We start from the raw sequence: 72,089 nt of genomic DNA on the forward strand, positions 1-72,089 counted from the left end.
GCCAGGCACTGAGAGCACTATATCAGTGTTTTGAATCATATTAAAATGTCTAAAGTAGACTTATCTGCTAGCTGGAGGCCACAGTAGCTCAGGCAAAGCTTCTGTGTACTGGCCTTTCACCAGTCCCTCCCAACTGGCTGATTAGCATTTCCCTAGGGCCACAGAGTTCAGGGCCTGGACCGGTGCCATATGCAGCACTATGGAACTGTTGAGAATTAGTCTTTTGGTTATTCAAGCATTTTGTTGATACCCTGCAGTATTTTGTCCAGGCTACTTTCCTCTAGTCTTGCAGTTTTGTGGAGGATATACAATTCTTGATAACTTAGTTACGCATCCCTTCCCCTTGTCAGTCTCTCCTCTCTTTTCCCTATGGTAAGGTGATTTTGTTTTCTAACTGCAAATAAGATCTCTCCCTCTTCTTCTCCTATTTACCTCCCAGCCATCCCCTCCTTCCAACGGCGCTCTAAATTTCCCCCCTCTTCCTTTCACCTTTCTCCCTGTGTCTCCCCTCTTCTCCAAAACAAAGTCAGCGTGGGTGTGATTGGGCCTAAATTTGCATTAACAAAATGCGCAGGCTGTCGCAGCTCGGCGCCATATTTTTTTTTCCGGATGATTCAGCTTCAGGTGTGTGTGTGTGTGTGTGTGTGTGTGTCTGTCTCTGTCACGTCGCCGCCGCGAGTGCTTGTGTGTCGACTTCCCTTGGCGGACGTCCTATTTCCCAGCCACCAGTCAGACCCACACATACCCAAATGCGCTTGACGTATTAATGCTTTTGGAAATATTAGCGCGCTTGCTGCTGCCAAGGATTACTCCGTCCGCAACAGCTCCTTCCAACCCTAATGAGAATTCATGTTGCGTTTTAAACAGCCAAAGAGACGTCGGCTGCCTTCACTATCGTATTTGCACTCCTTTCAGCCCCAAAGCCTATTTGACTCTGAGGCGCCAAAATCATTTCAGCGGGAATAAAGTCAGTTCCAAAATACCTATGAAGCAGGGGAATGCACTTAATCCAGCAGATATGTTAGTTTTTCCATTTAATGGAGCGACCGTATTATTCAGACAGGCCGGTCGCACAAATGACAATACGGCAAGTGAGCGTGAAGAACGGGCAAAGTTTCAACTCACGTGACGGCTTAAAAGTACACTCGGCTTTCCAAAAAGAGATCCAAGCGAGGCTCTGGTTCATAAATATTAGCGTGGGAGTAGTGTGAGCTGCATGTGTGTGTGTGTGTGTGCATTGTAATGAGCAACGAATACTCCCCGAGACGTTCTGGAAAGGAAAGAGACATCTTCACCTTGTGCGTGAACAATCAACAGACGTGGCATGATGAAAGGCGAGGAGAGGAAATGAAAATGAGAGCTGATGTGAAAGATAATATATGATTACATCAAAATGAAGGCTTGCAAATGAACTTCCTACATTATTAACAGCTTGTAATCCATACCTTTATTTCCTCTTTTCTTCTTCACTAGGCCTTGACCATTCGACTTCAACTCCTATTTGTGAGTCCTACATTTGTAAATAAACTCATACAAAAGCAAAAAACATCCAGACTCATTTACATTTTTTCACATTCCATTTAAATCTATTAAATCCATCTCTTTGAAGTTAGTCCAGCCCCAATTCCCCCGAAATAACTTCTTCACATACCTTCAGTATGACAGCCCAACTGATCTTGGAGGCTTCCTGTTTCCTTTTGATCGTGAACATGTCACTCAAATTCTCACTGCACTTGTGACGAATGCAATTGATTGGACATGATTTAGAAAGGTCTAAATTCAGCCCATGCAAACACAAAGCTTTGAAACCTCCAGCATAGAATCATGTCAAGGTATTGTTCCAGGGGGTGAAGATTTGATAAATGAATCACAGCCGGCTCTGTTGTTAAAAGGTAGAGGCTGGAAAGCAGCCTGATTCAAACTGGGGAGGTGATCAAGAACAAAATGGCAACCGTAACCAGGAATCAGAATCCCTCCGTCTGCAGAGATTGCGGAATCAGCTCGAGAGAAACTCATCCCTGTAGCTCTTCATCAAGCAGTGCTTTACTGCACAGGGGCCAAATGGAAGAAACTCCTGAGTGTAAGGCAACGAGCACTCACCTAAAGCTTGTAAAGCAGCCTCTGAGAGAACTTGGCAAAACATTTTACCGTGTGCTTTTAGGCCCAATTGACTTCACTGATTATCGACGTCAAACTCTGTTTGCAAGCCTTTGGGAGTGCTATTACATATTTGAAACAAGTTGCGTAAAGCCTCTTTTGGCTCCAGAGGGAGCTGAGTGAAATCGAATAAAGTGACTAGAGTGATGTCACTTGAGTCAGCGTCCGTTGGGATGAATAGTAGGGGGGGAGTTGGAGTTAGAAATAAGTGACCTTACCAGACCTATATAGCCTGCTCCTCATCTCTTGCTCGAGGCTAGTGGCTTGAGGCTACGTTAGCTGCTACTAGAGTAGCAAACCCTAATCTGTACAGTCTATTGACTTGAGTTGCATTGTGGGTACTGTAAACACCAGGTTTTGACAAGAAAGAAGCATTTGTATTCATTGATGATGTTTTTGCGCAGCATTTATGGCTTTCTTTGTATGACAGCATTTTTTGTACTGCGGGTCTGACAACCCACTGCTGAGCCAGTAAACTGAGCCAAATCTTGAAGGGGTCCTTGAAGCAAACCTGCTTGAGAGTGCCCAAACCTTCAGACTGGGATGAAGATTCACCTTTTAGCACAACAATTACCTCGAGCACACAGCCAAGTCGCAGCTGGAGTGGCTTCCGGACAAATACTCGCTGAATGTCGAGTGGCCCATCCACGGCCTGGGTGTTTGGAGAGAGTCGTAGATCACGGTGCAGGGATGTTGAGTCAAAGGAGACACAGTATTCAGTCCCAAAGGTTAACTACAGCATGCCTTTGGATTTTGTGTTCAAGAGCACAAAGAGCTGATTATACAGGAAAGATTACAGCCGATGATAATTTAGCCATTTTCTTTGACACATCAAACAGAAAACTATATCCGTCCTTGAAATCTCCCACAATAATCTCCTTGTGAAGCGTCTCCTGTGTGGCCTTGGCTCCAAGGTTTTTCCAGCTGTAGTCCAACTTTGCTCCTCAGAAATACATTGATGACAAAATCCCAGAGGGAGCTTCCTAAAATAAAAATAAAATCAGGAGGAAGAAGAGACGAGGTTTTCAGCAAAGCAGGGGCTTTTGACAGCTCCAGATGAGACTGGCCTCTTCTTTTCTCTCACCTCTGCTATTCATCCCCCTTATTGGGCTTTTCTTTCTGATCTGTCTCTTTTCGCCTTCCCTTTTCTTCCCTCCGCGGTGGAAATGACCCTGGAGGGTTGGCAGGCTGCGAGCAGGAGCTAGTCAATCAAGGTTTGAGAAGCGATTGGGGGGGGGATCCAAGACATCATACCGGATTTCAGAGCGTGTGCGGGCGATGCGCGTGCGTGCGTGCGTGCGTGTGTGTGTGCGTGTGTGTGCGTGTGTGTGTGTGTGTGTGTGTGTGTGTGTGTGTGTGTGTGTGTGTTCCAGCAGGGGGTTGTCAGCACAGGTTGGCCTGACACAGGAGTCAGTTTCAGAGGTTGCCTCGGAAATGAGGCGGAAACGATTCCGCTAACTCCGTTCTTAAGACAGACAGGGAAAGTGACTTTGGGGAGCTAACAACCGCTCTCACAAAGGACAGGCTGAGCTGAAGTTAAGAAAGAATGTTTTATTTATATGTATTTTGTTGCTTTTTCCTCTCTTCTATGACAGTTTGGAGGAATGACCTCGACTTGGATAGAGAATTTGCAATTACCTCTGGAGCATGACGTTTATCTCATGTCACCCTCACGACACATCCCAGAGAGGAAGTGCATTTAAAATGCATGCTGGTAAGGCACCTACCTAGAGTTCAGGAAGGTGGTGTTGGTCAGCAGGCGGTTAGCAGCAAGTGGCTAAATGCAGCTGGCGGTCTGGTTTTGTGTGTGTTCTGCCCGATGACTTGATATCTTCACCTGATGAATCTGCTTCCCGATCTGGCTTGTCAGTGGGGGTTGTTTTTTTTCCCGGAATCTTCACATTATTCACACGACTGCTCTGAATGAGAGGTTAGATTTACCTGAGGTCCGGAGAGTGTCACTGGAGACGACGGGGCGTCCGTCTTCAAGTTAATGAACTTGGGGAGAAATCCAGGTTTACTCCACGGAAGCGAAAGAGGCGGAATATGATTAAAAGCTAATTAAACACACCATTAAATCGGCAACGAATGTGGTTGCCTGTACTATACAGTGAGGTTCGTGTATCACGCCCAGCTGTCTGGCTGAGCGTGGGGCGCGTTTAATTTGTCACCGCTGTGTGGCTCCAGCGTGGTGTCAGCAATTGCAGAAACAGTTTTCTCAGAAGTCTGATTTCTTTCCCTTTTTTCTCGATGCATCACAAAGACACACGGAACCTACAAATCAGTTTAACTGATTCTGTAACATCTCTGCATGCGCTGAGGTATATGTCTTTGTCCATATCATGCTTCCTGGGCAATTTCCTTTGATCATCCGCTTTATGAAAGTATAAATCGATCCCTCCCGGAAAGAATCAAATAAAACCTGGCTTTTATCGGTTTACATGAGTTGCAATCATCTGTATTTTTCAGAGTACAATTTCCACCTGCTTCGATCCTCGCCACGTGTAGATCCACCCAGGGAGTTTATGTAACTATCTTTATAATGTACAGCGCGCGGCACCCTGTCCGTTTTTAAAAATGAATAAGATACTATGCAAGCTGTTGTACAACTAGCTTTGGCTGATCCAAACTGTAAAATATGACACATTCAAGCTCATTTTCAGTAATCTGTTTTTGTCCACACAATATGAGTTTTGTTGCAAACGTCACATGCCAATAATATCCTTTTCCCTCTTGAAGTGCCGTCCACAGTACTGTTATAATTAGAAGATGTGAAGCAGTAGAAAAAACATTCCGGACCTGTAAATGTTCCTCAAGCGAGGCGTCAGTCAAACCCGTGTGGGTGGTCGGCTCCCAGGTTGTGCTGACCACCGTCTAATCTTCTCATCACCATAAAGTTCCCATCTACACGCGCCGATGGAGCCATCTGTCACAATGCGACACTCCAACTGTTGAAAGGCGAGCCTCGTCTTTGACGCTGCGAGACAATCCAGAGAAGTGAAGCAAGTGGACAAAGCAGCATAAGACAGAGAAGAGTGTTGCTCATTCTCTATTACGATCAGGAGGGATGGATGAATCTATTTTCCCTCTGAATTACAAATGTGTGCACTAAATTGCTTACATTGGTTTTAAATAGTCCAATGTTGTTTCCTGATTTTGCTCAGTGCTTGCAAAGTAATATCCCTATGTCCCAGACGCATAATGAGGTGCTTCCAAGTTATAATTTAGTTTATACTTTATATCAGATATTTTTGCTTTATAACTTTTGATGTTTCCACTAGTCGATGTGTCCTTGGGCAAGGCACTTAACCCCAAATTGCTGCCGTAGCTGTGCCTACGGTGTGTGGATGTTGTGTGAATGTTAGTTAGAGTCGGTGGCAGGTGGCACCTTGCATGGTAGCCCTTGCCATCAGCGTATGAATGGGTGATAATGCTTTGAGTGGTCGGAAGACTAGAAAAGTGCTATGCATATACAGTCCATTTACCATTTAATACCGGCATGGAGACATGCTCACAATGACAATGTCAACGCGCTGAAGTTGAGCGGGGGTAATGTTTACAGGTGGCGTGTTGAAATTGATTTTCAACACATTACTTGCAATGATATGACGTTTGCATCAAATTCAGAGCTGGCCATCCGTGACGGCAAACACATTTCTACACATCAGCCGCCGCCAATTTTGTCTGACGTGATGGACGACCTGTGCACCCCGACTACACGGCATGAAGACGGACAAGGATACAGCTCCATTCATGGGCAGCACTAGAAGTACGGCTATGGTGTAACAACAGCATGAATCTAACCTGATCACTTTGGACCGTGTGTCCTAAAAACCTATTTTTACAGCAGTTGGGATAAAGTTTGAATACCTCCTAGTATTGTTTGTTAATAGCAGCTCCAGCCTGAGTATAATATGTTTACATAGGAACCCTTTGTATAATAACTAGACGCAATTAGAACGATCTTTTGATCTGGACTCTTTGTGAAAGGGTTCCAGCGATCCCTCCACTCATTAGTGGGCTGGAACATCCTTTTGTATACATGATGTGTACCGTCCACTTACCGAGCCCTGCCATGTTGGTAGTCCCTGTGGGGAAAGAAAGTTCACACACATCATAATTTCAAAAGTAGAGAGTTCACGCACGAGCGTGTATAATTACCCTTCGCACCACTGTTAAGCATTTGGAGGCCTTTTCCTGAAATACCATCCATTCTTTTGTTCTATATTGGAAAATATGCATAATGTATAAGGCAGAATAAAGCTAATTAACTGCGATGATGGCCTTTTACAGAATGTATGAATAAAATCAATAATAATGCTAACCCTAACCCTTTACTTACATATTCTGTGGGTACGCAATGTGAATGTTATGAGCTGCAGTTTTTTGGGGGTTTTTTTCCAGTGTGGCTCAGTGGGATCTTTTAGCACAGCACTGAATACCAAGCACTCTGATTGTATTGTGAGGTTGTTCTTTTTCCCGCAGTTTTACAGTAAAAGCTTGTGAAAGGAGGCGGAGGAGGAGGATGGGAGGAAATGTTGCAAAAACTACAAAGAGTTATTTACTTCCTCAAACAAGTAATGTTGGCGTCAGCGTAATGCTTGAAACACTTCTTAAAGCCACCCTGAAAGATAATGACCTGCACACACCCCTCTGTCAAGCAGAATAAAGGTACTGCTTCATCAGCCGGTTCTTTTTATTATCTGTTTTTGGCATCGAGGCGTGTTTACAAGACAGCTCCTTATTGTATTTCCTGATCTTATCCTTTGCCCGCTTTCATTTCCGTCTTAGCGCCTTTCATTTCGACGCCACGACGCAGCACCTCTCTTTGCCAAGCCTCATCAAAAGTCTGCCGCTAAATATGCAGTGACCTCAAAAGGTGCTCTTCCCCCCCCACCTCCCTCCCTCCCTCCCTCCCCATTTCTCCATCGCCACCTCTCTCGCCGCTCTCACTCACCTGTTTCTCCCCCATCTTTCCTTTCCCCATCGCCTCTCTCAAAGCTCAAGAGCAACCGCTGCTCTCAGAGGAAATACATGCCCTGCCAAAGAATTCATTGAATTTGTTGTACAATTGATCCCTTGGAGGGAAGCGCGGGGTTGAGAGCGGGATGGGGGGGAGGGGGGAGGTATGGAGGGATAAAAGGGTCAGGAGAACAGGGAGGGAGGGTTAATGTGAGGGGCTGGCAACTGCATCAGGGGAGTTTGATTGAAAACAACACGGCGAAGTCTCAATTGGAACGGATCCTGTTCAAATTTACTCCCCCTTTACCTATCTCCCAACGCGGTGAAGTGGGCAAAATGGGAGACTGCAAAAATAGAGGCAGCTCTGTATTTTTATTTTTTTGATCTATTTCATCTCAAACAGAAAATGTAACCTTCCACAATGATTGAAGTAAAAATCTAAAAATAATCAGCAAACACTGGCAGCAAAACATCTGTACGTGTATTGGTGGTAATGTGAAATCGGTTCTACTGATGGACTGAAATTCATGCCAATTTGGAACAATCGTGGTTGATTATACCACTGACCAAGCAGTAACCCCCTTGGGAGTGGTCATGACAACATGGCTGGAGCCATACAACTACAGGATTTGATTGGACTCTGCATATAAGTACGCTGGACATAATGAAGTAGTACATGCCTGACATTTAAGGTGTTAAATCTGTGACGTGTTAATTTCTACATGGGTAACCTGCTATGGAACTCGACGTAACTCTGTCACTGTGATGTACATGCTCCACGACCGCCCCTTTGACAATTAATAACATCCCTTGTCAAGGCTGTCAGCAATTCTAACATGATGATTCGGCCTTTATAACTGTTTTTTCTAATCTTCGACTACTTTCTTACCGAGGGTTTCGCAATCATCCGATGGAAGAAAAAGCATCTGAGGTTAGCTGGGGTCTATGTGTTACTTACAGGCAGCAATGTCTAGGTCTGAGAAGTGCCTAAAACCGTCTTTCTTCCAAATGGCCTTCAGGGGGCAACTCCTCCGGTTGCAAAAGAAGTCTGACTGTAAAGAAGTCCATGAGAAAATGACCCTACTTCTCACTTTTTTTAAACATTGTAAACATGAGTTTATGGTCTCAATCTCTAGTTTCAAGTCTTCTTCAATACAGCATGATATTCATTTGGTAAATGATGGTCCAATTTGGAGTTAAATAGACCAGGGTATGCTTTAGGGCATGGCTACCTTGTGATTGACAGGTCGCTATCACGTTGTCCGTGTGTGTTGTGGTCGAACTTTAACCCTTTCACAGTGTGTTTTCAATTCACAAAAGTTTATTGTAGCATTTTGATGTTCCACCCTCTCGTGTCATTCTAGTTCCAAAAAATCAAGATGGCAATCGCCAAAATGCCGAACTTGAGTCCACAAACCAATGGGTGACGTCATGGTGACTATTTCCAATACAGCCATTTATTTTTTCACTTTCCAAAGCAGACTCTAAATTCTCCTTTGAGATTTTAAATTGATTACTGCTATAAGCATCAATACCGTGCAGATGAGCACCAGCAATAGGAAATCAAATTTTGCATTATATTGGAAGGAATGTGCCAGCAGCTTTCATCTTATCCCCGTTAGAGTGTCCATCGGTTTAGTGCTGTACAGTTTTGTCATCGTCAGATGGTAAAAGTTGATAGTATATCCAAGCCATCACCCACCCACTCACGCACACAGATTCTGTGTTATTACAGTGTTCAACACATCTAACCACATTAATTGAAAGCATAATATTCGGGTGCCTCTGACAGGACTTTTGATGGAGTTTCGGCAGAATACCAGGCTAATGGCTTCCATGTCGATTTGATGCTTAGAGAGAATGAAAGGGATTATCCACCTGCTCCATTTTGAGTCGAAGAAAAATCGGGGCCCCAATTTGAATCTGCATGGCTTGTATTCGTTTTAAGGTCCACGGTGGCATCAAAAGGTGTGGATTGGTGCTTGTTTTCTTGTGAGGAGACACAAGAAAGCCAATCATATTACAACACAAAGCGTAATGATGGCAGCTGATGGGAAATTTATACAAACACAGCTTTTTCAATGCTGCACGTATCTTGGGTGTCAAATTAGTTGTATTTTTTATGCTTTATCTGTATTTTTTGAATGTTGCTGGCATTCAGTGTACAAAGCGATGATTCACCATCATTATTCATATGTTACAAAGCTTTTATCATTTTAATACAAAATAATTACTTTGAAAGGATGCTCAGCCTTAAAAAATATAGGCTTTAAAGAAATGTGAAGCCCATACTTTTACTTATTTTCAGCTTTTTTCTCATTTCCTGTTCTGATATTCTTTTGGGGGAAAAAACATTGTTTTAAAACCTGTTCAACTCCACCCCTATTTTGGAGCAAAACTGCCTAAAATGACATACCCAAATTAAAATGGCTGTAGCTTCTGAACCACTCTGACTATATGCATCAATGAGGTCTTGCTAGAAAGAAAACCCCCTAAGCTTCCTTGGAAAAGTGTCAGGTCATACAGAAATAGAGCAGTGGGCCTTTGAAGTCAGTAAAAATTGAAGATTTTTGTCGGCCTAAAATAAAAAAGTATCTTTCAGTATAAATAACTGCCTGTGGCTGTATCTGTACAGGTAAAGGACAGTATAGGGCTGTAACTACACTATCAGTGAACAACTGCCTCAAATTTGAAGAAGATTAGACAAAGTATGACCATTCTACAGTGTTTCTTCCATGAAGAGATCCAGGCGGAGCTCTAAAAGGATATTTGGAGACCCAAATGGACACATGGTAACCAAATGATATTCTGACACACTAAAGGTGTTTCTCCCTTTATATTATATTATTTTCCTTTAATTTTTAGCCTTTGCAAATTGCAAAAACTATGTATATATGGTCGAAGGCGTGGTATGTAAGTAGCAGACTTGCTGTGCGTAATAGCTACGACCAAGCGCACGATCGAGTATGAGGGTAGCTCAGTTACGCAAGGTTATACGTTGGTTGACGGCTTATGTAAGAGGAAGATAAGGTTTGTACTCTAAGTACTAGCGTTTTCTGAAGCCACTAGCTCCATGGTAACATCCGCTAGCACATAGTCGGGTCTGTAATGTGTCTTTTGCCGTCGAAATGCTGCAAGATCCGACTTGCAGCACAAAACATGGCCAAACACGGCCATGTTTTGTGACGTAGTTTGCGTAAGCAAGCCGTAGGAACGGAAGGGGAGGGGATCGAGGACAGGTCAAGTCAAATCATGTTTCAGAGAGAAAAAAAACATATCAGGGCAGATGATCCATCCCAATAAGAAGTAGATTCCACAACTTAAATCCTAAGGCTTCCAAACACACAGCAGTCTGTGTTTGGAGGATAACCAAGACCAGCGGCTAGTAGGCGGTAAATAAACCAACCCTAAGTTTAAAGTGAAAAGTTTTGTTGGTTTTTTTACTTTCTTTTATTTCCCTAAATTGTCATATTGTCTGTTTATCCTTGCTTCATGTGTATTCTAAAGGTTGCTAACTCTGGCAGGTTTTACAAGCTGCGAGGTATCCATGAGGGGCTGAGATCCCCTCTATTTTTTGGTTCTGTCGAGTGGAATACAGCATGGCTCACGAGCTGCGCCTTCCCATCTGCCCGGTCGATTTGAGTATACGAGCTGATTCCCCCTCTCTCTCTCTCTCTCTCTCTCTCTCTGACTCGTTGTCATAGCACTTTGAAGTGCCTCACCCAGAGCTCTGGCAATCTGCAGGAGACTGATCTCCAGACAGTGAAAGAGGGAGGAGCCGGGCCAACACAGACACAGCTGTGCGAGCATACCGTGCGCATGCATTGCTTTACGACATGTGAACACACTCCTACACTTTTTTACACGCAAGTCCCTCCTGCAAGCTGAATCCTTAATAAACGTCTTTGCTTGCACCTGCAGGCAACAGTACGTGCACTGAATTCAGTTTATTAGAAACCTGCGGTCCATTATGGTACCAATCATGATAATAATCCAATTGTGCGCTTTTGATTTCAACTTGGAAAAGTTCTCGAATTGCCTGAAATGACTTTTAATTGACTCCTTACTCTTGAAAATATACACTGATCCTCTGGTTTGAGTTTCACTCCCAGTCGGCCTCGCTACAATTTAGCCTCGCTCCCCCCAGAAATAATATTACCATCATTACACAGATGACTATTCCCTCCACTTCTCAGCCTCAAATGCTCGGAAAATCCCCAAATCTCTACCTCGAAAATGCACTTCCACGGTGCTGCAAGCTATACGCCCCGAGCTACAATCCATCGGGGCAATAATTCCATTACTATACAGAGCATAGCATATAAGGGCATCGATTCTGCCTCGAAACACACTGACTCGCCCGTTTGAAATGTGCCTTCAGCCTGCATTACTTCCGCAGCATTCATCTCCAAGGATGGGCAGACACACACAGGCTCAGATGTACACACCTGGAGGAAACTGCTATCCGAGTTCTGTCCTTTAATTATTGTTTCTGCTCTGAAGAACTGAAAAGTGTACAATAAGAGAAGCTGAACTTGAGCATGGGACTTGTGGTGGATACATGTGCTGTTCCTTGCGCTCTCTGGTTGGAACTGCAGTTATGCTTAGATGCGTTGTTTCTTTTCACGTTATTGGCCAAGACCCTGCTAAGTGGGAATTTGTACTGCCATGTTCAACCAAGAACTTACAGAGTCAGAAATTGCTGCTGTAGATGTGTTGACATTGATTGCGTGCTGTTGGACACAAAGGATTCCAATGAGAGGAATTAAAAAAGTTTGAGGCTGAAGAAAACATTGCAATGCTGTGAACGTGGCACGAAACCAGGAGTCATTAAAGCAAACAGTGTAGAGTGTGAGCAACGTAAAAGCAGGACCATAATAGCGGGAGTGCTGTTAAAACCGCAGCAATTTAAAGACGTGCGAGTGCAGTAGGTGCTATTTTGTTGAGAGGACGTTTTTCTCACCGGTTTGTTTAAACTGAGGGAGATTTCATTGTGCGCGTGTTGGGGGGCAGCACTGCCTTAAAGCCATTGGGTTCCTGTTAAAGTTTGATCGTACCGACGGCGATCAGGCCCCGGTTGAAAACTGACAGAATTCTGCTTCGTCGCGATTGGCAACACGGCAAATCCAATCGAAACTCCAGCGCGCAGCTTTAATCCTGCATGGCGGTATTTCAAAAGTTTTACCGGAACGATTGTTTGCGGCTACAAATGCGATTAATAAACACATGCGCGCCCCACATGCATGCAGGCACGAATGTGATCTGTTGGGTCGAGTCTCAGGGGAGCATCACTGTTCAAGGTGGCGCCAGGTTATTCACGGCCTTCCTCTGGTGTGCAGTTGACCCATACGATTACGAAGCCAAATGGGTGTTTGACTCAAACAACACCCTGAGGATGTTTATGCTGCGCTGCGAAACACCGTCAGCTAGAAATCGCCCCTGAGTAACTGTGGGGCTTTTCCCGAAAAAATAAATAAGAAACGACTGCTCTTCCAAGCTCCAAAGTTAATGTGTCTGATGTGGAACTGAGATACGAAGGTGTGCCTTAAATGGGGGATGATTTGGTTAAGGGACGGTTGGGAAAGGGATCTCGCGGTTACACAAATCTACACCTTGGGCGATGTCTTGTGTCGGAGTAAGAAAAGAGGTGGGTGGAGGAAGCAAAAGCTTTGCAAGCTGTTGCACGCGGGGACGGGGAAATGATCCCAGGCATCTTGTTTGCATTGTCTTGCGTGGCCATTGTTTGTGAATGTCAGGCGGCGGCTTCCAGCTCTCAGTGTGCTGGAGAGAGTTGAAGCTTCGTACTATGGCTGAGACACACATGCACGCGTGTGCATAGTGAACACACCCACACCCACACACACACACACACACACACACACACACACACACACACACACACACACACACACACACACACACACACACACACACACACACAGAGTTTCAGCTCCTCTCTGTTGCAGAGGGTTGGAGAGTAGCTTCCAGCTTTCACCCAAAGCCGCAGTCTGGAAAAGCTCCATTATAGTGTGTGCATCACTCTCTGCTGGCCGACTGTATGAACTGCACCCACATTGCTCCTCTTATTGACCCATATTGTCTCATCCTCACACCTATTTCTTCTCACAATTGTCAGTTGAATTCTTAATTTTTCATTCAGTCATTTCTTACATTAACCCTAATGTAGTGATGGATGTCCTGCAGACCGCAAGCCCTATTTAATAATACAAAATAATATATATATTTAACATTGTTTTATTATACTTTTATTATAAACATGATTTTGAACTGATGCCATATGCCAAATGTCATGAAATGTGCAAGCTCAGTTTGTGTCAGGAAAGGGTTTCTTCAATACTTCCACTTCTCTCGTATTTAAATCAATCAAAAGAAAAGAAAATTATTATTGAATTGAAAATAAATGATTGTTTTTGCAGTTATTAGCATGATATTTACGTCAGTAAGGTCTCTAGGACCCCAAATAATGAGAAATAAATCCAACATGAAAACACAATGGTTAATGATACTGCTTAGAAATGTTTCAACGATGCCAAACGCATTAGTTAGCGGGAGATAACGGCAAAGTTCCTGCAAGTAAGTAACACAGAACATGTATCTGTGTAGGGGTAATCCAGGATTAGCTGTGCTGCTGTGCACTGATTCCATATGGGTCAATCAGGGAGTTCCAGGGTTCCTTGGCAAAATCAGGAATTTAGGAAATCAATAAGAAACATAACGGATTAAGTCTAATTTATTCACATTACACGAAGGTCTTAGCATCAGGGAACCCAAATCTCCTTTTGAATTCTCGACACTCAAGCAGACGATCTAGAAGTTTTAGGACTCATGTCAGCTAAGGCCACACTCTTGGCATGGACCGGTGCGTCAACCACACAACCCCACTGTGATTCTGTGCCTGTAAAAAATACAAGGACCACTGGGTTTTAAGCGTATCCCTGTCAGCCCTCATCTACTTCAGGCCCACCACGGTTCAACACATACAATGTGTAGAGAGGTATGTAATTGAATGTTACCCACACCTTTCAGTCTCACTGGGATCCCTTCTGCAGAGAAACTCCATCAAACGCCACACTCACAAACAGCCACCTTGGGTCTAAAGGCATCCAATCTGAACCATAATATGATCGTCATTTCGTTATTTTTTGTGACAGCAAGACAGTTGATTTATTTCACGTGATCATAAGTCTTCTTCTACACTTGACCTTGATCATTTTGCTGCAAACTAGATCATGAAAACTACTGTACTGTTAATAGAAATGATTGACGGATCAGAATTCATGAGCTTTCCGACATGTGACCTTCCCCTGATTGCTTTAAGTTCACTACTGTCTTTTTTGAGTGATGCATCCGTTTCGGAAAATGTGTTTTAGCACATTTTTCTCTCCGTCGTGCAGCACCGATGAGGGGGCGTCTGCCGAACTCCCTCGTCTTTTTATGTGACAGTAAAACCATTTGTTGCGTTCATCACCGTTCATCACCCTCCGTTTGATACAGAGTTTCCCCTCTCTTTCAGATGTTTTAATGGTTACAATGAGAAAGCCCTGAGTTTTCAGCACATTCGGGTAAATGAGGGGATGGTGTTCCATACAATGTGTGAACTCGGGAACAACCTCACCAAGGCTTACACATTGTCATTCACTTCCCTATCTCACCTTGCAGTTGAGGGCCGTTTATTTAAGTCAATTATAAGGACGGTACTTGCAGGAGGACATATTTTACAAAAAGACCTTCATTCTCCACTTTTATTCTATATTTTTCTTTGTCATTACTGCAAAAGAGAAGTATTTAAATCAGAAGAATGACCTCTACCATTTCTACTTTATGCATGGGGTTATTGAAAAACCTCCCAGGGGGAGCAATTGTTGACAGTGGTCACTGTTTGAAATTCCTAATTCTCTATAAGTCAGAAAATGACCTGCAGCAACCTTTATTTTTATATGGTGGCCATATTTTCCCTGCGCTGCCCATAAATGACAGCTGTTAGCGACGAGAAGCAACAGCTTGCGCAGTAAAGTGTGAGCTGGATTTGAGCTTTTGGCGCGATACGCTAAGATCCATACTTTGAGTGGACTTTTCACCCGTCCTCAGAAGTGCGAGTGACAGATTTCTACCGGCTTAGTGGGATCGCATCATAAAGAATTCACTGTGTGCAAAGCCAACATCAACGGGCGGAGGGAAAAGGAGCCTGAAGGAGAAATAAAGTAGCCGAAACAAAGAGTTATCTCTGATCTGCTGTGTTATTTATTCCTGGCATAAATAGCACACCTGCTACTACTGAGTATGTAGAAACTGTAAGCACAGTTAATTTTGGGGCTGTCCAGTATTTCGCCAACTGTCCCAACACAAACAATGGCCATTGCTTGGCTTTTGTGAATTTTAATGGCACATGAAATAGCTCTTTTGTGTATATTTGTCAGGCGAGCGGAACCACTTGCTTTCTGCAGGCAGACGTGACAAGAGTTTACTTTAACAGCAGGTACACACTCACACTCAAGCTTGTGTGGCTTGAGCAAGGAGAAATAAATTCTGGGCCCCTCGGCAACAACACAACAGCTTTCAAACTGCAAATAATCACAGCCATCTTCCAGGGGGTTTTGGCCTCCCGAATCCCCCCCTAATGATGTCCCAGACCTTGAGGGTTTACGGAATTGAGAACTGAATGAATACTTGTATGTGTTGACTGCTGGAAAGCCTCTCTGAGCAAGAAAAATGTCTCTCAAACCTCCTGGATTTGCTGGATGCAAACACAATTAGCAGCAAAATGTTCCTGTAATAAGTCTGTCAACCACACTGAATTCAGCTGAGTCACAGATGATGGATTTGGAGGGAGTGCGTGTTCGTTGTGTGTCTGTGTACTCGCTATCAGCGCATGCAATAAACAGCTGTGACGCACACAAGGATATGCGCACATCAGGCAAAGCGAAATCAAACTCTCGCCCAGACCGGATATGAACATGATTCAAGGAGTCACCCGGGAGTGTCATTTCTAAGTATCTCCAGTGGGACTCGCCTCAGGTAATCCATAAGCAATTATTCTGGGGAGACAACAGACAGGCCTGTCATATCCGTTCTCCTCTGTGCAAATGCACTCAGGCAAGAACAAACGCCGCCACAAGCGCGCGCACACACACAAACACACACACACGTGCACATCCATATACAAATGCGCATCTTCCTCTCACCTCTCCTCCCTCTCCACCTCACGCGCAACCACACCTAATCTCACACATACTCTCTTCGCTCTCCTTGCTCACGCAAACTCACCAAATCCATGTTTTCTCTCTTCTCACATTTGGTCTCTCCCCCTCATCCTCACCTTCTGTCCTTCACACATACACTCGTGCAGTGTAGGAGTTGTGTTTCAGTCCTATTCATGTCTGTTTGCTGACTGCATTCATTCATTCTTTATAAACTTAAAGGGGCACTCCAGTGATTTTACATGTCAGGTTTATACCCGATCATTACTGGTGGGCAGAGGTATGGACTCAAGTCGCGTGACTTGGACTGGAGTCAGACTCAAGTCACTAATTTGTTGACTTTAGACTCAACAAAATCAAAGAAGAGCGCATTAATGACTTGTTTAGGACTCAAAACTCAAAGTCTAAGACTTGGAACTTGACTTGGGACTTGTTAGTCCTGATTTGGGACTTAACTCAGGACTCTTCAGTCTTGATTTGAGGCTTGACATGGGACTTGTCAGTCTTGATTTGGGACGTGACTTGGGACTTGTCACTCTTGTCTTGGTACTTGACTTGGGACTTGCCTGTCTTGATTTGGTACTTGACTTGGGACTTGCCTGTCTTGATTTGGGACATGACTTGGGACTTGTCACTCTTGTCTTGGTACTTGACTTGGGACTTGCCTGTCTTGATTTGGTACTTGACATGGGACTTGTCAGTCTTGATTTGGGACGTGACTTGGGACTTGTCATTCTTGTCTTGGTACTTGACTTGGGACTTGCCTGTCTTGATTTGGTACTTGACTTGGGACTTGCCTGTCTTGATTTGGGACTTGACTTGGTACTTGACTTGGGACTTGTCAGTCTTGACTTGGGACTTGTCAGTCTTGACTTGGAACTTGACTTGGGACTTGCCTGTCTTGATTTGGGACTTGACTTGGTACTTGACTTGGGACTTGTCAGTCTTGACTTGGGACTTGTCAGTCTTGACTTGGAACTTGATTTGAGACTTGTCAGTCTTGACTTGGTACTTGACTTGGGACTTGCCTGTCTTGATTTGGGACTTGACTTGGGACTTGCCTGTATTGACTTGAGACTTGACTTGGGACTTGCCCCTCGTGATTTGGGACTTGATTTGGGACTTGAGTGCAAAGACTTGAGACTTACTCGTGACTTACATAACAATGATTTGGCTTCCACTTCTCTTATCAGATCGTATTCTGGTTCCAAAGTGTTTTACACCTGCAAAGTAGCACCTAAAACACCTTGCATTAGTAAGCATTTCCTCTTGTCAGGATAAGATATCCAGATACAGATTACAGGATAATACCATGTGTAAATGGAGTAAATCATTTTTGCTTTGGGTCAAACCTCTGGGTCAAATTTGCACTAATTGGATGATTAACAATACAATACTGTCAAAAGATAAACCTACTACAAAACAATATTATATTTGTTAATAATAGTTAACTGGAATCTGAAATATAAATCCTACACTGAGGACCAAAACAAATTAAATCTGCTCACGTCTCAGATATGCTGCCACTAGAAAGGTCTAAAACTAGATTTGTTTCTCCCAAGTACAAAAGTACAAGAACACACAAACGCATACACACAAAGACGTACAGACATGTTTGTTCTTCCACCTTGTCGGGTCAGAGAGGCTCTCTTGTACTTTCCTCGTGTAAATGAAAAGCAATGTGTTGCTGATACAAGCGACGCTCCCCTGAATTTTAAAAACGGAGATGAAACACACCTGAGTCCTTCGATGACCCACTAGCACCCCTTTAGAAAAACGGCCTGCTCTTAGTTTAGACTTAGCCAAGGGAGAAACACCTAGCTACCACCCTGCCCGTGTCTATACCTTTTAATTCATGCCTTTATCGTTTCTCGTCGCTTGGTTGCTCCCCTCTCTTGTCTCCCTTATATATATTTTTTTTCCAATTACTTGAGTGCACAAAAGCCCTTGCCCATTTGGAGTGCAGTGAATTATCGTCTCTTAATTAGGCAGCGAGGCAGTAAAAGCATGTCCGTCCAAGTTTGTTTCAACCTGACTGAAGATTTTATGATTGAGAGGTGCAAACTAATTGGATTCCTGACTGGCTGTCTGGATAAAATTGCTCGACTATCAAAGAGGGATGGAGCGAGTGTTTGAGTTGTAAGGAGAGAAATGCAAGAGAGGGAGAAGTGCTGGGAAATACAGACTGGGAGAAAAGAAAGAGGGAGATGGAAGTCAAAAAGAGATACAGGTACACACGACAATACTTCCTAGCTGAACTTTCCAAAAAAAAGCATCATTAGTAGAGTGATTGTTCATGCCTTTGGGTTTTAATTGTGCTCCAGGCCTTTTCTGATCAATAAACGAAATTGTTCATCACAAAAGCCTCTGGTGCCTCGTCTGGTGCAACCGATTAGAATGCAAGGCTGGAGCATACATAACAAGTGTCTGATTAACATCAAATGCAATAAAGGAGAAATGAGGAGTCTCATTCCCCTAACAAAAAAAAAAATGCTATCTCAAGTTTCTAAATAGGTTTTGGCGAGGAGAGGGTATGGTTTAGCGTTATTTGGGAGGTAACGAGAGGTAAGGGGAGTTCTGATAAGAAGCCGCGCCAGACCTCATTCTCATTAACGACCCCATATCTGTCTGCTCTCCTTTCAGGGGGATGGTGAGCTTAGCTCGTGTGGGAGTAAGGATAAGCCACGGTTGTTTTTTTGCAAGAAGCTATAGCGTTGCTATGAAGTCATGTGCTTCATACCTGAAAGAGAAGGATGAATTTGTTGAATTGCATTGATCAGTAGCGAGGCTTAGTTGTGCCGAGAGCCAGGATGAACAGGCAACATTGGAATACCTGCTTCCTCTAAATCCCCCAGCAGCTAGCCTGCGATTAGCACAGACTGTGTGAGGGCTAATTGCAGGTTAAAGAAGCGGGCCACTCTCTTTTTAGCTCTCTTTTTTCAACATCCTTAGAATAAAGCCGGGTGGCAAGCTCTGGAGGACTTTTCCTGAGTTCAGCAGTACTGTCCAGACAGCCTTTGGGCCCCTTGTGGCTACTCCACCTCCTCACAGGAGAGGCCCCAACTAGCGACCAAACAGCCTCGGCAGCAGCCTCCAAGATGTACTTATGAGCCAAGTGAAAAGGGGCCACTTCGGATCAAGACCGAGCCCCGAAGCGCCGGCGCCAGCAACCCGGCCTCCACGGATGCCAGCCAAGATCCTGGATGCTGGCTGGCAGCGAGCTCCGCAGCCGTGGATGTCATCATCAAGCGGCTTGACCGTGAGGCGGAGCAGTTGGGCAATGGCGCACGAGTTTGACCGTAATGCCGTCCATCCGCTGCAGCCGCTCTACTCCACCTCTTTGCTAATCATTGACCTGAAAGCCTTTAGCCACATTAGCTAATAACTTTCCCATAATAATGGTGATTTTACCCCTCACACTAGCAATTATGTCGTCAGAGTGGGTGCGAGATTTCTCAAATAGTGGCCATTAAGTATGTGATGTTTGATAATACTGTGATTGTGAAGAGGCAGAGCACGGTATCTCTGGAGAGGGCGGGTGTGGATTCAGTGTCTTGCTCATGGACACCTCAGTAGGGCAGAATGCTCGGATTTCGTATAATGCACGAATGTGTATGCTACACATGCTTGCAGTTTGCACCAGACGTACATGCTGCGTTCTTAGAAAACTACCCTTTAGAAAGAAAAAAACCCACCCACAACCTGATTGCGTATTGATCTTTTCAAAACACTCATGAAACATTATGGCTGCAGTCGAGCCTCGCAACGTATTCTGCCACATTTTCTCGGCCCATACTAAAATGGACACAACTATGGTCTCTATTACTGCAATGGCTTGTGACTAACGGTCTCCAAACCAAATTGAGGATTTAATAGATAGTGACTTAAAGGAGTCGAATGTTTGATGGAAGTCCAAATGAGTTACTGACACTTGTGTATAGCAACTGCCGGCATTTCATTCACCGAATTTTCCCATTTTCAGTGTAATAAAGTTGAAATCAGTGTTTATCAGGAGATGAGATATGAGATATGATGTATTAAATGGACATGATTATTTGTGGTGCTTTCCAGACCAGAGGCCTCAGCAATATTGAAATATATGAATAGGGTAGATTATAATGGAGAACAATCAGTTGATTTGTCTGCTGGAAATGCCTCTTTCTTTGAAACAAGCACACACACCAGGTCTAGAGAGAAGTTCAATAGTCCTTATGTTGCCAATTACTGTGCATTATTCAATGACATTTCTATGGGGTATGCTTGTTTTTCCTGAACCCTAACAGTGACATCTGCTGGACATTTAGAGGACTGATTTCTATACTAAACAGACAGGTTTAGCATGGCCAGCCGCACATATACATAGAGTTGGTGAGAAAGGAACTTGCTCGGCTTAAAATAAGTTGTATAATAATGAACAATGTTATATTACCGATTATATCTTTACAATATGGCTTGAATGTTCCAAAAAAAAATTGTGAGCTTTTAAATGTTTTTTTAATTTATTTTTACTCGCATGCACATCGCTACATTTCCAGGTCGCATTAGTTTCAGAGTCTAAACAAAACTCCAGTTAAACTACGTGAGAACTGAACTAATTAGTCGGGAGCTCCCCACAGCTCGAGAGAGGCGACAGGTGAAGTTGCTCGTACCCTAATTAGACCCAATCACCGATCCGGGCTACCACCAGGTGAGAATCAGCTTGACGTCGCGTGACAACAGACGCGCGCAGTGTTTACGCTCGCGACGGATGCTCCGTGGTTTTCTGCGTTGATACTGAGAAACTTTTACCTTCAGTGAGGTGTGCGTGAGGACTTTCTGCTGTTTGAGACCTCGCTCAGCTCCAAGCGTTTGAAGACTTTGAGGAGCGCTGAGGGGACGAGAGGAGGCCGAGGGGACCGGCTTGTGTTGCGGACTGAGAACGGACGCGCCGGGGGATGCTGAGCAGACTGTGGAGGCCCCTTCAGACTGGTGAGTGGCCTAATTGACTTGTTGTTTATCTGTTTATTGTACAGTAAGAAGGTTGACAACCGCTGTGTTGCAACATAGCAATGTAGAATGTGTGTGTTTGCTAAGTAGTGTGTGCACAAACTGCAGTTTATCTTTGCTTCATGCTGTCCTGAGTCTATTATGCACACCTGTGATGTCTGCTCTGGTGATGTTTTATGCTAATATGACTGCTGTCAGGTGCATTATAGGCCAACGCTGGTTGCACCCGCGTGGTGTCCATATTCTCATTCATTTTTGGTCATATCTCTCCAATTGTCTGGTTTTGTGTCTTTTCTGGTTGCTTCTAGAGGAAAGTGATTGTAGATAATCAGCTGTATGCAGAGGCTACACATGTCTATAGAGAAGGAATCTGTTGTTGGTTTGGATGTTGATGTGGGCCCCTTGATGTATGGGTCGACATCTGATCAAATGTATTTTGTAACCTAAAGGTGATGTTGAAAAAACAGTATGTAAACTTGAGAATCTTCTAATATTATTTCCAACCCCGCAGGTAAGTGCAATAACCTCCCTCTTTCTTTCTCCTTCGCTTACATGTGTTTGCGAGCTGCTGTGGACTCTATATTATGCTGCACATCTGCTTTGCTGACGCTTTATTCCGCTGTTGATTCCATAACAAGTGTCATATTTAATTCATGTGGCTTAATGAGGCTCGCCGCACCCGCCGTGGTGTCTATTGCTCATTCTGTCTGCCATTTGTTTGTCAATCGCATGTGCTGGCTGCAAATATCCGTCTATAGAGAAGGAACTTCATTGTTGGTTTTGGACATTGGCGCTCTTGTGGTGTGATGGTGTTCCTAGTGGATGTGCCAGAATGTTCTCCAATTAAATAAGGACAAAGCTGACGCAATCAAGTTTGGTGGCAAAAAAAGAGGAACCGATGGAATGTTTTACTCTGGACTCTGACCTAAATTTCAAAACCCACAACAACAGAATTACAAAATAAGCCTCAAACTGATTACCGGATGCATCAAGTAATTGATTTCAAAACATTATTATTGACTTCAAACCACTAAATGGTTTGTATATTTATTATAACATCAATTTAATCCCCCCCTCTCCTATTTTCCACATTAACTTGGAGTACATATTAACTGACCTACTTTTTATCAAAGTATGCTTTTGCTTGAGTATGACATTCTAGTTCTCATTCCATTCCTGGTAGTCAGAATTTCATTAGCAAAACGGGCGAGACCCAGTAACTTTGTTGGTCCTGTGCTTCTGGACCAAAAGTCTGTCCCACTTTCCAGATCCACTCCCGAGGGAGTCACTATTATTGCTCATGCTGCCATTGCCCGTTGGCCTGAAATGCCACATTGTCACCAAATGTGCAAGTTTGTTTACCACACACACACACAAATGTACATCAGGACCGCAAGGGCCTATAGAATACATGCACAGCTCCCCCAAGAGCACAGAGGCTGTGTCTTTTGGAGTCTCACTCTCTCTCTATGCTGTGGCTTGGCTGTAAAAGTCCTCTGGGGACGGCAGAGCCTCCAGACTGCCCATACAAGTGCGCTTGCGGTGGTGGCAGTGTACAAAAGTAGGACAATGCTCGCCTAAAGGAGAGTGAAGTGGTCTTGTGAAGGAAGGTCAGAGAGGCTCACATTCCAAGACCCATGGGTACAAATTGAACGACGAACAGTTTCTGCGTCTTGCTGAAATATATTCAAGGTGCCCTTGGCAAAATGTAAGGCCTGAGCTCTCTAAGCTGCTGGACCTTCACAGTTCTCGAGTGTGAATATAGTGGTGGTACATCACTACGTGAACCAAGGTTGTGGAGAAAAACGGCAACACACAAGCTCAGTAAATCCTTCCCATGACAAAGGTCAATGTAATAGTTGGTCCTCAACCTTTTGCGGTACATTTCAGCCGAGCAACAAAATCCCAAGACGCTTTAAATTACACACAAAGTCTTGCACGTGAACAGGGGAGGGTCAGTGAGCGCGTTTAACTGCTGAACTTGGGCTAACATTGGATTAAGTTGGTGGAAAAGGTTATAATTTAGGGCCGGTGATTTTCATTGTTCTTTAAGTACATGCAGTTGTTTGACAACCTGAAGGCATTCCTCCCTTTATAGCAGGCCAACAAGGAATTCATTATTTAGTTGAATACGGAAAGTTGACTCCGAGGCAAGTGTTCAGAAGATAATTGCTCTCTATGGACGCCCTCATATCAAGAAATGACACAATTCGTGCTCGGCTGACTCCCTTTTAGAGAACAGGTGGCCTAATATTGTGACTCAGTGTTTAAGACATTTCATATGCAATGAGTGTAATTGTATCTTGGATGTAACACTGTGCAGCTGGTTCTCATGACACATTCTACTAATTATAGTCAGACGGCAGCCCATGTTGTGTGTTATGCATTATTTACGAAGACATACTAGTGGAGTAAAGTTATTCATAAATGCCCAATAGTAAATGCACATTGTCTGTCTCATGCAGCAGCAGTTCAAGAAAGCAGCACTAATGACTGGTATCAGCGACAACAAAGAGTCATCTGCCCATACTATCCCCACCATATCTCCTATATTACAGACACACACTTCCATTATTTGCAGATGGTGACCCGTAAATTGCCTTTGTGTCTTTTTATTGTTTGCTTGGCGGAGCGCTGGCTTAACTGTTTTTTTTCTTTTTGCCCACTCAAACCACTGAACCGTGCCAGCAAACGCACACAAAGCTTCAGCTAATGCTAGGTGTTCAACGACAAACCCCCACTGAGGCCTGGCGTCTAAGAACAATCGCTCCTGGAAGAATCAGAAAGAGCCCCCGATGTCCGCGGGAAGTTTACATGACAGAGTCGATCGCCTCCCCTTCCTCAGGAAACTCATCAAGTCAAATGACCTGAACAAGTTGTGGTCTGAACTTAGAGGGACATAAGCATCTTCCTGGAGGATGCCGGCGGGTGCTTTGATGCCTTGTGCAGAGTTTAGTTGGCGGTTAATGGGGTGTCTGGCTATCGGAAGCAAAATAAACTGAAACTGATATCTCTCGTCACAACGTTTAGACCCCACCGAACTAAACCTAGCCACTGCAGATCCATTGTTGAACACATAGGAAGTGGTTTTGTGACTCAGAATTGGTTTCCAACCTCGAGGTCGATCCCTGATAATTACCGAGCGACCCCTTTCACATGTCGTGTGGTCCATTGTTCATGTAAGATTATGGATTATAGAGGCTTCAAATGTCAGTTGTCTGACCTGAATTGAGTGCACAGTCTCCCTGAGGGACACCACTAACTAGACCAAAATGCCAGAGTTTTAACTGAATTTGCAAATGCTTGATTATCCTCAAAATATGATCTTTTGTTTGTACGCCCCCACCAGAAAGAACACCAGAAGTGGCTCCTGGCATTTCACCCCGTCCTGCTTTTATGAGATCAACTCTTGATATTCTCTCACCGCGGTTTCGCCTCTCTGGATAAAGAATGGCACACTGTAATGTGAAAAGGAACAAACGTTTATTTTTGACCTTCTCACAGACTTATCTCAGACGACAGTGATGCAAGCGCACATATCCTGTTTTCCATAAAAACGTCCACAGAGACGGAACAAATAACACCATGGTCATAAAGTTCAAATGGAAACATTAAATTGAGCACTACATATTTATCGGATACTATGAAAACATACAGTTCAATTAACTGCCAAGGAAACACAGAATTAAAGAATAGATGTGTCGTCATACTTTTTGAAGTGTACCAGGTCTTGAAACTACGCAACATTATACAACCAAATCTTTATATTTGCACTGAGGAGCGCCTTTTTTGCCACTGTTAAACAGTATTACATACAGAACAATATTGAATTATATGTAGTATTGACGATATCCCTTTGAGAGGTTTTGTTGCAAGGGCCTTGACGTTTTTCCTTTTTTTTAAATAGCAAGCCAATGTGTGAAGAGTGATGTGCACCCTGCTGACATCATCAATGTGCAACATGTCTGCAGGAAAGTGGTGCTGCATCTAGATTTGATGTTCACAAGACCTCAGTGTAAACATGACATGTAAATATGAGTATTTTGATAATGGGAAGATACTAAAAAGCAAATTAATTAAGTATTGGCACACCAGCACAAATATGTCCCACTAAACAGCCATATGCTTGTTGTAGAGGAAAGTGAGAAAATCACACTCTAATGTGCATTTCATCCCTTTGCTCCAATAATAACTTGCGGCTACAACTGTAACACAACTCGCATATAATGTATCGCATGAAACCCTATTGGCTGCCAAAAAAGGGTGAATTCAACACAAAAGTCAAACGGAACACAGCACATTCCCAATATTAATGCATGTTAATTGCACCAAAATAAATTGTATGCTACAAAAGCATGAATAAAGTATGAGAAATGTACAAAAAACAAGGTTTACATTTAAGGGAATCCTGCATTTAATATTAGCATAATTCTATATCCTCTCTTATTACGTTTTAAAAAATAATTCAGCATTTATTTACTATGTAAAATTTATGTAAAGACATCTGAACAAACAGCAATGGCTACGTTGGTTCCTTTTCAATGAACGAGGGAAAGATGAGGGGAGGTATGCGATGAATTTACAAAATATATATCTTTAATTCTGCTCTTTCCAGCAACCATGATTGATTAATGTGTGTATGTGTGTACTTGCAGGGATTTTCAAAGTGCTATATCTGATAAGGTGGTGTAAAGAAGTAAATTAGAAATTGATTTGTGGCTTGTTTCCCAGTTGCCATGGTACAAATGCACCCATCGTGGCCAAAAGTGCCTTAGAGTATGAATGTGTGGCTCACATCTGTCCTTTTGTCCTAGTTTCTTCTGGATTGACTCCAGCTTACTGTCATCCATCTCGAAAAAAGGGTTTCACTCGGAGTCAAAGATGACATGAACCAGCGCCATATCTGCTATAAAAATCAAAGTAAACAACGGAAAATCACAGCTCAATGAGACAACACACCAGACATCTATTCTTCTTTTTTTGCATATAAAAGCTGCACTAGGTCATTTTGCACAAATGGTAGCAAGTATTAATATCGGACACGTTTGAGTCCAGTGTTTTTTAGGGCCGAGCTGCTGTTTAGGAGACTTCACTCCGTATGCAAAAGTGACGAGAATTTAATTTAGGTAAAAACAGCAGATTTGTATCAATTAAAAAGGATGGGACACTCTGTTGTTTTGTATCCAAATAATTTCACAAAACTTGCCCAGTGCAGCTTTAACATAATCAAGACCAGTTCATGCTGATTTATTCCCGTCTGTCTGTAGTTGTCAGTTGTCGGGCTCCAGCTCCTCTAGATGGTCAGGGATGGGTAGACCAGTGAGAATCGTCAGACACTTGTTCCACACGTTGAACACGGGACACACGGGCTGGACGAAGGAGACGTGGAATGTGTGCAGGTGCTGGGAGCCCACGGCGTCGTAGAAGGTCACGTAACCGGCGTCGTAGTCGAGCAAGACCCCGACGCGTCGCAGGTGGGGCGAGGGCTCAATGGCCAGCTCTTTGCTGTTGTGGCGAACCACCCAGGAGTTGTTGCAGCGGCAGAGCACCCAGGAGGCCGAGTTCTTGCCGATCCACTCGTGCTTGGGGGCTGATTTGTAGGCTATACCCACAGCGTACCTGAGGAGGAGCGGAGACTTCGGTCAACCTCGAAGCTTTACCTCAAACAGACTCCCGACTAGACATTTGTGGGTCAGTAAAACTTACCATGTGCTCCCTCCAATTAACGCCTCCCAGTAGTGACGACCGCTGTCGATGTAGACGTTCCCCACCACGCCGTAGCTGCTCTGGCTGGTGAAACGCTCCTGGTTGTGGCCTTTCTTGGACGTGGTCTCGTCCCGCTCCACCGTCAGGTTATCGTGGGACACCTTCAGCTTCTTGTGGGCAGATTTGGGGTCCAGCTTGAACGGCTGGCCTGGTAGAGGAGAAGGATTTTCAAATGTATTGAGATCTATGACGTCCACAATCTTTACAGAACTGCTCATTTCCATTAATTTACTTTCACAATTGCCGAATAATAAAACAAACGAGCTACTTTTGTGTGAGTGTTTTTAAAGATATATTTTCAGCAAAGGTCGATCCGATATGGAGTGTTCGTTTTTCAGTAGTTTTGTGCTTACTGTTGGTCTTCAGAGTCCCCGGTTCACTGCTCCTGCTTCCCGCTTGGTTAATGGCCTTGACAACAAAGATATACTTTGTGCCGCTCTGCAGACCGTGCACTGTGTAGTGGTTCTGCTTGATGTTGGGAACAATCATCCAGCTCTCCAATGAGTTACACAGACCTGAGAAAGAGAGGGTAAGGGGCGCAAGATAAGGAGAAAGAGGGAGGGTTGATACAGTGTTAATTCAATGGGACATATTCAAGTTTTTGCTGGTTAAAGGTTCCTAAAAAATGTATTTATAACAAATATAATAATCTTTATATAAAGGATAACCGTCTGAGAATAAATCTGTGTAACTGCAGACATTTTCAGCAAAAAACACCCAAATAGGAGAAAAAGGGTTTATTTCAAGGTTTCCTGGAGAGGAGTGAAGTCCAGTACAGCCGTGTGACAGGATAGTGTACGAAATTATTGGTTGTGTGTTAGCCTGCGGCAGTGGGAACAGGTGAGAGAGTGTGAAAAGGCACTAGAGGAAACCATTCACACCTCGACGGCTTCATAGCTGCACTATGCTCTATCTGCTTGGTGTGCGTGTTTATTCAATGGCACTACAGTACTGCAGCACCACCTCCTGAGGCGTGTATGTGTGTTCCCTTCCATGTCATGGCTTAGTTTGCCTGAGTAATTTACACAGGAAGGTACCACTACCACTGTAGCTGCTCTTTGTTGGCCACCCAGAAGTGAAAATAATATTCCATACCGATCGTCTTCAGGTCTCCTTTGAATGTTAGTGTCACATAAAGATCTGGCCACCACACTGGCTTCTCATTTACCTCTGTGGAGAAATAGGAACGTGTCCATTTCTGTGACCACTTACCAGTGACAGTGTTGTCATGTACAGCCTGTATGTAAGCATGTGGGATCTGTAATGACATATTCACCATTGGGCCTTCTACTCGGGACCGCACAACCGCCGTTGGACAAATGGGAAGAGTGCCAGTGCGTTTTATTGATAAATTGGAATTGATGACGTCTCTGCAATTTTCACACTATGCAAAGTGAGCCAGTGAGCCATATTGGACCCTATGTTTTAAGTGTGAAAAGTGGGGATTAATGAACATCTTCTAAATGCATTTATTTTTATATTGTCTAAACATGTGATTTAAGACAAATTAGGAAATCATGATAAGAGGATCACACTGAGGAATTGCTACTATTCCTGTATATACAGTAGGTCCATTAAAGTCCAACACATAGAAGCAGACTGTCTTTCTCCCTTTCCGATCATCTTAGCACTCATTTCCCACAGGCAATCTAATTCCACTGAACATGTGTGCATAGGTTAAATGTGGTTTTTTTTTTTTTTTGGTGTCTTTTGTTAAATCAACATTGGTAAACTTTAACTTCTTGATTTATCCGAACTGCTCCGGGGGTAATTTTCCAACAGCAACAACCTCTGACATTATCGGATGTGAAAACAGGAGGTGAAAAAATCACAGCGTCTCGGTGAACGGGAGGAGACGGGGATGTGAAAGAGGGAGGGAAATAAATGTCACATTAGCTTGATGGCCGTCGGTTCCAAACATGCTTTGAACGGTAAAGTAATTTGAAAGGTGTAACCTCGGGAAGATGGGAAGAAAGATTGAGAAGAAGGAATCTTTCAGCATACGGACTCCGTCATTGCCACTTTAACATCTCGCATATACAGACATAAGAACTCCGTACATCCACTGAAGTCTCCTCTTTTACTGAGGGCTCTACACCCAAAGTGAATTATCTGCTGCACTATTGTCAAATCTTGTTCGCCTTTCATCCGTCACAAGCTACAGTCACTTGATGTGCGACAACATCTGAAGGTGATGGCAGCATAAAGGCCAGAGGCTTCACTTCAGGAGGTTCCACTTCCACCGCTATCTCGGCTTTTAGAAAAGCACTATAGCTCCCAGCTGCCTTAGGGGAGCCAGTGGCCACCAGTAGAGCAGCATGATTGTACTTGAGCAGATCTTTTCATTCCGTTAGCAAGTTCTCAAGATGCTTCTTCAAAACATCTTTAACAATTAGTTTGTCCCTGTTGCCATAAAGCATCTTAATTTGTAAGGACAGCTTCTTTCTGGAGCCGGCTTGCCACCTCAGCACACAGCATTTTATATCCATTCATTTAACCTTGATTCAATCCTCCCCATCGAGTACTTTGTGCTTCTTTTAATGTAGCTTCTATTGTGTATTTCAATGTGTCCTGTCTGGATGTAATATGTTGTTTTAATGTACCCTTTTAATAGCAGATTTTGCACATGCAAACCAAAGACAAATTTCTGCCTCTTGCGTGCAAAAAGTAGACACAGAATTGCCATTTTACTGTCACTTCATGTTCCCCATTTTCCATCTGGGTGGGGTTGTTATTCCGTCCGTAGCGACTTGACATATCCATCCAGTCTGCATCAGTTTCAGTTAGCAGGAAAGCTGCAGTAGTGCTTTCTGGGGGCAGTTAATATGTTCGGCGTTGATGGAAGAAATATGCTGATTTCAGAGTTATTTCTCGTCAATCTCATGCACGCTAGAGGCCATTTTCATAGTTATTTTTTCTGTTTGTGACACAGGAAGACAAAATCACTGTTCCCAATTTTGCCCACAAAACACGGATTGGCACGGTTGTTTTCCGAGAAAGAAAAATGTAAAGAGATGTGGACTAGACTCTCACCAGGCTGCTAAAAACACTAAATACAAAAAAAGATACTACTTCCAAAAACCTGAAACGACAATAATTCCCCGTCTGATTTCAAGCATTCCTTTTCAGCCACTCATACTTACTGGCAATGTTGGACTGCCCAGTGAAGATGGCGTACTGGAGCTCATAGGACACCACTGTGAACTCGTCATCAGACGTCCAGTGGACCGAGATGGTGTCATATGAAGCTGTGCACAACTCTTCCCTTATGCACGGAGCGCTCGGAGCTGCAGAGGGCATAAAAAAGGAAAAGTCATCCAACATGATCTAATGCTGATAATACCAACTGAATATAATTGCAAATTACGCTATTCCAAAAGTGATAACACACTTGTCATTTGTTTTAGCAAACAGCAGCCCCAATTAACCCCGTACTAGTTAATTTGGCTCCATTTAGGAGTGTAAAGGGTTCATTACACACAGGACTGAAGATGTTCTTTCCACTAGAGTGGTAGGTTGAGCATTAAAAGCAATGCGGAAGAGAAATAATGAAATATTCACATGAAAAGCAGCTCACATTAACACAGCGGGGAGGGTAAATGACACAATCCTTTTAGCAGTAACTAATGCGAGTCGTTATATAACCAGATACGCTAGATTGGCTTTTACACTCGTGTATCCATGTGCTCTTTATGATATAGTTCTCCTTTTTATTTGTATTCACAAAGCATTTGGTAGGAAGAGAATGGACTGAGGTAAGAAACAAAGATACAAAGACGCAGCTTAAATTGATTGTACAGCCACTTCTCATCTCTTTCTGTGTCTGTCACTCTCTCCCTCTCCCAAGCATTCTGCCATGAGTGGCTGAACATAGTGGAGTGATTCAGACTGATTCACTTAGTGAAAAGGCCCTCCAGCGAATCCCTCATGCATCGCAGAGAATAAATATGAGCCAGCCATTTTCACAGACCTTCAAATCCACTACACGTGATGCCTTGTTTTTGTCCCCGGCGTGCTCATAACTCACACGGTGACATTATGACGGGCCCTTCCAAATAGGACATCAGAAATTAATGTTGAAAATTAATTTTGGAGTTAATGTACTGGGGACCGCTCCTTCAAACGCAGTGCTTGAAAACAGCAGAGGCTTCAAAAGAATAACAAAAGTAGAACTCGAAGCAGGAATAGAGTTGTAATTCAAGGCAATGTTTGGTTTTATGTTCAGTGAGGAACTGAATTAAAAAGCCAGTCTGTCGTTATAACAAAAAGTGACACCTGGTTTGTGATTTTAACCTAAAAGACAATGGGCTTGAATCAATAGATGTCCCTCTGGAGGGAAGACGAGAAGGTTTACCTGTCAGGTAATCCAGATTCTCCAGGAGCTTCTTCTCTCTGGTGAAGTCCAGGGCAACCGTGTCAAAGGTGTCCGTTAGGTGTATCTCAGGAATCAGCACTTGGGTTGATGCAGTCGCCATGGAAACCCTAGATCAATACCAATCAAAATAGAACAGGCTTTCATACTTTGTGTGTTGTGTTGATATTAGAACCGAGGAGCTTTATCATAGTTTATAAGCTACTCCAAGATGCTGAAACAAGGAATTTTGGCATACTAGGCTGATGGATTAAGATGCGTTATATAAAATGAACTGCTTAAGAGTTGCTAAATTATAGATACTCAATCTGAATTGGATCAGACCCCTAAATAGTGAGACTGCAAATGAGATTCCGATTGAAACACTCCTGAGCATGCACATATTGGACACCGGGTTTTGCTCTAAATTGCCAAATTAGAAAGCTTGAGTAGGGAGTGGAATGCAATTTGGCTAAATGAAGGATAGATTCCCTCTCTACTCGTCTGCTGTTGGGGAAATCAAGTACACGAAGTTCTCAATATCTGTGTGTGCAATCTTTGCCCACTTCCTAACGCTAGACATTGACTGACTGAGCTGAATAATTCCAACATGTGAGGCCAATCTGACCTCTCGTTGATGCTCTTGGCGGTCTGCAGGAAGCGAGCGTGATCGGTTTCCTTAAGCGTCTGATCGGCCTGCGTGATGAGGGCGGAGGACCTCTCGATGCACTGCTTGCAGTTGGTGATCTGTTGGGCGAGCTTCCGAATCCTCTGTGCCTGGTAAGGATGGCAAAGGGAAGTATGAGAACAGTGCTGTTAGGCTGGATGAAATTACTAAACCTAGAATGCATGAAAATACCTTCAGCCGGGTTAAGATGTTGCAGATTATTAGGGATTAGAACATAATCAGATTTGACAGGAAATTACCCCAAAACGTGTTTGTTTTTTTTTGGTACGGAGATGAATTTTAACGTTTCAAAGTTAGTCGTACGCGAAAAGGTCAAATCCAGGGCCGACTGATGCACATAGTCTTGTATTTCTTAATGTTTTCTTAATTGATATGAACATCCAGCACTGTGAATTACAGCAAAGGGTAAGAACGTGTCCATCCTGCTTAGAGTTCAGGGACTGGAAGCTGATTTGTTTTGGCCTCCTTCCTTGTTTCATGTTCTATGAGGTTCTGTTTAGACGCCATGGATGTCTTCTCACTCTGAACATAAATGAACCAGACACTTCAAGGTTAACTCTCTATGTTGTAGAGAAACTATAAGTGTCCTTCTGCAACTGAACATCCTACGAAAGCTAATTATTTTGAAAAAGAAACTGAGTGAGTTAAGCTTTTCCATGTTGCTGCCAATACTACATTATTTAGGCCTTTCAGTGATTTTACTGAACGCAAATCTGGGATTTGATATCCACTCGTTTGCCCCCCCGGTTTCATCCCCTCTCCCTACAGTATGAGCAGAGATGTTAGCAGACAGATTGAGGTCAGTGGCTGGATTGAGGTTAAAGGACATTTCATCATCAGCTTGGCTTGTACAGATCAAACAAAAAAAAAAAATCTAATCTCAGTCCAATTCCATTTCAAGTTACAAAGTCCTCATAGTGTTCAAAAATAAGGAGAACAAACGCGAAACTTTCTCTCAGAAAAGCCTGAAAAATAAACATCTCTTTGTCTTTTCTGTGTCCTCGCTGACACAATCCTCAAAGCTAAAAGCACACATTACACGGTGTAAAAAAAGAAATCCCTGGTGGGATCCTAGTCTCATTAGAGACAGCTTTTTAAAAAATCATCTGGGTTTAGAGTACAAGTACATGCACCCTCCCATATGCTCTGGGATCTACTTTTGGCCAGTCTGAGTGTTTTTCCCCGTCTGTTCAGAATGTGTTGAAAGGTTTGCATTTGAGGCAGCTGAACAATTTGGCATCTGCTCACAATATAAGGTCAAGTGGCTGTAACGAAGTATTGCATTGGACACAAATATAGCTTGGAGTGTCTTCAATGTTTTAAATATTGATGGATAAATGTAATGACATTAGCAGTCTGTTGGAATCCAAACCGTTTGACTCATTACATTGTATATGAGCAGGAATAAAGGAGTTAATTAGTTTTTGTCATGCATATGACTGTTGAATATTATATTTGCAGACAGTATTTGCCCCTTGATGATCATTGTACCTGCTGAAATGTTGATGGACAAAACATATTTACATTGTGCCGTTTGAAATGGGCTACGCATTTTAGTTTATTCACTGTTTGCCAGTGAGAGGCTATGAGGTGAAGGATCGGAACACAAAATGGCAAAAGAAAATAACTGGTATCTGCTGTCGCACTCCTCGCCCCCGCTGAGCGTTCGCCTCACCTTCCCCTCCTTGATCTTGTTGCCGATGATCTGCCTCCTCTGCTGAATAATGTCAATCAGGACATCGCACTCCTCCAGGAGCTTGCCCTCTTGGCGGGACGCGTTCACCTGAGAACCAATTCACAGAGAGCCATCCATAAATAAAGAGATTGAGAGATTGTGGGTATATATCGAGAGTCAGAAGTTTAGTGGCTCATGTCGGCCGAGGGACAGGATGTCATTTTCATCCATCAGCCGGACCTCCCGGCTGAAGCCAACACTTTGGGAAGATGAGGCATATTCAGCCATTTTGCCTCCCGCTCGCTTTGAGTGCTGAGTGACAAGTGAAATATGCAGCAAGCTCTGTGGCTGTTAGAGAGCAGACATGACACTCAGCAGTATGCTGAAGAACCAGACTGTCTTGAATCAGGACTGTGTGAAATGTAGTGCCCTGGAAAAATGTTTCACTGTAGAATTCAATGTGTTGCTTTTCATAGAAATGAAAACGCCGGTTGTGAGACTCTACTGATGTCAGTGTTGATGCAACAAGACAAGGATTGATATGTGTTGGAAATTTCAATTCACTGAGTGAGAGTAAACTACTGAGTGTCCATTCTATCGGGAATAGTGAATGAGGAACAAGGGAATGATTTTGGAAATGGCCAATGAGTAACCCTCTTTTCCATGGTAGCCCTTTTGAAGTAAGGAAGTATTACTGTTTGAAAAATTATGGAAATAAGACATATTTCATTTTACATAATCCCCGTATTAAGAAAGAAATCCGGGTTGCTTTTTGCTCAAATTTGAGGGTTTTGTATCACACTGTAGAAGGTATAAAACTAGTTGACCTACATATAGATAAAGGCCAGTGCTCCCCTAACTTCATATGAGGCATATTGATTTGTGTGGCAGTGGGTTCAAACATCTGCTGGGCTCAGAACCAAACACTGATGTTAAACTGAAGAAAAATAATTGGATTTAGTTGGAAGGTGTTTGGGAAAGTGCAGTTGACTGTGCGTCTTTTTAGAAGCAAAAGGGCAGCCAGCTGAGGTGTTTGATTCACTTGGAACCTTTACAGTCCATAAAAGCTGTTCAACTCCAATTATGAGACTGCGGGGCCGAACATTACGTGTGCTTCTCTCTTTGTGGCCATTTCCTCGTGCTCCTTTCAGCACCTTGTGTTGTGTTGCCGCTGCGAAGCGATAGCACAGGGAGCAATGAAAGGGAACTCTGCTGTGAGTGTTGCCAAGCTAGCCAGTTGGCGCACATTTATTCAAACAAACGCATACACTCTCTGTTAAACACAGGTGTTTTAATAATGACATCATGGGCAGTCATTAGCCTTTCCTCCGTAGAACCAAACAAGGCTGGAAAGTACTTCCTCAATATCCTCAACGTGGCCTCCTAAACAGCCTCCATGGGCTTTTCTGGACCCCGTGTTGCAGACAGAAATCATTTTATATTAACACCTGGATTACAAACCTACAGTGTGCGAGACGTGCTAAGATGAACGCCTTCGAGCAACGCCGGTGTGTCTGCCTTTTCAACACGACTAATTGGTCCCTTCGACATCACCGTGACAGCTCTGGGGGAACTTGAGATGTAAAACTGCTTACTCTGTGAAAAGCTTGTATATGTGTTATCTCTTTGTGTCACTTTGTGCACCAATTAGTATACTTTAACGGATCTAAATATAATGGGGATTTGGGGGTAGAATATTCACTGAAATTAGAGCACAAAGACAAACATTGAAGTTCAACTTTTATTTTTTTGTAAGTCAGCTCTTTTTGGTATTTTGCTGTGTTTTTAAAGCACCATCGGGTTATGAGTCGTTTCCACGAGCTGCTAAACAACAACAAAGTAGAACTGGCTGACATTTCACGACCATTAATCTCAAGAGGTCAATGTGAACGAAGACGACGTCCTCCGATATTGCTCATCTGAGTGGAACGACCGCCCACAAGGCGGCGTGGACGCACACAAGTCATCGCACACGCACACACTGTGGTCGCTCTGCCTCCGAATTTCAGCATTCCAGTAAGAAAACGTTCACACACAAACACACGCACAGTTTGTGACCAGAGTACATGATGCACCACGTAAAGATGTGGAGCATCTAATGACTGTGGGCAGAGCCCTCTGGAGCGTATGAGCAGTATGACAGATTGCACCCTGACAGGGACATTAAGTGATTCATTAGCCACAGAAACACACGCACATACAAAGACGACTCGGACCTCGAGGATATCCAAACTTTCGGAAAGGCAACTTTCTGTGGAGGGAGGTGACTTTAAACTGCACAAGACATCAGAGGAATTTATTCTTCTTTTGCTACAGAATAAGCATTAGTGTTAGAGTTTTTTTCTTTATTGCATTTCTATAAACAAATCAATTAAGTGCTTCAAATGGTCCCTCTTTGACTGTTTGTTATTATATGATTAACTTCATTTAAACATTGTAACTCTGTTTTCAACATGCAAAAGGCATTATATTCCAACAATTACAGCATCTTGATTCTATTAGTTGATGTGCTGCTAGCTGAAAAAGAGTGCTGGTATTTGAAGTAATGCGGTGCAGGAGCTTTGAATTGTGGCTAAGGTTAAACCACAGCTCAGAACTGGATGTTTTTTAGGAGACCATCTATGCCTTTAAGTATGCATGAACACTGTGCAGTCTTAAGCCATCATCTAGTCTCGGAGATGTCTGAGAATCTCAGCAGCTATCTCCTGAGAAGCTGTTTCATAGATTCATCTGATTTGAAATATTCAGAAAGCTGCCTGTGCAACGCTTTTACTGTGTGACCCTCCTTTTTATTTTTTATAAGCCCTCTTATACACCACTACTGCAGCTGCATGTCAAACAGCTTCATATATTGAGTTTATATTACTTCATGCATTTATTTTTGGCTCACCATCACCAGCTTAACATGTATTTCTTCCATCTACTTGTGTTCTCACATGGCTGTTCTCACCTAAAAACAACGTGCTATCACTGCTCACTCCACAAGCTATTTTAGGGATTCAGAGTGAGTTGCAAAACCCTCCCGTACGAGTAGTTGTGACCCCTTCATATATCCATCATTTATTCATTTTTCTGTGCTTTCTTGATGGTCGGAAGGATCGATATTATTTAAAATTCCAGCATCATCAAAATTCTTCAAGCTTAACTCACAGAAAAACATCTCTTTGTGATGGTGACACAAAAACATACTCAAAATATATGCACACAGCACTATAGCAAATAAAAAAAAATAAAAAATCTCCTTAATAAATCACAATCCTCTTTCCTAGCAGTTTGTGAAGGCCCTTGCCAGGCAGAGAGGCTGTCCTCCATTATTTCCAAGCAAAGATGTCTCTGCCTTTTAACCCTGTGGCATTGCGTTATTTAAAGCTTCTTAGTGGGCCAGCGTAACATGAACAGGCAGGCTTAGCATTGCCCTCAGTAAATACACACAATCATGCACACACTTTATTATCCTAATAGTAAACGTATTAGACAAAACCAGATGTTGGACACAAATAAAGGTGAGTGTACAAAAAGAATACAAGATCACAGAGCCTAGATGATTTTGTTTGTCCAGCCAACACTCCAAAACCCAGAGATATTCCAATTTTCGCATTTTACGCTTGATTCATGGCTAAAACTAATATATCAGAAATGTCACCAGTTCCTTTTCTGCCGATTGACTAATCGACAATCCTTTCAGCTCTCAAACACATTGTATAATAATTTCAAACGGCTACTATAGGGTTTTAGTTTAGCTGCTAACCGTAGCTACATGCTATCTCTGCACAATAGAAAGTTCATGTTTTTTTTTCTTACATAAATGAAGATAAAAAACTAGATTTAGTGTAAAATAACAATAATATGCTCACAATAGTCATAGCCAAACATATCCACAGAAATAATATGATAAATGTTATATTGATGAGACGGAGACATTATGTAGGTCAGCGGTGACCACTGAGACTCACCTCTACATGTTGACAAGTCTGGATCAGTTTCCCCATCAGAGACTCCAGCTCGTTGTTCCTCTTGATCAGATTGGTCAGGTTGGAGTCCAGGGCTTGCTGTAGCAGACACATTTAAAAAAACAACACGGAGAGTGAGACACGAACAAGAAACGGATGGGACATAAATGCAAAGAAGCCGAGGAGGGCAGAGCCGTAAATCAAAGGATACAAATGCAACTGCTTTATCCTCCTCAGGTTTCTCTGCTTACACCAGCCAAAAAAAAGTTGTGAAACGACCTCGGGCACTACATCACAAAACAAAAAGTTCTAGAGCAACTACATTGCTTGGAAACAAAAATGTTTGATTCCTCAGCACAAGAGCAGCAAATAGAAGCGATGTTTCCCCCTCAGCTGTTCTTCCTCAAGGGCATCCCCACAAGTTGCACGCTTTCCTTCTTCTATTGAAGAGGTGCGTTCAGTGTCCATCGTACCTCTGAGCGCGGGTGATACCCCTCATCCCTGTGCTGCCTCCTCATCCTGCCCCGTCCGAGCCGCCGAGAGAGGAGCCTACTCTAGGAGCTTACTCTAGGAGAGGATGTGACTGGGACAGCCACTCTACTGAGCACCAAGCCAAGCGCAAACCCGGCCGAGCGGCAAATTGGGCATCAAAAGCCTTCCCTATGAGAGCACGCAGCAGCGCTCTCGGCTAACGAACCGGCAAACAGGTGACAGCGCGTCAGCTCTGGCCCTTAACGCTCCGCCCTCGCTTTTCTCTTCCCTCCCCCTTTTTTTTCTTTCTTTTTTTTCCCTCTTTTGCTGATTTTTATCCGCCCGGGCACAAGCTGTCTCCTTTACTTCAAGACCATCATATTATTGCCAAACCGAGCGCGCTTAATCCGCTCTGATGCCGCCTCGAAACTGTCCTGTTCAAAACTGTTTTCCTGAAGATTTTCAGCTCTGACTTGGCGAACGCTGAGATTTGCGTGTCTCAAAAAAAGGCGTTGGATCAACAAGGCCAAAGATAGCTTTGCTGAAAGCACAGGTTTCTTGAATTCAACATTTTTAAATCCTTTGCTTTGGTTAAAACTACACATTTATTGACTTTAAAATCAAAAACTAGCTCAATACGCTCCATTCCAATTCACTTTAACCACTTTTAAGCAGCAGTGTAAACACAGCCAGGTTCTGATGTTATGTCGAGGATTAAGAAGGAGTTACCCCAGAGGGAATATTGAATAAACAGTAAACGGAGGCGGTGGGATTTGTGTCTTTGTGTGAGTGTGTGTGTGTGTGTGTGTGTGCTGGAGTGGCACTATGGCGGCTTAATGGGTGGCCTTAATACGCAGATGACACACAAAAGAGAAAACTGCATAAAGGTCTCCTCAGAGAGAGTATGGCGCTGTCGTCGCCATTATCATCCATAGAGATAAAAATAAACTAAAGCTCTTACATGATGATGATGATGATGATGACAAGAATCACAACAATCAGTCCAGCAGCTGCGTCACGCGCAAGTCGCTGTGCAGCGGAACTCATGCATGCATACTTCAAAGCAAAGACGAAAACATATTTGTAATTATGTCTACATACCAGCTATCATAAGCATATGTTCAAAATCAGACTTTACGTCTCCATATGCACACATGCAATCTTCAGGACAGGAAATGCACTGTGACATGTACACAAGAGGACAAGGCTTTAAAAAAAATGAAACCTGCTGTCGGTCTCCATGCATCTGTGTGTGTGTGTGTGTGGTTACTGTTTGTTTAGATGTAGATATACAAAGTCAATACACATTCTCTCTTTGTGCATTTGTGGTCAGACTTGGACGTGAAGGGGTTAACCCACATCTACATCGTCCACGTCGCCAACTAGTATTAATCTGTTGGAGCTGAACTGCTCGGCTGCTGGTTGATCGCCTCACAATCATCCTGCTTGTTTATCCGCAGTATATCTCTCCATCTCTGCCTGCCTATCCTCCTCCTCTGCTGCCAGTCCGAACTGGATTTGTACCCCAAAAACAGTGTCATTGTAACGTTAATCTCTGCTCTGAACCAACTAGGCCGTGTTGATTTGATGAGTTAGTAGATATAAGCTACTGGATTTGGAATAACTGAGCTGTGTGGATGCAGAATCATTTAAATGGCAAAATTATTTACCAAATCATGCTGTATTGTGTATATGTAACGAGACATTGACTTCTATACAATCGCCCCCTGCTGGCCATTAGCATTAATGCACATTCAAGGCACTTCAACATTGGCTTCACTTTTCAGACCCGGAGGTTGCCGCCTGGGTCCCTTTAAAACACAGGACTAATATCTGTGCATTAAGAGAAGGCCGTGAACATCACTGTGTGGATTAGAGACCTACCACCTTGTCATTCAAGGTAAGGCATGGCAGGGTACTTCACCGATGAGAAATACATGTTTGTGTAAATGTTTCATAAGATATTTTGCATAGAATCCTGAAGGATCCGATACTTAAAAAACAGATGAGTGTTTGGTGACCTCAAGTGGTCCTCTCACTTTTCTGCAGTGATGGACAAGTGTACTCCGGAGAATGTCAGTACACTGTGACATCCTCTTGGTTGTGGTATCCTTTAAATTAACATACACATAAAAATATAGCCTGCAATGTCTGCTTCAAAAAGAAGTCCTAAAGTGGTCAGTCTCGTCCACGCAGTGATGTTCATGGTCACTTGGCAGCTGACAAAACTCTTGTGATTCAACGTTTGGAGACGTTTAGTTAAATTGCTTTAAATGTAAGTATACCTTTTTAAAAATACGAGTTATTTATTGAAGCGTGGTCAGCTGACAGAGGCAGAGCCAGTTCTGTGTTTTTCAAAGGAAAGCTGCTTCCCTCCACAGCATCTGCTCTTAATCACTGCTCTGCTGCAGCGCGCTCGGATCAGCCTCTTCTTATATCAGCCAACTAGAATCCGCCCTTTGAAACCGAGGCACAAATTTGCATACGTTCCATCACCGGGCGTCTCCCTGTTGGCTTAAAAATACAAAGTTGTGTGGTGTTGTCTGCCATTGTCATTACTGTTCATGTGTGCATGAGCAGATGCATGCTGGGAGTGAGCTAAATCACCCTGAAGCAGTGCTGATAAGCTAGGAAGGTGTGCAAGGGGATCACACACACACACACACACACACACACACACACACACACACACACACACAACCAGTGTGACAGGTAGACAAGTGAACTGAAAACTTCAGAGGAGCTACATCTTTTCAAGATTTACTGTGACACTGAGCAGGATTGTGTTCTCAGGAATCCTCACCAAACTGCCAGAATTTCACTTCATTCTTTTCCTTGTTGCTCGTGTGTGTGTGTGTGTGTGTGTGTGTGAGAGAGAGATCAGAGAAACGTAGTCACACAGATGAAGACAGAAACAGTGAGGCAGAGAGAACAAAGGTGGGCCGTTAAAGAGCGAGGCAGAGAGGAAAAGCCGACCATAGGATTCTTCATTTCTTTCTTTACTGCCGTTCTTTACGGCGATGTCCAACCATCTTTCCACACATCCACACTCTCTGTTATTGCTCAGTCATCATGGTATAGCAGTGTTCTGTAGTTCACAGACGGCACCGGTGTGTTTGCTTGACAGCCACTTTTCTGCCAGTGAGCGCCTCTATAAATTGGAAACAATATGTTTGTATCAGTCCTGGGGAAACAGAGATGACTCCGGCCGGCGACACCTGACTCGAAAGCAAAGCACGACAGAGAGGGAAAAAAAAGGCAAGACGGCATTGTGCTGCGGTAAATTGGGAAAGGATTGTTTGTGTGGGTATGTGTCTGAGACGAGAAGGCTCTGAGTAAAAGGAACATTCCGTGCAGAATGAGGACAGTGAGTGCTGCCCTGTAAATTCTCAAATAATGGCTTCAGTTGAAGAGAGAACAGGGCTTTATTTGAGACAATACAACTTGTGATTTCTAACAAGAGAAAACATTGAGGTTTTTTTTGTTCTCCTTATATCCTGCAGAAGTCCTGTTTAAGTAATATAAAACACATTTGGTAAATATAACTTTGAGTTTGCAAAGTATTGCCTGGATGTTCCCTGAACAACACTCAACAAACTTGAGTCACAGGGACAATAGTGTGTTGCAAAGGATGCATGTACTCTGCACTGGTTGTGTTCAAATCCATGCAGGAGAAGGCTGTATGTTGCAGTAAGCAAGAGCTTTTGAAAGGGGGCAGGCCTTGTCAACCTGTTACGTCTAGAAATGCTGACTTGGCAGGATCCAGTCCTTAAATTGCATCCTTAAAGTGGGCTATGATCTATGTGTTTATAATGACAATGAGCCACTTGAATAGCGCCTTTACCAGGTGATATGTCAATGCTGTGTTCACAGCTTGTTTCTGCTGCCCCCAAGTGGACATAAATGAGACGGCAAGTTTAAAGGACCATAGCTATAATAGGGGTTTTGTCATTAGATTATTTAAATTGTATTTTGAAAAGTAAAATCTGACTTTTAACGGCCCCTTGTTTTGCACTCGTGAGTGTGATTTCAAGGTGTACAGCCCCCGCCCTAAAGTACACTTCTACATCACTGCAGCAAGGTAAGAAGTTACACCACTGGAGAAGATTTTGTAGCTGCTCTTTAAATTACTTTAGGGAAGTTTTTCAAGGTTGTAATTGAAGGTGAAAAAAGCATTATAGCATGGACTATATTGAGGAAGTAAGTCGGGGGATAAGGGGATTCCTGATATAAAAAGATGGATGAAGGCATAAAGGTAAATATCGTGCTTAAAAGGCTGTGAATCAAATGTGTGTTTGTTTGCTTTTTATTGTGCATTTTGGCACAAAAACCCAGGGCAGCTGATTAAACCAAATGGATTACTATATAAAACACAACAAACCTATGATTTGAAAGCAAAGCTGAAACACACAGAAGGGCCCATCTTTTATCCTCAAGGTTCTTTCTCCTCAGACCCAGCGCCAAGGACTTTGAAAGCTATTTCAAGTCGCCTTCTCGTCAATTTCCTGTGACGGGGTAATTTTATCTCCCCAAAAGGATGGGTGTTCCCTCAATAACCTCCACGGCTCTTATCAGGCGCAACACCACTGCCACTGAAAAAAGGAAACCATTCCAATCATCTGTTCTTTTTCGTTTTGTTTTGCCCGGTGCAGAGTAAGGATATCTCAAATTCCAGCAGATCAGTGCAAAAAGAGATATGCATGAAATGGTCCGGAAAATATGACCAAAAGACTTTTGACTTGTCAGACTTCAAAATGAAAGAACGGCACCAGATCTGAGTGAAAGAGGGGGGAAAACGGGAGTGCCTTTTATATCTGAAGGTTTTTAACCTGACAAACGGAGGCCTCCGTGCCTGTTCTGTGCCTCCGCTTTAAAGAAGTTCGCCCCAAAGTTTTCTGTCCTCATGAATTAAAAATCAAATGTGTTGTTCAGCATGAATATTGCATGGCGGTTGTTTTTTTTCCCCGTGGTAATTGGCTTAGATCGAGGCCTCAATTTATTCCCTACCCTGTTTCTGTCGCATGTTCAAAACATCAAGCATTCGCCTCAAAACGTTGCCTCTTAAAAGCTTCAACTCAATGCAGTGTAGCTCGTAAACCATTGGAAGTAACATTATATATTCATTTAAACTGACACATTTTCTCTGTCTCAGGGTTTAAAAAGATTGCATTAACATTACTTGTTTCATAATCGAAGATGATATTACTGTTTCTGTCGAGATTTGTTTGCTTGTGTAGTGAGTGTGTTTACTGCGTGTTTTTACTCCGTGTGCCAGAAAGCTGCCACGCACAAAAAGTAGCCCGAGCGCTAATACAATGAGTTGAGATTAAGTTAACTCGCATGTACAGAACTTAGCTTTCTACTCTGAAACAGAATTCAGCCCGAGGCTGAGCTGTATATTTTACGCCTCACTGTTGATTGAAGATGCAGCAAAACAAGTCAGTTATTCGAAGAAAGAGCCTAGATGCTTCAGCTCAGGGCCGACCGGGTCTTAATCCAAGGCTTGCATCGACCTCCCGTCATGGGCCAGCTGGCTGGCGTGAGGCCTTTTGAGGGTCGACAGGTGGTCAAATCCCCTCTAACTTCTGCCAGAAAAGGAACGTTTGTTGTCTGTGTGAGAAAGGAGCTGCTGCCCGTGACTATCTGCAGATTGCTGTGAGGGTAGGGGGCAGATTGGGGGTCTCCAGGGTAGACGTGCATGCCTGGGTGTGCGTGTGTGAGACACATAGACGGTGTGCTCAGAAGTTAATGAAGCGGGCATACACGTTTTGTTCCCCCATCTGCTCTCTTTGTCCGCACAAGGTACAAATGCTTTATTTATGATTGACTTATTTTGAGGATTATGCGTATGAAGTATTGCTGTGGTTTTTGTATTAAAGCGGATAATTAGCCTGTATGATAACTGCTGAGCACGCTGACCTGTGCTGTGCTACGCTCTCTCTCCGGATGATCGGAGGGAGCCTGATAATTAGATGATGCACTGACCCGTAGCTTTTCCTGCTAATTATTCCTCTCTGCTTAAATATGCAGACACCCGCAGGACGAGAACGGCTACACGTCACCTGTGATGACGGAACATGAAGCCCTTCATCGGAGGCAGAAAGGGTGCCAACCAGTAGAGGGCCCCTAATAACAGATCAATGTGCGGGAGGTTTTCTTTGTCTTTTTCTTGACAAAGAAGGAAAGTGCAGATGCTGAAAATAGATGGTTTCAATCATTGATTTTGGTTATTGTTTGGTGCTTTTATACTGTAAAGAAGGATATTAAAAAAGGGTATTTTACAACTCGGACACTTTTCACTCTGTGAAACTACTAACTTTTATTACAAAGCTGCCATTCTATGGTTGCGCTGTAATGTTTCAGTAATCGCTGCCTTTTTCTTCTGTGGGTACCACGACATGGAATCGGCTGTTGCGATTCAGTTTCTTGAATTATATCACCGAAGGAATGGCTCCTCTCTGAGGACGTATTACAAACTACCTCACACTTGAACATGTGTTTCAAACTTCTGGTGAAAGGAAAAACCTGTTTCTCAAAGGAGTCACGCCACAGCGTTTCATTTAAAGACTCTTCGAGAGGCTGAATAAACACTTTCCGAGAGCAGGAGGCTCCTGCTGAAAAATGCTCCCTGGGCAAATGATGCTTTGGAAAAGTTAGTTGTATTTTCTGTTACTTGTTCTTACGTGGAATAATGAGAGTGGTTGAAAAATGTTTACGGTGGAGGAGTAAGTCAACGCTCTGACTGAACCTGAGGAAAAGTCAAGTTTGACCATTTGGGTACAGTAAAGTGCATCTTCTGTATTGAAGGGGTTACATAAGTGGCACCAAGAGATACGAGTATAAATATTATCCTGTGCTAGCTTATTTTAAAAGGCTCCCTAGTTGATTTTTATTGCTTTTAACATCCTTCAGATTCCTTTTAATGGCCTTTCTGCTTGAAACATGTCTGAAACATTTAGTAGATTATTAAAATAGTTACTAAATAATTTAGCCAAATCACTAGTGGACTAAAATCATTAAAACGTTGTGTGTAACTCTGCCAATGTTATGCATCAGTTTGCTAGTGAGGGCTGGTACTTCTCAGCTTGAGAAAACAGTTGGCAAAAGCCCAACGTCCATACACTTTATGGAGGTTCAATACTAAACGGAAAAGTGCTTAAATATTTAATGGCAGACAGTTAGATTATGAGACGAAAAGCATCCTGTAGACATTCCGAGTAACATTTCCTTCTGGATGAGCTCTGATCTGACAAACGCACTGCTCACACACACACATCCTGCCTCTGAGCCCATTACGAGCACACTCTTAATAGCCTTGCCCAATTAGGCACACCTACACTCGGCATGCAATTGGTGCTCGTTAACCTGCAACCTCATTGAAGACACCATGCCTTGTCACTAATGACACTTCCCAAATTCACTGTGTGTGCACACCTCTGGATATCCTCCCGGCATGCTGGCATGGAGTAGCAATTATGCTAATTGCTTAATTATTCAGCGGAGATAATAAGTCGGCATGAGATGATAAAATCTCACTTGATAATCGAGTTAGATACCTGGGTAAGGATAATAGGCGATTTCTGCAGAGCGGCATAACATTAAAGCTTACAATGTTAATGGAATGGAGGGAATCTATGACATTAAAATAAAGGCCGCAGGTTAATTAAAACTCAGTTTTTGGAAAATTCCGCTTTTAAAGGCAAAATCACACCATGAAAGTCTTGAAATTTTACTTCTGCGCTTACCCTGAGTTTCTCATAGCGGTCGCTCAGTGCTGCCACCTGGTGGTCTCTGTGCCTCCCCACCAGTTTGCACAGCGAGCAGATCAGCTGATCATCTGTGACACAGTACATGTTCACCTTCTCCTCCTCGTGCTCCAGGCACTGGAGCCCTCTGAGGTGGGAGTCCGGCATGGGCTCGATGAGCCGGTGGCCGGTGAACGGCTTCTTGTTCGGGTGTGTCGCCCTGAGGCACTCCTCGCAGTATGACACCTCGCACGTCACACACGTTTTGACGGCATCCTGCGGCGGGTCCTGCTCGCAGAACTGGCACTGGACCGGTTCAGGAGGCATGACCGGGCTGGACATGGCGGCGCTGACTGGGACCAGCGCCAGCCGGTCGCTCCCTTCCTCGCCGGGAGAGTTGGGCCCGCTATGGGGCGCAGGCAATGGCAGCGGCAGAGGGACCCCAGCTGAAGATGAGGCCCGCTGAACTCTATCAATAATGTTCTGTAAGGTCACGTTTCTCTTAAGTCCTTCTAGTCCACGCTCCGGACTCAGGGAAATGACATATCGACAGGTGGGGCACTGGAAGGCGCCGATGCTCTGAACAGGTTCGTTGGTGGCACAGTGAGAGATGAGGATGCGATGGGCGCAGCCGAAGCACAGGCTGTGAGCGCAGGGGAGCAGTAGTGGATCTTCAAAGAGCTCCAGGCAGATTGGGCAGGTCAGCTCTGACTCCAGTGTGTCCATCCTGCTCACAGGAGGCCAGGCGGGACCGGACACAGCGTCAGCGAAATCCAGAAGAGCCGCTCAGCTGTCTGCAGGCCGGAGACAGAGAGAGAGATGGTGGATGGCAGAAAAAAGGGAAGGAAAAGCACAGGGATTTGTGATTAAATGGTGTGAAACGGCTTACTTCACATTGCTTTCTTGGGAGGACTTATATCTCAATGGACCAGACCACTGAGTGGACTTAAAGAATGGCTGTGTGGTAACTGCTGGATTTTCTAAGTCTGTGTGAGAGGTGAAAATGAGGGACAATTGATATCTCCAGATATCTCCAACGGCTAGACAATCGAATACTTTAAAAAGTTCAGTACAGTTTTAGCTCTGATGCATATAATTACGTATAGAACCATAAAAACCAGCTTGGACTCGCATAATCCATTGTACCAATCTTAATATAATGAATCATTTACCAATGGTAACAAATCCATTGAAGAAGAGTCAACATCTTCTAAACCATGGCCTCAACCCCTTTCTATGGAATACCCAAACATAATATCCAAGCACAAATGCACACTAGCAACGAGGTAACCCAGAGATTTATTACTCTGTTGGTTATCTTGAGTAACAGGGTCATGGTTTCTGGAAAGGCGCACATTTTTTGGCACTTTGAGCACCAATCACGATAGACGTGTAGCAATGCGTGTCCCTCTCTTGCTCCTCCGAATATGGTCACTTCTGGCTCCAAAAAAACAAGATGGCGACGGTCAAAATTCCAAACTCCAGGCTTCAAAAAGGTCATCCATAAACCAATGGGTGACGTCAGTCTATGGTAGGATATCAGTAATTACAAAAAGAACCAGGGGATTATAGTCTTTTTCCAAACATTTGAACTGATATTCAGTTGGCACTGGTGTGGCAGTGGGGTGTAGTTTTGATATCGGGTGCAGCAGTGGCAGCTGCAGGCACGGCTGTAGTAAATTGTTAATTTGTGCCCATGGCTATTTAGTCTCCCTGCAGAAGTGCTGAGTCATGATTTCCATCTGACCCCGTGTGCTGAGAGTCACCTATGTACTGTAAAGTGGTGGTTGCTGTTTACTTTGTGTGTGCAGTTGTTTTTTAATTAGAAAATTTGATTAGGCCTCGGAGGAAAACCCACACTTTCACATGGGACTTAGTTCTACTTAAATCAACACCCAGTACTCAGTAGTATCCTATAAAGTAGTTTTCAAAGCCATGGCGGGGTTAGAAGATGCAAAGGGAAGCTGTCTGCTGTTTAGTTAAATGTGTATTTAATTAAAAACTGTCAAGAAATATTGCTTTTATGGCGATGAGTACAGCAGTAAGTCGATTATTAAGTGTGGCTGGGATCTTGATTACTTTACTTCCAATCAGTCTTATCAGCCCGTCCAAAAGTTCACTTTGAGCCTCTCTTTCAGTTAAAAGTTCCACTCTGCTTGCAAGTTCTGTTTTTCTTTGTTCCCTCGTCATTGACAAACTTAGCCAGAGGGTTGTTAATAACGGCCGTTAGTTTGTGGCAGCGAATGGAGATTTCACATCTGCTGAAAACAATCTTTCAGCACAAAGAGAGAAACTTTTCAAGATCAGATGAAACCTATACAAACCCTTCAGGGAAATGGGATCTCTGTACGCAGAGGAAAATAGATCACTGTGATGTAGATAAGACTAGAAATGGAATGGAATGGAATATATTGAAGATAATACAACACAGTTTGATTTTTCTTGTGTGAATGTATCAAAGGAAATCCAGTGACCGTGTGTTTTTCTCAAGTGGACATGCAAATATGTGCTTTGAACAATTCTCGACTAGTACTAATTCTTATAGAAAACCCTGTAAATGCATTCTGACACTGAATGAATTGCATGCATTTCTGCGGCAGGAAAGGCATCCACTCTTACCATACAGTGAGGTATTTTCAGCAGCTGTCACTGCTTACTGAGCTTAAGGCTTGTGTGCGTCTGAGTGGACTACCATCCTCAGAATATCCCTCCTATTCTCTCCCTCGTCATGTTTATGCATTGTTTCCTTTCATCCTCTGTGCTGCAGATAAAGCAAGTCGCCTGCGATATCTCAGGCCAGATATCAAACATTTGCAGTGCAGATGAGCTGCCGGATCACATAATGGATGGAAGGAGAAAAGAAAATTTTTACATTTATGATTATAAAGAAAATAAGCTGATGCGAGCCGAGCAACTTTGATCTCTTATTTCCAAATAAGAAAGGAAAGGCCACATTTTGAAATGAAACGAATATGGAGGGAGAAGAGGACAGAAATTGAGTGGGAGAGATGGAAGTGATTCAGCAATCACACGCATGAAATGAAATGGTGTGTTTGGAGGGACTGTAAACACAACAAATCCTTGGAGACGCACTCTTGTCCATACACATCGATACACACTCAAATTCCTACAAACACACAGCAGTTTCTCGAAAGCACCAAAGAGCCTCTCTCATGCATTTATTTCCAGATATTTTGTCAGTGACGACTGAAGCTTGTTGGTGGTCCAGTAAAACTTGGAGAGCTGTGCTGAGTTGTAAAGGGAATTCAGTATTTCGTGATTTTCTTGGCCTTTTTGGTCAATTTGCCTGTTCGGATATAGACGCTGAAATCTTCCCTGTGACACCTTGGGATGTTCCTAATGTCTACGATTTCAAACTGAAGTTTACACTTAAAGTAGGTAAGAAAACACTTGCTCAACAGTCAAAGTTGAGCACAATTTAATCATTTCCGTGTTGAGATGAGGGCCATTTGAAATCTCTAAACACATTTTCAATAATGAAATCGTGTTTTAAGGCCACTAAAATCAATATGTCAGTGTCTGACTGTGGTCTAAGAACAGTCAAGGTTTGGCATAGTTTATACCATTAGTGTCTGTTGCTGGTGTTGGCCTGCTTCATTGGTTCTTACCACACTAGGTCACTAGTTTTAGTCTGTAGCATACTGCTAGCTGTTTAGCTACCGAACAAGCTTGAGTCAGTGTGCTGCTGGTCAGTCGGGTCGACCAGGAGACTAATTTCCATAAATGCTGCACCACCCACCAGGATGGTTCAAGCAAAAGGAGAGAGTGTCTTGGACTTACATTTGTGCTTCGCGTCTGCTGGTTGTGTGCCATGGGTGGTGTCAATGTTGTTTTTACTGCCCCAAGTGGCCAAAAATCTATTAATGCAGCTTTAAGTTTCATGCAGCATCATGCCCAAAAACATGTTGGAGGCCTGCTAATAAAAGAAAAAGCAGTGGTTCATTATGCACCCTGTCAGTGAATCTAAGGACTGTTGAAATTAAGCAATAAGCTTAATGTTGGAACACCTGGATTGAATTACATGTTTAATATGGCCATAATCCTACATAGCTAACTCGTTACAAAATCTTCTTTTTAAAACCCAAATGCATATATTCTCTGCAGATAAATGTCATGCAGTAATGCATGGTGTGTGTACTGTACACTGTACTGTACATTGAGCATTGTCAAGGGTGATCAGTGCTGTATTAATGAAGAAGATTTGAGAATTCTGCAGTCCATCCTTGTGCACAGATGTCAGCCAGGTAACATAAACAGCAGACAGCGTTTTACAAAAGCAGAGAGAATGCAGAAAAAAGAAAAAAAAAAGTTCCTGACAAAGTTTGACATTGATGGAGCTCTGACAGGCTACTGGTGACAGCAGGGGAAACCTGGAGGCACTAAAGGATAAAGAGAATAAACCCACCTCATTCTGACAAAGACAAACACACAAACCCAAATTTGACATACATAGGCGCACAAATCCAAACTGGCGTGTGAGACGGGGTGAGATGCCTCTCAGCACACCGTAGGTGACACTGTTGAACCGTGCATTGGGGTAACAGCACAAAAGGGAGGGTGAGAGTTCCAGAGGCACAGGAGGGAAGAGGAGCATTGAAATCTAAAGTCTTGGAGAAAAAAGGTGGAACAGGAATGTGAGAACGGCATTCAGGCTGGAGGAGGAAAATCCAGGCGAAGTTGTTTATTTGTGGGGAAAAATATGCCACTGGCTGTCAGAGCTGTCGCTGTGTGTGTGAAAGGCTCGTCTTCGTGTGCCAACACCACTAAAAACGTCAGTACCGATACTCTTCAGTGGGGGGCGGGCTATACAAAGCTGAGCAGTGGAAGAGTCCTCCACTGTCTTATTCCTCCTCTTTTCCCCAGCGATACATGTTTCTTACCCAACCGAAAAACAGACTTCATGTACTATACATACTATTTATATACTTCAGTATGGCATATGTCTTCATTAAAGTGGCTAAAATGATGTAAGAGAATGTACATATATTTAGTTCCTTCTGTCTTTCTATTAGTCAGCACTTTTTTCTTTCCACAACGTAATAGTGCAGCTTTAGCTTCAGTCTTTTAGCACCATATCGTGTATCAAGTGCACATAAGACGCCTTTTACACGCTTCAAAAAGAGTCCGCTGGAGACAAACTATAGCCTGTTTTGATCGAGTTGACCTTCAAAATGTACCAGCACAAAGTGTAACCTGTAAGCCTGCAAGGAAATCTAAAAAAAAAGTCAAATACACAAGGAGTCTAGTCCAACTGGAAACTATACCAGTACAGTGTCATTCCTTAAACCACCAGAAGCATTGCTTTTTAAGCCTGTCATCCACTTTGAACAGGACTTTAACTTGTCAGTAAAACTCTGCTCTGTTATCCCTGTTTCCTTCCTTCCCCGATACAGATGGCACAATAACATCTGACCGATATGAAATGCTTAGCTGTGCGTTAGAGGATCTGTGGAGAGCTTCTCCTCCTCTCAGAGTCGGATTCCTGTATCTTCTTCTATTCCTGGCAGTTTTCATGTCTCTGCCTCTCTCCCGTTACACGGCCGTGTAACCTGAAGTCCAAAATGCTACATTTCTATTTCGAGAGGTACAAATGTCATTGCCCTAATGCTCCTCTCGGATGCATGGTGTTATATTTTAAAACAAAGCCCTCTGCTCTGATCCACAAATGTCAGCGAATAACCTTTTGCAACGGAACATTCGTTTTTCTCACTTTTGATATTTTGACAGGTGTCCACTGGCTCCTCGGAGAGCAAATAAACACGAGAACATCTAATGAAGAGCTTGAGAAATGAACCCTCCTTTCAGCTTTTCATCTCTCTTCCTGTTTATATTTGGGCGGACTCCCCCATCAGCCTGCGCTCTACCTCTAAATCTTTCATTGACATGTGGGTCAAAGGAGGCTGCGGCGTTCCCCTTCCACTCACCGGTTAAACTGTTAAAATTTTCATAGGAGCTCTCCTATCCATTTTCTAAAAACTCATTCGACAAGAGCACGATGCAGACCAAAACAGAGGCTGTGTTTTTGAAATGGGAAAGGAGTGCGAGTGGTTCCTGCGGCTCTCCATGATACATGGAGCCGCTCATGATGTGCTGGTAATAACTGTTCATAATTGCACGTCTCCCCACGGTTTCTTCTTCTCCCAGCGTTTTAACAATAAAAGAAAGATTCTGCCTTTTATATTATGTCCGCTTTAAACTCTCCCTGAAGCAGGATTCTATTTCACTTTGAGCTTTTCAGCTAAATGAATATTTCAGCGACACCATCGCTTGACAAATCGAGCTGAAAAAGTTAGACTCAACCATGGCAGTGGGGAGTGATTCCATTTCCAGATCACTCCCAGTAAATGACACGACATTGCTCAAAAAAAATAATTATAGTAAGCAGCCAAAAGCTATTTTTTGAGCTGCCCCCCCCCCCCCCCCCCCCCCCCCCTCCTCCCAAATAAACCAACAACATTTGGGTGGGCAGAGGGGGTCCGTTTGGTGTGTTGACGTGAGCGGCTGTGGCAGTCCACGGAGCACAACCGAGAAGTAGGTCATCGCCATTGACCTGCCTCACACAGTCATCATACTGTGTGTGTGTGTGTGTGTGTGTGTGTGTGCGCGCTTGTTCCAATTCTCCCTTAACTTGCAGGAGGCAGAAAATAGCAAACACACAGAGCGAAATGTTGGAACCAAGCAAAAGAGGGCAAACCATGTGAAGCTGAGTGTAAATGTGATGATGCCACATTGTCAGACCAAAAAAAAACTCTGAATGAAATATATTCACAATCGATCTAAAACCGAAGGTGGCCATGACTTAAAAAAATGTCGCTTGGACATTTCGCCACTCCAGCTAATTGCAATTATGCCGGCATCTTGAGTAACTGCCCACAAGCATCTCTTACTTTCACAGTAGGGACACGCACGGACAGAAGCAGTGCTCAATTATTCACATTTTTGTGGGAAAACTGCATAAATTGACAGATCTTGTGAATTATAAAACACAACCTTCACCTTGGTTTTTTTTTCTTCCTTTTTTAAAAACTTCCCCTTCTCCATATTTAACATCATCTAAACATTTCGACACCTTGTTTAACTCCAATCTGTCGAAGTATTTAAAGACCCCCCCCCCAACCGCTTATGGGATTTGAGATCGAGGGAAAAAAAACATAATCTGCTTTCATAACAGCAGCGGATAGCGCGCAACAAGAGATTACCCCCGACCTCACGGTCATGCTCTCCATGCCAAGGTCGAAGCAAATTTCCTCCGCAAATTAATAATATATTATATTTGATATAGTATATTGCTTGTCCGTATACGCGGTGTGGATCCAGCCATGCAGAAAGACTGCTGATATGCTCCCACTGCAGCAAGTGGAGCAAAGTCAACATATTATTCTGCAGCGTTTCCTTGCAAAGTATTTGTCTTAGGCACCGTATGTATGCGATAAATCTTGCAGCGCTGGAAGGAATTCATTTTATGTTGTCCACAGTAGACTTAGGCGTGCAGGTGTAGGTGAAAAGTCCAATTAGGACAGAGGAAGAGATCGTATACTTTGGTGATGTGAACACGCCCAGAGCTAACACTAAAGAAGTCCAGACTCCACTAGTGATTAAAAAGAAAAGCTTAGAGCTTTTCAGATGTCAAACTCAAAGGAGAATTAGATTTCAGAATCTCTCATCTCTTCACATCCCTCCTTCTCTACTTCCTCTCCTCTCTCCTGTAAAGCACATTATCTGGATTGTTTGCACGTTACCAACACAAACTGTTGCCACACACACACACACACATTACGTCTTTGTCTGGTTCCAGACACCCTGCCATGTTGATCCCTAATCCGCTTCCTACCACACTGGCCGTGACCAATCACGGCCTTTCATGTTCCGAAGCCGTCAGTCACACGTAACAGGATTGGCTGGTCGCATAGTCCGGGATGCAGAGGCTATTAGTGATTATGATTACGGGTGACATTTGTGATCGTGGGTTGTGTGTGTGTGTGCGGCGAGGTCCGTCTGGATTCTTGCTTGTGTGACCCAGATTGGGTACAGTGCCGCATATGAAATGAGATGTGATGTTTGGGGGCCAGAGATTACAGGGGACAACAACAAGCCTGGTGCTGCTGTCCTGGACATATTTGATCAGGGTGAATGATCTTCGCACCCACGTTACGAACACACACACACACACACAGTGATGGGGATATTGGAGTGCTTTTTGTAGCTTGAATAAAGCAGCACGTTGGTGGGATTCAATGCACTGCAACAGTTTAAAGTGCCAGTTATTGTGTCTGATACTGAAAGCCCAACATGATGCACTTCAAGGTTACTTCTTTAGAGCAAGAAGCCACTCTAGTATGAGTCTTCTTTTAATAGTACGTTGGTCGTGTGTGCTGCCCGGGATGATGGAGTATTAACTGATGAGCACACGTGTGCTATATTTCCTTTTTAAGACGCTTCAAATGTACTTAATGCCTCCCTCCATGATCACAATTATTCTACAATGCATTAATGTTGCCTTCAAAATATGTGCTTAGGATCCCCTGGCGGATATGAAAGTGATTAAATAGTGGTTATTCCCCAAAGTGTGAAATTATCATCGCAACTTTGATTGGATGATGAAATGTTTTCAGCATTAAAGCGGCCCCAGAGAGCTGGCAGATGAGGTAGTTTATGCATGTATGAACCGATCACTATGGGAGGAATGGCATTTGTTTATGGTGTGATCAAGGAATTAGCTTAGAGTTCAATTTCCTCCCCTAAAAAAAACCTGTTTCTTTGCACATGTGACTCCTGTTTAACCTGCGCATGCCTAAAACGACCCTGCTCCACCTTGTATGTCACACCATCCAACATGTGGACAGCTGTGGAATATGCTTACAATTACACAGGCTTTTGAGCCGTGCATTTTTTGAGCGTGAACCATGACTTTTCAGAGCAAAGTGCGATGACATGATCTGTGTTTACATTGAAACCGAAGGGAAGGAATGTCAAAAAGAAAAACCAAGATGACATAGAAATCGAGAGGCCCCTCGAGTGGCAGATATTCCAAAGCGATGTGATCTGACTCTTTAACATCTGCCGTCCTGCAGCACATTAACCAAAACCATCCATCCATACCAAGCGGCTGCGGCATATCTTCAAACTCACAATCAGGAGAGGAAAATAACTAAAACCGAGTCGCGTCTGACACCTGTGAAAGGTTGTTTATCAGGCGGCGCTCTCAAAGAATCTGAGATAATCTTTGCTCCTAATGGATTAAACTGGAAACGGTTGTGGATTCATCGAAGATTTAAGAGGAAGTGAGCTTTGCTTTGATTGCAAGAAAGTTCTGAGATTGCAAGATTACTGTGGAATAGTTTGAAATATGATGTATAATCTCGTAGCATTCACGCAATCAAACAAAGATACAAAATTATTACTTGTATTGCAAATCCTACCAGCAATCGGTGTTAGAGCATGCATTTAGTTCTGCTGCTTTACTGCCTTCATCTCCAAAATTTGCATGCAGTGCAAAATGGATGAAATATTTATAGTTCAAACGTTAATACCGCCCTCGGAATGTGTAAAGCAGCCCAGTGTAGGCTCCTGACAAAGTTTTCAGGAGCCACTTGTCCTCTCCACGGGACTGCACAAGCTGCCAAGTCCCACTGAACCGGTCGCGCTCATTGTCACAAGTTTCCATGGCAACGCTGCACTACATTTTATTCGGTTGGTGATTAAAGAATGCACTGGGGTGAATAAAACAAACTGAACTGGAGTGGAAATGGGGGGGGGGAGGATGAGTGAAAAAAAGTGTTCCAGTCTGTCATTTTCTGAAGGATGTTTAGATAGCAATTAGCAGTCTGCCCCTCAAGCGTCTGAAGTCGGAGGCTGCTGACTCTTTGAAGACTAAATCAACTCATTATCTCATGAGTTGTCACGGAAGCTCCACGCTGGTGAGATAACTGGTTGTTTAGGGGCCAACGTAGGTGGCTCATGCTATCAGCAACCAGCAATTAACTTTTCTCCTCGTGTCTTAAAGCAACAACAAGAGTGCACCTTTCTCTCCTGCCAAGTCTAAACAAAGCCACCGATGGGCCCCACTCAGGAAGAGAAATGACAATACAGCCTCGTCTATATTTGTCTACATGGTTCCCACAGTCAATCTTCAGGTCTGGAAAAAACCCGTCTGAGAGCTGAGATGCTTTTCTTAAGCCCACCCTGGCTGACAATGCCACTGAAACGTGTCAGGGGGGGGGGAGGAGAAACAGGAAAGGCAACAATGCTATATCGGTCGGCATCGTGACAACTACAAACCAAACAGACAAAACCTTTTGTGCTTATAGTTTCTATTTGGCAAAGCAAATGTGGCAAACTTCTATGAACTGAAAGTTAAAGTTCTTACAGATAAATTAAAGCACTATACCCTACGTATATGATCTCCACAGTTACTGTAGGTCAAATAGGACTAAAAGGGTGCACTATTCAGACTAACATCAAAGGAAGCTGCCTCAAACGTCGCACATGCTTCTATTTAATGCTTTTGTTTCGCTTCGGTCAAAGTCGCACGCAGCATTCCTTTAACCATCAACATAAACTGCACTGACAGTACAGTACATTGTCTCGCAGGTCAAAGCCTGAACCTGGATTTCCTTTGATCCCTGTGACCCGCAGCAGGTAAGAAGGATCAGTAGTAGCCCTGAGCCCGTGGCAGCCAGCTGTCTCACACGCGCTTCGGCGCCCACGAGACGTGCACACACACACACACACAGATACTGTACGTACTGTACTAAACACGCCTCAGCACACAGGAGATGCTGCGGGGTCGAGCACCTCCAGGAGGCTCATTAAAGCACACGATGACGGAGTTATACATGAAGAATAATTATAAAGGTGTGTTACATTCACATACACACAGGAACATTTAGGGGGAAAAAGTGCCATCTAGCTAAATATGTTAGCCATTAAATTAACTCTGTCAGACTTGCTCCCTTAAAGTGCTAAAAAGACCATTCGGGACCTTTTTAAAGCCACTCGTATACACACGGCACTCTAGAACACATATTTTAAGCATCCCTCAAGGCGCTGTCTCCTGTCCTTATGTATCATGTGCTTCAAGCAACCACCACAACACAGTGGCTCTTTGGATTTGGGTCACACAAACCCACACACACACATGCACATAATTAAATGTGTTATTTGGGTCAATGTTCAGAAGTGTCACAGTCAATACTTGTGAAACCTTCAGATTCAACATCCAATTCCGCATTTAAAGTTGATGTCGGCACATTTTAGGTTGGCAAAAAAAAGACAAAATTAAAGTTTTTGTAAAGCTTAAGTTTTTTAGAACTCCACGACCACATGGGACAAATAAACTTCTTGGTCTAAAGGTAAATTCAGCAAGTGTTTCGACAGAAGTTTCTCCTAGACAGTGATACAGATGGCTCCACAGAAGTCATTGGCTGAGTCCCGAAGCCACTGCTCTGTCATTATCATTCCAGTAATGCTGGCACTCAACGCTTCAACTCCTCATTTCAACTGAAAACACAATCTGAGCCGAGACGGAGGGTGAAAGCATGCGGGAATCCCCCAGGGACTCACACTTAAGTAAACTAAGAGGAACACAAACTCCCACAGGGACAGGCCCCCCTTTTTAAAGAGTGTGCATAAGACAACAAAACAAGCCCCTCACTCCTCCTCCTTCCACCTCCTCTTACCTTCCACATGATTAAAATCCCATTATCCACACACAAAGTGAAAAAAAGAGAGGAAGAGAGAGAGGTGGGCAGGGAACGGAGGCTATCTCTGGCTCTCTCTGTCCTCTGTTGGACGCGGTAGCGGCGAGCAGCGAACTTGGGAGTCAGTGAGGATGTGGATATGTCTCCGTGGCTGTGTCATCACCTCTCATGACATGTTTTCCCCCCCCTGCCTGTGTAAGCCTTTCCATCCTGACCCGGCAGAGAGAGAGAAAGAGAGAGAGAGAGCAGGGACAAACTAGTGCTCCGCCCCCCCTCTCTATCTCCCCTCCTCCTCTCCTCCCTCTCTGTTTCCCCTGTATTCAAATCTGCCAGTGGGCTGCCCTGCCTCTAAGTAGGCCAATCATTGTTACACTGGGGGTGGAGTCTGGGCCGGCTGTGTGCATGTGCGAGTTTGCCATCAGATGCGTCATGCAGATATTCTGTTTGCATGGCTACTCGGCCACGCTTATGTTCTCGCTTGCATGCAAACGCATGTGGACATGTGTGTGTACTTATGCCGAAAGTCCAAAGCCATGTTGCGTTTCGCTTCGAGTAAGAAGACGTTACTGTGATCTTCAATCCGTTTTACCGCTGTTCAATTAATAGCAGAGTTGTGTGTTGTGCCCACAATGAAAATAATGTCCCTCCAGTCGCATCACATTACACCTACATCCTGCAAATATGTGCTCCATCTGCCATTCACTTTAAATGAAGACTGTCTGACATATTCAAGCATGTCCTGTTTCCTCCTTTGATGCAATCTCCTTTTGTTGAACTTTTCCCCTGCTGTTGCAGAGCATCGCACTTCCAAGCTGTTTTGAGTTTGTAGCGTCTCCGCTCAGTGTTCATTACCCACACTGGAACCATGACATCCATTTTCAGGGCCCAGAATGGGACAATTTAGTGGAGCAGAAGGCTGGTGAACAGAGGGCTTATGTGATGAAAGATGGGTCAAAAAAGAAACCATTGAGGTTGAGATTACCTGCACTGATAATGGCTTACGGGGTTAATTTAAAATAATACGACAACAAAAACGGCCACATCAGTCAATACTCTAATTTCAATAATTTCTACTTTGTTGTTTGTTTTATTTGTTTCTATTGCAGATGTATTGCACATTAAATGCCTACAAAGACGGTGAGGCTTTTCTGACTTGTTCAAAGCGCTCACGCCAACATCCAAGTTGTAATTACAACTCCCATGTTTAAAGCTCAAATATATGACATGAATGCAGCAACACACCAATCGGACAAAAAGAAAAACACAGCTATGTAGAACTAATTAATGCAATTAATTGAAAGCAGCATTTCTGTTCAAAGTCTAATCGTACTGATAGATTTAATTCTGTGGAAATATGAATTACCCTGCGTGTATCAAAACGGGTAAAACTGGAGGAAGAGTTGAGTTTACATCAACTGCAATTTAGATCGAGAGCAATGAAAAACATCTCTATAATAAGCCTCTCTCAAGTGAACGCTTCTCTGCATTTGAGGTCTATATTTTGTGAATTTCCTGTATTTTTCCACTATTGCATCCACGACACGTCCTCAGTAGCGATTCTACCTCCATCATTTTTAATGTCTGTCTGCCGCCTCTCCCCCTCCCTTGAAACTTCAGCTGTTTTGGCCGCCACTCATAAAAACAACCCCCGTTTTTTTATGCGTCCCGCAAGGAAAGCAGCTTAAATTAATCTGTAGTCGGTCATTTACCCTCCCACACAAAGCACTCTGCACCGCCAAAAACTGCAGTCTCTGATCAGAAATCTCCAGCAGGCATCAGCTGTCTGGTTGTAAACCATACCTCCCAGTCATGTCTGACTCACTGTGAATGGTGCTCTTAGTCTTGCCAATTGCGCATAACGGAAAGCGGCATGAAGCCAGAAAAACGGAATCAGCCCGAACCATTATTGAGAATTTTACAGTCCAAGTGATGTGAAAGCTTTGTAATCTGGCTGCTCATTGGTTGCTAGAGCCCAAATAATCCCTAACATTTTGCCCTAGGGGAGTGAGTCCTATTGTTAAAAGTGTAATATGTGGTTCTTGCTTTGCAAACGGCTTTGGATTTAATTCCAACTTGTATCCTGGACTGCAGGATCCTCGAGCCAGAAATGGCCTTTCGGACTAAAACGCACATGTATGCTTCAAATGAAACTGTTTGTTTGGGTCTGATACGTTCCAGAAAGTGTGAATGCACCTCTGAAATGCCCCAAGCACTGTTGGACTTCTCAATAAGACGAAGTGTTACTGAATGCCTGTAAGGTCAGTTTAAACTATCATCTAAGATCTCAGATGGAGGTTGTTTAGTGAATTAAAAAAATCAATGATCATATATAACATGCATGACGAATGTCGGGTGTTTATGGCGCGTTTCGTTACAACTTTTTCATGGTGCTGGACGGGTGTGTGAGCCGACAATATGTCCATGTACAGTGTTTGGATGTGCGCTCTCTGGTGGGAGTTGTGGCTGTGTTTCTGGCGGTTGGAGTGGGATCAGTTGAGGTGAGGCTGCTGCCAAAGAATGTTCTTCTGGAAAAGAACAAGGAAAGAGTTTCCATCTAGGGTCGGTTCCCGGCAAGATCAAGATCGCTAGCATTCTGAACCCTCTACTAGTCCCATAAGGTATGAAGTGTTCCCTCAACACACACACACAGTGCTTTGACCTCAATGCAAAAATATATTTTTTTCAATTCATACGACTCAGAATTAATTAGTCGAGTTGTGAAGTTGTAAAGTATGTCTCAGTGCTACAGTATGTACGTCTGAAGGTCATACTTTCAAGCAAAGTGGCACTTGCAATTTTCAGACAAAGTGATCAGCAGTGAGACAGATTCATACAATTTACCCAAAAACCTTCCAGAGGTCAGTCTCTTTCCTGCTTGCATAAAGTATAGTGCCACTGATTTTGGCAATACTTCTAGTAGAAAGCACGCAAACGGACAAAACGCCATCTAAGTTGCAGTGCATGGAGCATTACGCCCACCTTTTTAAAAAGTAATTTGAGTTTTGTAATCAAAGTTGTACCTGGGGAGATGGATGTGAAGGGAACAGGCGTTCCATTGATGGCACAACAGAGATGCTGCTCAGCCCCTCCATAATACGGTTTCAGTTATTTCCCCTCTGGAGGTTATCCAACAGCACTCTTCGGAATTAAAGCACACAGACACAATGCCTCTTCACTCATTCAAGTCTGAAAGCAGCAGACGCAGCAACTGAACTTTTGTCACGCATCCTCTACCTCAATACCGCAAAGTCGGGTTTTTCACCTTGAACTATATGTTCCCGTCTTGCCCCTGGTGATATTTTGATTGTGCTCTAAATGACATTGTGCAAGTAGAGATGGAGGGTGTCGAGTTCAGAATCCTAATTTGCCAGGCACAATGGCCAATTTAATGTTAAAGATTTTTGTGCACAAACGCCAAAGAAGACATGATGATTCACATTCAGTGCAAGGACGCTATAGAGACGGTGGACAAAATAAGAGAAAAAGCAATTTAATGGAATATACAGAATTGTATATTCCATATAACCCAGTAACAGGAAGATGTTGTTTTGTACATTCAGAAAGGTTTCTGTTCATTCTTGGTCGTCTTCAAGGCTGTGGTTTTATTTTGCTCTTAAGAAACTATCCTGTGAGGTTCTTGTGTATCTAATCACGCAAAATGAAGATGAAAGAGTCTGAGACATAAAAGCTCCGCTGTGAAAAGTCCATCTTTAAACATGTTTTAATGTTTTGCTTCACGTCAGCCCCTCCCATTTTTTTTTGCGAAATATAGAGACGAAAGCTCCTCTCTTGCCTTTAATTCCCAACCTTCCAATGACAAGTCTCTGAATTTTGGAAAGCTGGCCTCCACTGTCTTTAGAGAGGTCTTATTTTTAACAACCAGGAATGAGCGGAATGTGGCGGGGTCAGACTCCTCTCTCGGGGTGAGACATTAAAGGGATAAAGCACGACAGGGTTACGACCGAGACCTTTGCAGAGGGCACAGACGCTGTGGGTAGTCTGGGATTTGCATCACACATGTGCAGATGGACACGTGACCAGCAACACTCTGATCTTTTAAAAGGCTCTTAGCCAGGTCAAATAAATGCTAAAGGACCCATAGTCGGCATCCTTTTTGATCTGAACGGCCACATATGTTGCACACGTCCGTGAGCTCCATCAGTATATTATCATCCAGAGGCATCTTTATGACTTAGATATACCATGTCATAAAACCTCCCCAGTCACTGATCACTATCTTGGACTGTGCATTAGATATGCATTCAAATTGCATAACTCGCTTCGCCCCCGCTCCATAAAAGACGTATTAGTGACCTTTTTAAAGAATTTTGGTAGTCAGGACTAAGGCTCAACACATTTCCCCTCAAACTGACCTCTGGCCTTCTAAGTGGGTTCACATGCGGGCAGTAAGGCGCTGGCTTCAATCAGCGAGGGGGAAGATGCACAGCTGGTACCAGCCGAGCAGAGACACGGCAGCGCAGTTTGAGATTAGTACGAATTTGGGGTTTTGTTGAGGAGATTTTGTTGTCCGTGAGCTTTCTGTCTCTGTCAAGTGATCTCAGAGAATATACTGATTTAATCAGAGATAAACTAATACAAAGACAGCCCCCCTGACAACAGATTTCTTTGGAGAGGAGGAGGGGCAGTGAGACCGACAGATTGAGAGATATGGAAGGATGGGGAGGGCAGGAGATGAAGAAGTCTAGGTGATGAACATTAAATGTAGCTGCACTATTTCCTCTGGGATAGATATTGTTTGGTGACTATTTTTTTCTTGCGGTTATGTTGACTGGCCCTTTAAATCTGCCCACTGAGAGACCACTCATGACCGACATTCACATGTTTATTAGGTGAATCGACAGACCTGACAAACATTCCCTCCAGTGCCTCAAGTGAGAACAGACATGAGACATGAGATTCTCTAAGGACAGGACACGCGTCACTTCAAATGTCATTGTGAGTCAGGGAATCAACGGAGATATTTTTGATTCAATGCCGTTTGTGAGTAACAAGCAACATGAGGCAACCGAGCTCAGAGGGAGAAATGGCAAACTCTGAATCAGCAGTTAGTTGTGAACATCTTTAGCCTGCTGGCTCCTTCCGACCCTGACAACAAAGTGGACGCGATAGAAACATCATCCGGGATGATAAAGAGAGAATAAAGGAGCACTCCTTGTCAGATTCCAGATATAGTTGAGAGCATCCAGTGGTGATTTTTGTACATTATGCAGGCACACACACGCAAACATCTATATCCATTTCCTGAATCTGACACATTCACCAGAAGCAGTGGCTCAAGGTCACTCTGTCACCCCGAAGAAATCCACTGCAGCATCACCAAGGCGAATGCAAATAGTCCCAGTCAAACACTTAAAATGCCCCAAAGCGCACACAAAAATGGACCCACACAAGGACACACTGATAAACACAAACAGATACACACAGATGGGCTAACACACACACACACACAAATAACAGCCGCATATGTACGAGTGTCAGGCAGCATCATCATTAGCTGTCAGCGGGCCCAATGTGTCCTCAAACTGTCATGTCCTTGCTGCTCGCCCTCAACCCAAACTAACACCAGCTGGTGCACCATGACAACATTATGCAGTCCCAAAGAAAATAGACTGCAAATCATGAAAAATCAACCAGAAAATGAATGTCTGCATTAGGCTACAAGTACCGGGAGAGCTGGAGATGAAATTATCATAATTATTTAATGGTTTGGCTGAGGTGTTTTGGATGGTGGTCACATGCTAACAAGTGGTTTTACAAACAAATCTCTCCTCTGAACTGTCTCGGCTCAAAGTAACAAATGGTATTATAGCAGAATCGTTTTGGCATGGGGGCCAATACTACAGTATAGTATCAGCAGTATATTTTAGACGATACCCAGCCCTACTAATCAGTGTATTCTACAGACCAGTCTGCACTTTATCATGGCTCCGTATCAAGGCCGACAAAGATTAAAACTTTGTGACCAGATTGCGACTCGCACTGAAGCGTCATAATGAGACCATTCAGGATGTTAATGACTCAAAAAAATAATACAGATTCTTATTAAAGCCAATTTAAAAAATGTGTAAAGTGGCAATGATTTCACTTGCTATACCATTACAAATCCCAATTAATCAATATCAAGACACGAGACAGTCGTACATCCAGTGCATATGATAGGTCACTGAATATCATGCACAGCGTGGGTAGCATCAGGCGGTCACTGGCACACACTGCCGAGTTTGTCTTCGAGCTAATGTGCTATTTCAGGCATCGCGACATCATCTATTCAAATTCTCACTCTGAGTAAAGTGCAGTATAGCTGCCTTGTTGTATTGAGTTAAATAAGGGGGTGATGAGGCAGAGAAAATAGTCTTCACTTCTCTTCCACTAAGTCCAGGGTAAAAGCCAAATTAATTTAAATATATATGTGGATTTCATAGGAGAAAGGAAGATGTTATCATATTCTCCTGCAAAGTACAGTCATAGTCCAGCTAAAATCCTAATTATGTCCAATGTGAAACCTTCCAATTAGTGCATGAATGTATCTCACCACAATGCTCTGCTGGTATTTTGCACTCAATCCCCTCACCATTTGTCCCTGGAAGTTGTATAACGCCTCATTCCATATTAAATGGAGTTCAGCACAAGTTCAGCTCTTAAAGGACAGCAAACGTCATTGGCTAATGAACGAGCATTGCCTTTCTGTACAACTACAGTCCTAATATTAAACATCCCAAGGACTTTACCCTCAACTGGAAATAAAAGCTCGCATACAAATTAAAGTCAGTAATTCTAATCCGATGTTGAATTCAACGAACATCTCCTCACGGTCCGCTAGCTGTCCTGCAACTGTGCAGAAATACGGTGTTTCATCAGAACAACAGGGCGTGCAGCATTCTGTTGCATAAGAATTTAAATGTCAACGTTATGAATAAAGCTTTGAACTATTCACTACAGCCCCACACACATTATTCCAGTCAGGACAGGAGAAAGGCCATGGATGTATAAAGAGAAAAGGCCATGGAAATCTGGCAACTCCACCTTTTTAACGTCATAATTTACAAGGCCATGTAATAACCCTAATGGGCAGACCGGAAGCTACATGACCTATCGGCAGCACTTGTGACCTTTCAGGATTACTCCCTCCAATCCAGGGCCAATGATTCAATTGGCCGAGCCTGAAACTGTGCCACAAGAAGACAGTGATAATACGGTTCCACTGTTTGGGTAGTGCCACCCTGTCATTTGGAGCCCTGAAGGAGGTAATAGGAAATACTTTGCGAGAAAGTTATCTTAAAGTCACATACTGCTGTTTTAGATGAGCAGCCCTGTGGTGAAAGAAATTGACTTTTTCCCCAGGTGTGGTGAATGACGGCGTGAAGCATGAATAAGTTATAAGTGAAAGTCAGACTCTTCGACCTCCCCTGCTCTCATCCCTGCAGTGTCGTGCAGCTCTCTGTGTGCACAGTATGTGTGCGTGTTTAATGGCTGCAATGATGTACTCCGGTCCACCTGGCAGTGAGAAAATATTCAGATATATGAGCCTGTCAGCACCTGTGACAGGGTGAGTGCACATACACAAACATGAGTATAGCAGTAAGTAAACATCCTCCATGGCCATAAAACAAATCTGAGATGTTCGCCGGGGATGCAGATGACTGTGACAGGAAGTACAAAGTCAGTGAGAGGAATCGAAAGCGGAAAACGTTAATCGGAGGACATGCATTTTGTATGAAGGTGGGGAAGGGGGCTGCATACAGTGTGACATACAGCATAAGACCGCCATAAATTATAAATGGAATAAATGATGGTCTCAGCTGGATTGTTAATGGTGTGAATTATTAATCAACTGAATCATCCACTTTAACAGGTTCAGGGCTTTTGAGATCCAGGTGTAAATAAAGGTGTTTGTCTCACCTTTTTATAAAATACAGAAATAAGTTTGATATGTTACATTTCTGTCCCGCACAAAGCTTAGGATGATGTCACCAGAGAGCAGATATAATGAACAGAAAACGGAGGAGGTTCAAGAGGCACATCGGACTATCTATCTCACTTTCAATGCAGTATTGAGACACAGCTACACAGACAGGTAGAGGTGCTGGCCCTCAGTGGTGGTTCCCAGGGGACAAAGCTTCTTAAAGCGAATGGCATTTGCTTCCAACATGTTTGCTTGCCCTCTCTACACGTCTTGTTTCCCTATCAAGCTCGAGCTGTCCCCTCAAGCCGAGCCAACACCTCGTCTTCTAACATCAGCACAGATAAATACTGCCAGCCGGAGACACACAGGGCCAGTCTCACACGCGCGCACACACACACACACACACACACTCGAGCACACATTGACCTTAGAGGTTCAATCAATAAACCACCCGCAGCACTTTTCCAAAGCTTTGAAAGAGACATTGTGGGACCGTGTGTGTGTTTGCCTTGTTTGTTTGTGAGAGCAGTAACCAATCTATAAGGCCATTAGTGATATTGCGTTGCTCTCCCTTGGAGCACACAGCTGCATTCATCTCGGCACGCGTTATCTGTTTGCACAAAGGATTCCGTTCTTAACAATGGGGCTGAAAAGAGAGCGATTGTTTGACCCTTCCTCAGAAGGGGCATCGCCGCCCTTTTAACACACGACGAGTTGTAGATCATAAGGAGGCCAACACTGAGTGGTGATTAGACACAGGAATATGTTTTGTTCCCAAAAGTTGATACCGTGGCACCCCAGGGTGCCCTAAGAGTGGACCAAGGTTGGTTGGTTCCCTTCCAATTTTTTAACTGTACATTTCACCGCTTAAGAAAACAATGTGACATTTACATTACTTGCATTTTTATATTGTGTTTTTAATAAAATATAATGTAAGATGCAAGTAATAAATATTGAAAATGGAATCGGGAATATGCAGTTATTTATATTCAACACTCTTTCTGGCACAAGTTTTGCAGATGCACTGTAGTCAGAAATAACGGTCCTACCAAAAGATGGGAAAATTGGTCACTATAAATACATTAGAGCTCACGTAAAGAATAAACTCATGCCTCAATCTACTTAGAATTCAGAATCAATACATCCGTAAGGAAATAGATTTTTATCTATTGTAGCACGCTGCATCCCGATGGCCGACGCAACATCATTTGTGATGCTGTCACAGTTCAAATGGAACTTAAATAGTGGAATTATCCTCCAAGATACTGAGCAAAACAGTGTGGTGACTGTGATCCTGCTGACTTGACACATTTGTTCTGTGGTTTTCCTTCAAGACTATTGCGGACCAAAAGTGATCAAACCTCCAGTTAACAGATGTTTATACCACTGAGTGATCAGACCGCTTTGCTTTGTTCAGACAGCATGCAAATCCAATTGGCTGGCTTTAGTATTTTACAATCCTCCACATTGGATTTGTGTTCGGACGGTAAAATCGTTTTGCTGCCACGACTGTATTGTTTGTCTTGGTAACGATACATTTGTACACGCTGAGTGCGATTGTGTTGTCTGAGTGGAAACACTGGACGCGCCACATTGTTTGGATGTGTTGGGGATTTATTGGTGACAGTGCTGCTGTGAAAGGTGCCATGAAACAGCTTTGCTTTGCCTCCATTCCTTTGCTGGCTTGTCTTCACTTTTGTTGTCTTGTCACATTTGATTTTTTTTTTTCTTCCTTCAGTTAAGTGGAACAAGTTTGAGCACATCTTGACTTTTTGTTGTCACCCCACAATATATACAGTTGTAAAGAATGATGGCACACTGGTATGCTTTGAGGTTTTGGTTACAAATCATAACGCTGCACCTGGAAAAACCTGCTCCCCATATAATTCCAGGAATCACATTGGGCGAGCATGATCTAATATGATACAGGGATACACGTGCTCATTTGAGCATTTGCAATGTTGAACGCGACTCTCTCAGCTTTGGAAACAACTCTCCTGACAACGTTCTCTCGGTTTTTGAATTCTCCACCAGGACGCATCGATCCACTTCTGCTTATAGGCCAGACTCTGAGCTTCAGCTAATCAAAGTGCCAATTATCGCATTCAGCGGTATGCGCACCGAGCCACAGCGTTAATCAATGGAATACTGAGCTGCACAGGCACTGCCTTTGTGAACTAGATGAGGCCAATGGTGTCGGCTATTATCTCGTTGAGAGTGATCATTGTTCCAATTACCTTCTGTTGGATGCTCGTGTTGATAATCACAGATCAGCTTTTGTTGACTCCAACAGCTATGAAAAAATGATCAAACAGTCAAATCAATGTCTCTCCTTCAATGACAATACTACAGACACTTGCAATCATTCATTCGGTCTTTACCTTATTCAGTCACACAGGGCAGCATCTTATTGCATGACTAACTTTCCGGTTCACTGTATTAATCAGTCTAGTACAACTTATTTAACAAACTCTTCAGTGCTCATCAAGAGAGAAACTCCTGAAATATTATATTGTATTCTATTCTGTTCAGGATTGTCATCCTGTGTGAGTTCTAAAGGCGGTGGTGCTGTGTGTACAAGGTTCCCAGCACATTTAACAATGGCACAAGCACACAGCGTATTGAGAGAAATAGAATCGCCCACACAGCCGGAGCTGCAGTGGAGCCAAAGCTGTGTATTTAGCAGAGACCGAACAAAGCAGGGCACTTGACTAGTTCACGGTCCATCTCATCACCAAGTGTCTTTGGCTCCCTCAAGTTTTGTCATTGTGCAGATAAACATTCAAGTGCCATGTTTGGTCACCCGATGGACAAACCAGCCCATTCATACAGTCCAATACCCCGAGGGCGGATGAAAGGGGGTCACTGCAAATAAAATGCCTCTTCGTGAATTTAACACTCCCCCTACGTCTCTCCAGAACCCCCTCCCCGTCCTTTCTCTCTATTCAAACTGATTTTCTTGAGCTTTGGTATAAGACAAGGAGATGGCGAGGAGCCAGAGTTCTGCTGCCGAGGAGTTGAAACGTGAATGCCAAGCTCTCGAATCCTCAGCAGAGAGATGGGATTGTAAAGCTGGAATGTGGGGGGGTTTGGCTGGGCATGAAAAAGACTGGACACATTTGGCAGTCGCCGCTGCCAAGGCCTCCTAGCTCGAGATGCTGCTGGGTTCCAAATATGGCAAAGAAGGTGTCAAAACTGGAAATAATCTGAGCAAACTGCAGATAGTGAAGACTTCAAAAGGGATTTGTAACATGTAATGAAGTATTCCAATATTCAAATCAACTGTCCCTTTTTCAAAATAAGAAAGCGATTGAATCTATAGTTTTGTTAAATCTGGGGGGAAAAAATGAAACAAGCAGTGTGAGGAATAAAGAGGCAAAGAACCAGGTAGCAAACATTAGCAGCAGCTATCAAACAGCCACAGCACTGGGCACAGTTTGGACGATTGCCTTAAATGACGCAAAGACTTGTGCTTTTTAATTCACTATCTAGCCATCTTTGGCTTTCTCCAACACCTTCGCTCCTCACTGACGAGCCAGAAACCCTCGCTCTGGGTCTCCAAAACCTCTCTCCATACCCCGTTCCACTTCACTTTAGCTCAGTGGCTCCAGGTACGCAACTGTCACATCCTGCTGCATTCAGCAGCACCTCCCTCTCCACATGTCAGCACTAATAAGGGAACGGAGTGTGTGGAATCCATAATGAGGAATGGAGGGCTGTTGTGAACTCCAAATACGTCCATGATCACTGCAGTAATAGAAGTGAATAATGAGTAATTTCATCCCTCTTGAAGCAAAAGGTCATTGCACTAACACTCCTGAAAATCTAGTCATGTAAAACGTGAGTATGTCAAAATCACTGGAGGTGATGAGAACATACTCGCATTATTTTTCATTTTTTTTAAATGAAAGATGCATGCATTGCCCTCATTCTAAAATATAAGGTTGTTTTTCTGAGTTTCTGGGGAAAAAGACATTTTGATAAAACGTGGTCTTTAGCTATCAAAGATATGTTTCATTTATCTTGCACTTAAGTAAGTTGTAGATTCATGGTGCTCAGTCAGCCATACAGAAACCCCACTGACTGCACCGGCACCTTATGCATTTCACATCATTATTCAATATTTAGAGCGGTGTGTGTTTGTGTGCCGGCCTTTTAACAAACCAAAGGGAACATCGCTACAGCCCGAAAATAAGTCCACAGTGAGCATGCAATCACAAATATAGTGTAGGTAAACACGCATGTTCACCGTGAACCTTTATGCTCAGCATGCAGCCTCGATAAGTTGTCTATAATTGATAACCAAGTGTATATGTTTGTATTATTCATTGGTCATGTCAGTTGCGATTCACTTCAGACACATTGCTTTGCACTGAAGCATGGAAGGGTGTTTAACGCTGAACCCTCGCAGAAATTCATGCAGACCTGAAGGAATTTCAACTACTTAGCATAAGAAGTTGTGCTGCTCTTTTTCAAATCTTTGCGGAGACTGAGAACATATTTGCATTAAAACCCTGCAGTACAAAGCAAAGGGAGGAACTTTAATGAAGAGTCTTCAGTTTGTAGTAACTGCACAAAAAAACAATTGACGTAATTGTCTACTTTTGACTGAAACGTAAGCTGCATCCTTATCACTTCAAAGCCAACTAATGAGGCCTCTTATACTGACGGGCGCAATATTTAGCTTCATGATTTATCCGGTACAAATGTGGAACATTGGCTTCCATAATACGGTCATGAGTCCAAGCAAGCAATTTGTCTATTGGCTCGTGTACACGGAGAACATTGGATAATATGTCGGTATAAAGAAACGATGGTACATGCAGGGTACAGCTAACAAGCTACTGGTAAAACATAAACATGGCATTCTGTCAATTCAACACACAGCACAGAACGGATAGATTTCAGTTGGCTGAACTATGTTTGAAGCAGTCGTAAAATACTCAAACACACTCTGCAATAGGTAACTAGATATGACCCAATAACTACTACATGGGAACATGTGTTGCATCCAGTTAATGTGCAGGAAATGTATGTGGACAAATACTTGTATTTTAGTCATTTAAAATTGTCCGTATTTTACCGTTATGTAATGATATTTACAAAACAAGCTATTGCATTCTATTTACATTTGAAACAATTTCAATTGAGAATCTTGCAAACCTATAATCAAGCACTTGAAGTTCATGGTTACCAAATACAAAGCCCACCAAAAGTCAATGAATGCAGCATATCGGGTTTAAAACGAAAGACAAAGCTGTGCTGAGACAATGACAGCAGCAGACACGTGCATCCAACTCCCACGCTTAGACCACATGGAGCAATCAAGCCCCCGAAACACCCCCTCCCCGACCCACTCCACCCCTCCGATGTATGACATCCCATTGTGCATGTGCTACGAAGAAGAAAAAAGACCCGAAACCTATTGCCTCTAAAGGAATGGTCCCAATGAAAGTGAATTAAGCAACAAAGGAGGCACTTACATTCAACAGCCTCGCATGTTCCTCCGACAGAAAAGAAGAGAAGCGTGCACTGATTCCAGTCTGAGAAAACAATAGTGAATAACCTTGAAGAGCGAGAGAGGTGGTGAAAGTGAGGGGGAAAGGGGGAGATTCAGACAGGGAAAAGAAAGGTGAGGAAGGACGCGGATTCAGGCATCCACACACCCAGCGTACTCGCAAATCAAAACACTTAGGATCTTTTCTTGCATCTCCCCTCCTCCTCCTGTTCAGCCTCCCCCCAACCCGTGCCTTCGGGTTTTACTTGTCATGTGTTCAGGCTCAGTCAAGCGAAGTGAAGCGGGCTGAGGAAACCAGCGCTGCAAGTGCTTCTTCGTCCAGCGGTTGGGAAGCTCATGCTTATATTACTTGGAACATTGAGCTTTCTTGGACCCTTCTGTGAGTTTGATCCAGAGCAGATGGATGGTGAGGCAGGAGACGATATCCAGCATCTTGGCTTGTCTATCACACCTTCCTGGGATCCCATCCTATAAATAATAATAATTTAAAAAAAAACTCCTGTGGAACATGTAGATAGATCTCCTTCAGAGGCATGCGTCCAGTTTCCAAAAACAGTTGGCTACAACTTCACATCTCAGTTAAGTTAGTCCCAAAAAGTACAATGAAAGCCCCAAACTGCAGACACATTCACATTGCCTAAATTCAATTTAAATGAAGGGCTCTTGCTGTGCAGCCATTTGCTGATTACACAAAATGTTATACTCCATATATCCATTTTTTCTTTTCGCTAAAAGAGCTGATGCAAAACGCCTCCATTTTTAGTAATGTTTGCAATTTTTCCAGCTTTGAGTTGCTTTTAACTTTTAGTGGTCGTCACCCAAGGGAACAGAAGCACGGAGCAGCGGGATCAGCAGACGTTTTCATATTCAAAGTCCACAGTTTAACTTTGAGCATTTTGGGCTGAAACTGTGTATTAAAAAAAAAACAATACAAGTCTCCTTCCAGAAAAAGAAATGA

The 72,089-nt window shown here is 43.3% G+C and overlaps 1 protein-coding gene across 2 annotated transcripts; it reads right to left on the reverse strand.

Annotated features, from left to right (window-relative positions):
• Positions 1-26,593: 26,593 nt before the first annotated feature.
• On the reverse strand, positions 26,594-46,695 carry LOC142952924 (E3 ubiquitin-protein ligase Midline-1-like). 2 transcript variants are annotated; one of them, XM_076094955.1, is made up of 9 exons: positions 46,084-46,695; positions 37,757-37,852; positions 33,804-33,911; positions 32,069-32,217; positions 31,444-31,571; positions 30,233-30,376; positions 27,443-27,604; positions 27,030-27,237; positions 26,594-26,942 (listed from the first exon to the last, which is right to left on the reverse strand). In XM_076094955.1, the coding sequence occupies exons 1-9, from the start codon at positions 46,693-46,695 to the stop codon at positions 26,594-26,596; spliced, it is 1,956 nt and encodes a 651-aa protein (XP_075951070.1). The 2 variants fall into 2 exon arrangements, with proteins under 2 accessions (XP_075951070.1, XP_075951068.1); XM_076094953.1 differs by having other exon boundaries at positions 45,970-46,695.
• Between the last annotated feature and the right edge of the window lie 25,394 nt (positions 46,696-72,089).

Source organism: Anarhichas minor, unplaced genomic scaffold, assembly GCF_050575085.1.
Source record: "Anarhichas minor isolate MPS153535 unplaced genomic scaffold, ASM5057508v1 ptg000018l, whole genome shotgun sequence".
Classification (NCBI taxonomy): Eukaryota; Metazoa; Chordata; class Actinopteri; order Perciformes; family Anarhichadidae; genus Anarhichas; species Anarhichas minor.

Excerpts from the sequence above, each read along its gene's own strand:
- LOC142952924 (XM_076094953.1), bottom strand. The coding sequence starts at position 46,695 with ATGGACACACTGGAGTCAGAGCTGACCTGCCCAATCTGCCTGGAGCTC. Across the intron at positions 33,912-37,756 it reads AGACTTGTCAACATGTAGAG|GTGAACGCGTCCCGCCAAGA; the intron begins GTGAGTCTCAGT and ends ATTGGTTCTCAG. Across the intron at positions 26,943-27,029 it reads TTAATTGGAGGGAGCACATG|GTACGCTGTGGGTATAGCCT; the intron begins GTAAGTTTTACT and ends GCTCCTCCTCAG.